The sequence below is a fragment of the Eschrichtius robustus genome, chromosome 3, assembly GCF_028021215.1.
Source record: "Eschrichtius robustus isolate mEscRob2 chromosome 3, mEscRob2.pri, whole genome shotgun sequence".
Taxonomy (NCBI): domain Eukaryota; kingdom Metazoa; phylum Chordata; class Mammalia; order Artiodactyla; family Eschrichtiidae; genus Eschrichtius; species Eschrichtius robustus.
The window spans coordinates 33,875,740-33,946,026 of NC_090826.1; the positions used below are offsets into that span (position 1 = coordinate 33,875,740).

At 54.2% G+C, this 70,287-nt stretch overlaps 1 protein-coding gene across 1 annotated transcript; it reads left to right on the forward strand.

The window, feature by feature from the left end:
* Positions 1–19,911: 19,911 nt before the first annotated feature.
* FOXO6 (forkhead box O6) lies at positions 19,912–40,535 on the forward strand. The gene is made up of 2 exons (XM_068537904.1): positions 19,912–20,670; positions 39,056–40,535. Exons 1-2 carry the CDS (start codon positions 20,257–20,259, stop codon positions 40,319–40,321), a joined length of 1,680 nt encoding a protein of 559 aa, XP_068394005.1. The 5' UTR covers positions 19,912–20,256; the 3' UTR covers positions 40,322–40,535.
* Positions 40,536–70,287: the final 29,752 nt, after the last annotated feature.

Below are 70,287 nucleotides of genomic sequence, written 5' to 3' on the forward strand. Positions count from 1 at the left end.
GGATGGAGGGAGGGAGAGAGACCATGGACATTGATGGAGTCCTTCCTATCCCCTGCTTCAGCAACGAACCAGGGCAGAACAGTTACTTGGAGACAAGTTATTGAAGTGTCAGAGGGCCCTGAGCAGCAGCAGTGGGGAGGGCTTCCAGGAGGAAGCAGGCCTGGGCCCTGAAGCACAGAAGGGTTGCCACAGTGGGGTGCGGGGGGAGAGCTCCAGGAAGCAGCAAGTATGTCTGGAGCTCAAATGCACCGCCCAAGAGAGCACAGCACTTCCCACACGCTCCCTGTGGTTGTAATGGCAACAGTAGCTATGATTATTGAGAATTTTCAGAAAACACGAATGTTAGATATCATTTATAGAGTATTTTGAGATAGATATCGCTATTATTCCCACATGAGGAAATCGAGGTTCAGAAAGGCCAAGGCCACATGTAGAAGCAGCACTGGGATTTGAACCCAGGTTTTTGGCTTCAAGTCTCATGTACTGACCTATTCATGTTACACTACTTCCCAAGTCTCAAGCCCACCCTCTCCCGGGTCTCAGAAGCCTGTGGCACTACCATCCACTGGGCACTTGGGCTTAAAACCCGTCATTGTCCGCATCCTCCTCCACCACCCACCACTTCAGGCAGGCACCAAATTCTAAGTATCCTTCCTCCTTAGGGCTGGAATCAGATTGACCTGGGTTCTAATCCCAGCTTCATCACTTGTTGGCTGTGTGATCTTGGGCAAGTCACTTAACCTCTCTGTGCCTGAGTTTCTCTGTGCCTGAGGGAATTGGTAGGAAATGGGAGTGACTGCTAATAGGTATGGAGTTTCCTTTTGGGGGAGATAGAAGTCTTTCAAAATAGTTTGTGATAATGGTTGTACAACTCTGTGAATAAACTAAAAGTCATTGAATTTTACATGTTAAATGGGTGAATTGTGTGCTAGGGGAATTATATCTCAAAAGACCTATTGAAAAAATAGAGTCCCAGAACTGGAACTGTTGGGCAAAAGGGTAAATGCATTTAAATTTTTGATAAATATTGACAAATTTGGCTCTATGGGGTTGCAGTCGTCCCTTGGTATCGGCAGGGGATTGACCCCAGGACCCATCTCAGATACCAAAATCCGAGGATTCTCAAGTCCTATAGTCGACCCTCCTTATCCATAGGTTCTGCATCCGTGCGTTCAACCAACCACAGACTGTAAACATGAGACATGCTCTGCAGTTAGTTTAATCTGTGGATTGGAACCCATGGATACAAAGGGCCAACTGTATTACATTTTCACCACCACTAGCAATACAGGCATACATTGGAGATATTGCAGGTTTGGTTACAGATAACCACAATAAAGTGAATATTGAAATAAAGCAAGTCACATGAATATTTTTGGTTTCCCAGTGCATATAAAAAAGTTATGTTTACACTGTACTGTAGTCTATGAAGTGTGCAATAACATTATGTCTAAAATAACAATGTACATGCCTTAATTAAAAAATACTTTATTGCTAAAAATGCTAACCATTATCTGAGGCTTCATCAAGTCATAACAGTTTTTGTTGGTGGAGGCTTTGAAGTATTGTGAGAATTACCAAAATATGACACAGAAACATGAAATGAGCAAATGCTGTTGGAAACATGGTGCCTGTAGACTCACTCGATGTGGCATTGCCACAAATCTCAACTTGTAAAAAAAAATGCAATAAAGCAAAGCACAATAAAACAAGGTGTACTTGGATATGAAAGTGCAAGACAGGTACTATTATCTCTATTTTATACATGAGGAAACTGTGACATGGACAATCCCAGATCACATAATTAATAATATCCAAGCTATAACTGAAATCTGGACTGTCAGACTCCAAAGTTTGTGCTCTGTTGCATCCTATTCATTTGGTGTGTTTCCAACAGTCATTTGGAAAAATGATCTTCTAACAACAACAACAACAGCACCAGCTTTTGATTGTATAGATTTTCCCTATTATTTTTCTGTTTTCTATTTCATTGATTTATGCTCTGTTCTTGTTATTTCTTTTCTTCTGCTGATTTGGGGTTAATTTACTCTTCTTTTTCTAGTTCTTAAGGTGGAAGCTGATGACACTGATTTGAAATCTTTCTCTTTTTCTAATTATAGGTGCTTAGCCCTATAAATTTCCCTCTCACTACTGTTTTAGTGTCATTCCACAAATTCTGATATGTTGTATTTTCATTGTCATTTATTTCAAGATATTAATGTCCCTCCTAATTTCTTCTTTGACCCATGGGTTATTTAGAAATATCTTACTGAGTTTCTAAATATTTGGGGGGGTTTTCCAGATGTCTTTTTGTTTATTGATCTTTAATTTAATTCCATTGTGGTCAGAAGACATACTTTGACTAACAGTAAATTTATTGAAACTTATTTTATAGTCAGAATGTGGCCTATCTTGGTAAATGTTTTTTGTGCACTTTAAAAACTTGTACTCTACTGTTGTTGGGTGAAGTGTTTTACAAATGTCAGTTAGGCTAAATTGGTTGTTCTAGTCTACTATATCCTTGCTGATTTTCTGCCTGCTTGTTCTATTGATTATTGAGAAAGGGATATTGAAATATTTCCAAATATAATTGTGTATTTTCCTATTTATCCTTGCAATTCTATCAGTTTTTGATAGAATTTAAATTTATATTTTATTTAAATTTACAAATGGGTTTCTGCAGGCAATATGTAGTTGAATCTTGCTTTGAATAAACAATCTGACAATCTTGGCCTCTTAATTGTGGTTTTCAGACCATTTACATTTAGTGTCATTCTTGATACGATTGAGTTTAAATCTATCTTCTTGCTATTTGTTTTCTATTTGTCCCATGTGTTCTTTGATCCCTTTCCCCTCTTTTTCTTTTTTTTTTTTTAAATAAATTTATTTATTTATTTATATTTATTTTTGGCTGTGTTGGGTCTTCGTTTCTGTGCGGGGGCTTTCTCCAGTTGCGGAGAGCGGGGGCCACTCTTCATTGCGGTGTGCGGGCCTCTCACCATCACGGCCTCTCTTGTTGCGGAGCACAGGCTCCAGACACGCAGGCTCAGTAGTTGTGGCTCACGGGCTTAGTCGCTCCGCGGCATGTGGGATCTTCCCAGACCAGAGCTCGAACCCGTGTCCCCTGCATTGGCAGGCAGATTCTCAACCACTGCGCCACCAGGGAAGCCCTCCCCTCTTTTTCTGATTGGGTATTTTTTTTTAAATTCCATTCTATCTCCCTTATTGGCTTAATTAGCTGTATTTTTAAAGTAGTTACTTTAGGGTTTATAGTATACATCTTTAACTTATCCCAGTCTACCTTCAAGTAGTATTATACCACTTCATGTTTGGAATAAGAACCTTACAACATTATGCCTCCATTTTTCCCCTCCCAGCCTTTATGCTATTTTTGTCACACATTTTACATTATATGTTATAAACCCAAAATACTTTTTTTTGTTTTAACCAATAAATTATCTTTTAAAGATTATTTTAAATAAGAAAAAAGTATTTTCCCACAAAGTTACAATTTCCAGAGGTCTTTATTCTTTTGTGTTTCCCATTGTTTTGAAATTCTTCAAAGTAAAGACTGAACAATGTGTATTTAAAACCATGACCTTAAATGGAACAGTGTATCTGGGATGTTACCTCTGTGGCGAAATGAAGAGGAACAAAAATATTCATATTTGCATAAAGAAACCTTGGAAGGGTAAATTTTAAAATCTAATAAAGTGTTTTAAAAGGGAGGAGAGAAGAGGGTGGGAACCATACTCTCAGTATATAACTTTTATATTGTTTTGCTTCTTTACGTAAATGTAATATCTATTAAAAACATCAAATTAAATAAAATGTAATAAAATATAGAAGAAAGAAAAAAAGATCCAGATTTCACTCTGGTATCATATTTCCTTTTGTCTCAGGGCTTCCTATAATATTTCTTATAGTGCAGGTCTGCTGGTGATTAATTATTTCAGTTTCTTTCATTTTGGAAAAAGTCTTTATCTTACCTTTGTTTTTAAATATATTTTCACTGTGTATAGAATTCTAGATTAATGGGTTTGGTTTGATTTTGTTTTTTACATTCTGTACTTTAAAGACAGTTGTACCACTGTCTTCTGACTTGAATTCTTTCCAGTGAGAAGTCTGCTGTCATTCTTATCTTTATTCCTTTGTACGTAATGTGTTTCTTTTTCTTTGGCTGCTTTTCAAATTTTCTCTTATCACTGGTTTTAAGCAACTTTATTACTGTAAAGTTACAACCATAAACTTTCCTTGGTGAAGTTTTATTCGTGTTTCTTGTGCTTGCTTTTCACCGAGATTTTTTAATCCATGGTTTACAGTTTTTATCAAATTTGGAAATTTTAAAATTATTTCTTCAAATATTCTCTGGCTCCCCTCCTCCTCTGGGGACTCCAATTGCACATAGTGTAACTACTCTTGGAGTTGTCCCACAGCTCATTAATAATTTGCCCATTAATTTTTTTTTTCTCTATTTCATTTTGGATACTTTCTATTGCCATGTCTTCAAATTTATCAATCCTTTTTTCTGTGTTATCAAATCTGCTGTTAATCCCATCCAGTGTATTTTTCATCTCAGATATTGTATTTTTTCATCTCTAGAAGTTTGATTTGGGCCATTTCCCCCAGTCTCTACTTAACACGATCAATCTTTACTTTAGCTTCTTGAGCATATGGAATATAGTTATATTGTTAGATTGTATATAATGTCCTTGTATACTAATTCTATCTTCTGTTATTTTGGGGTCTGTTTCTGTTGATTAACTTTTTCCTCATTATATGTTGTATTTTCCTGCTTTTTTGCATGCATGGTAGTTTTTGGCTGGTTGCCAGATGTGAATCTTACCTTGTTGTGTGCTGGCCATTTTAGTATTGTGTATTAAATATTTTTGAGCTTTGTTCTAGGATGCAGTCAAGTTACTCGAAAAGAGTTTGATTCTGCTGAGACTTGCTTTTCAATGTTATCAGGCAGGATGATTACCTTTATTCCACTACTGAAGCAATACCCTTCTAAGGAATCAGCTTGATGCCCCATGATTTATGAGGTTTTTCACTCTGCTTGGTAGGGATACAAAGCAGTCCAGGTTTTGTGTGTACTTTGGAAATTGTTTCCTCTGCTTCTTTGAGATGTTCTTTCCTCAAACTTGGGTAGTTTCCTCACATACAAGTGCTATTAAATATTCAGTTGAAGGCTTGAGGGGAACTCTTTACAGATCATTGAAGCTCTCTCTCTGAGAAGCTCTCTCCTCTGCAGTTCTCTGCCCTGTGAACTCTAGTTGCTTTGGCCTCCCCAGACTCCTTGCTTTACCTCCTCAAAGCAAGGAGACAGCTGGGGCCTTGCTCCCTGTGCTGCAGCCTGGAGACTCTCCCCAGGCAGAAGCTGGCAATCGTAGGGCTCACCTCATTAGTTTCTCCTCTCTCAGGGATTGCTATTTTGTGCTGCCTGAGGTTGTGTCTGAAAACTGTTGTTTCCTTTACTTTATCTAGCTTTTCAGTTGCTCGGGACAGAGGGTAAATCTACCCCCTGTTGTTTCATCTTCCCAGAAGCCCTATAACTACATCTTCACATTTAATTATCACTATAATCTTATATGTTAGGTATGATTATCCCCATTTTATAGATTGAGGAGAATTGGGGCTTAGAGAATGAGTTATATTAGAGTTGAGAGGTAGAATAATGTAACAGATAAAAAGATGGGTCGTGTAGCCAGACTTCTGGGTTTGACTCTCAGATTCCCCATTTATTAATGTGTGACCTTGGACAAATTATTTAACCTCTCCCTGCCTCAGTTTCCTCACCTGTAAGAATGGAATGATAATAATAAAAACTACCTTATAGGGTTGTTATGAGAATTAAATGAGATAAAACTGACATAGTTACTATGTAAGTGTTAGCTATTATTATCCAGTAGAATAGTTGAAAATCTAGAGCTGAGTGACAGGCAAACATTTTGAACTCCAGCTCCATCAGTAACAAACTGTGGAACCTTTGCCATGTGTATCAGTCAGGGTTCAATTAGAGAAGCAGAACCACTAGGAGATTCTAACCAGGACCTTAGAGGAAAGGGAATTCTGGGAAATGTAGTCCAGCTGAGCTGAGTCAATGCACTGCAAAGCCACCACCCCTTGCTACTTAACTGCTCTGAACATAAAGTTCCTCATCTGTGAAATGGGATAATACCCTTCATTGGATGGAATGAGATAATGTACATGCAGCACTTGGCATATTGTCTGGCACAGGGTAGGGTTCAAGAAATAATTCTTACCATAGCTGCCCAGGATCTCACAGCTATTAACTGCCAGAGGCATGATCTGTCCCCAAAGCCTGTTGCTCTTCAACTTCACCTGTGCTGGGCCTGGGGCTGTGGAAATGAGTAGGACAGTTCCTGCACACAGGATCCCACAGTTTAGGAGGGGGTAGGCCAGGGACAGACAGAAGTATAATATGGAGCAGGACAAGGAAAGCAGTCACTATTATTGGGAGCCTTCTATGAGACTGGCTCTGAGCTGGATTCCCTACGTGCGGAAGGGGGGAGGAAGGATCCAGTGTTTGCTGCATACCTACTGGGTGCCAGGCAGTTCATGTGATGAGCACATTGAAACACCATAATTGGAATATGAGCTAGATGTTATTATTATCCCCATAATACAGATAAAGGAACCGAGACCCAGAGAGATTAAGTCACCTGCCCTAGGTCACAGAGTGGTCCAATGACAGAGCCTCCAGCATTTCAGGAGATGGCAAGAATGGCAGTGGAAGCGGCAACTTAGGGAGTGTCCTGGGGCCATTCGGAGATGGGGACTCCCCTGAGCTCAGAAGCCAGGGCTGGCCGGGAGCCCCTCCCAGGCTCTCTTCTGCGCCTGTGTCTGCCTGTGGGCGGTGGGCTGGGTGGTGGCTGCAGTGCCAGTGGTGGTGGCAGCAGCGGGTGGCAGCAGGGAGACAGTCACACCTCGCTGTTTTGTAAACTGTTTCTCACAGCTTGTTTGTTCCGGGTTAGGGCTGGAGCGGCACCGTATGGGAGTGTGACTCATTGTTTAATGTGGCAGCTCATTAGCAGAGCTTGTTGCTGCCTCTGATTTCTCTGCTCTCACTAATTGGAGAGCCCAGTGGGGCCCTGGCTTCCCGTGAACCAGGAGCCAGTCCTCCGGCTCAGCTGGCCTTTGCCCCTCTGGCTCCCCAAGGAGGCTGCCCCAGGCCTGAGGGCACTGCTATAGGCCAGACTGGGTTCAAATCCCAGCTTGCGCAGGAGATGCATAACCTTGGACAAGGCTCCTGTCCACTCCTCCTATCTCAGCCTCAGTTTCCCTACCTACCTAGTCGGGGAAGTAGTTACTGCCTCATCAGGGTGGGTGAGAGGAATAGTAATAATATGTGTACAGTCCCCTGGTACCTAGTAGATGCTCAATAAGCCGTTATTGGAGTGTTATTATTATTAGACCGGAATCCCAGGAACCTCTCTGTCCTGACCTGCCTGGGGCAGCCACCTGCCCAGAGGTGCTCCAGAGCCTCCAGGAGTGAGGACATTTCATTGTAGGTCATCGAACATTTTTTCCTGCCATGCTAACCCCTCCTAAGAAAAACCCACCAGGCTCCCTTCACCCTCCGCACCCCCCAGACAAGGCCACCCAGCCCCGCTGGGGATGGTCCTGGCTTGTCCTGGAGCAGAAGTTTGCTTCCCTGGAGCTCCCCCTGAGACCTCAGCTCTCCTCTTTCAGGCCACACGGGACACATCTGCTCCCTTGGCCCCGTGACTGTCCTTTGCTATTTGGAGACAGGGATCACGTCCCCTCTCCAAGTCTTCTCTCCATGTGGAGCCAGTCCAGGTCCTTCAACTGTCCCTTCCATGACATAGTTGTGGGGTCACTGAATACAGCCCCACTGGACCATGATGTCAGCGGTGCCCCTGGCATTGTGCAAAGCTGTGGCCTCATTCTGCTTCCCCCACTCTCTCTGGATACGCTCCTCCCTGCCTACGTGTCTCTTGAGATGAGCGGTCTAGAATTCAACTCAGGTCTCCTCTGCACAGAGCGGGGCAGCCCCATCTCCTCCTACATTTGAGACCTGCGTGCTCTGACAGCAATATAAGGTGAGTCACGTGGGCAATCTTAAATTTTCTAGTGGTCACCTTAAAAAAAGTAAGGGGTGGGAATTCCCTGATGGTCCAGTGGTTAAGACTCCGCACTTCCACTGCTGGAGGCCCGGGTTCAGTCCCTGGTTGGGGAACTAAGATCCCGCAAGCTGTGTGGCAAAAAAAAAAAAAAAAAAAAAAGGAAGGGGAAATAGGTTACATGAACTTAAAACTATATTTTATTTAACCCAATATGTCTGAAATATTATTTCAACATAAATCATTCAACATAAAAATCATTAATGAGATAACTTAAACTTATTTTTCCATACAAAATCTTCAAAATCTGGTGTGTTTTCACACTTAGAGCACATCCTCTTTGGGAATAGCCACGTTTCAAGTACTCAGTAACCACCTGTGACTAGTGGCTATGGTGTTGGACATAGGTGTGAGGCAGGTCTAGACTCTACCTCTGTTAATGTGGTCTGAACAGGTAGGGTGTTGTGGCTAACACATCACCCCCATCCAGGAGGAAAGAATAATCTACTGCTTGAGGGTTAGGGCCTCTGGCTATTAGGAGATCTGGCTCCTAGGCTTGGTTCTATCACCAGCTCACTAGATATGTGACCGTGGACAAGTCACTGCCCCTCTCTGAGCCTCAGTTTCCTCATCTGACAAGTATGAAGTGAAAGAGAATCACATGCTCTATGTCAGGAACTCCCCAGGTGCCCTTTATGTGTTCTCTTACCTATTTCTTGGGATAGCCTTGTGATGTAGGCTATCTTATCTCTGTTTCCCTCGTGAAAACACTTAAGCTCAGAGAGCTCGGACCCCTTCCCCACTCCGGAGGGCTTGTGGATTCACCTGGCTGGTGGGCTGGTTGCTCCTGGCTTCTTGGCCACCACGGATACCAGTGGGGCTCATCTCAGGCAGGCAGCCCCCAAACCTGCCTCCTTCCTTGTCATGACTCCCTCCCTAAGTAGCAGACCAAGGACAGGTGATGGCAGTGTTTTGAGGTGTATTTGCAGGTGGCGGTCTGCTAGATGGAAACACCTCCATCTGCTCAGGTGTCTGGTCTGTCTCTGCAAAGCTGTCCCACCAAGGTGGGTGGTTGTGCGGTCAGGTCCCAACCCCTCCCTGTGCTTATTCCCACTCCACCAGGATTTATGAGAGTAAAACCCAGACATCGCATCGCCCAAGGCTCCCTCCCTTCATCTGCTTCCTTCCTAGCTTCTCAAATCCAGCTGGCTTCTCCTTCCTGACCACAGGCTTGCCTTCCAATCCCAGAGCCATCATCTGTCACCTGTGAGACTTTGAGCAAATCACTTTATTTGACAGAATCTCGGTTTCCATGTCAGGGGTAGGGAGAATTCCCCCTTCCACACAAGCTGGTGGGAGTAACGACTGAGACAATATATGTGAACATGACTCTCTCAGTACTTGGTGTAAATGTTGATTGTGACCGAATCTTTACAAGTCATTTTAAGAACAACTTAACTTACTTTCCTAAACTGGACCTCGCCTGGGCGCCTCTGTTACACTCTGCACAGCTTTCTTCCCTTTTCCCCAGGCATTGGGCTTTTTAGCCTGGCCAGGCAGGCTCCCCAGTGTCCTCTGAACGGACAGATCATCCACAGATGACCACCTCTCTCTGGGGAGAGCACAGGATGACAGGGCTGGAGGGGAGCTTGGCGGTCATGCCTGGGGTACCCCATCACCAAGTCTTCGAAAGTAAGACAGGTGTGACAGTGTGAATCTTTCTAAAGTATTCCCTGTGTTCCCCCAAAGAGGATACTTGACCTGAATTTAACTTTTTCTTGGTTTGGAGTGAAAGCACTAGCTTTTTTTGAGTGCTCACTATGTACCAGGTATCTTATAAAAGGATGTCATCCAATTCTTACAACACTGTTATAAAGTTTGCATATTACCCCCTTTCATATTTGAGGAAACGGAGGCTCAGAGCTGTTTAGAGACGTAGCAAGGCCTCATGCAGAGGGATTCAGCACCTCCCACCTCTACATTGCCTCTCGAGGGCCTTTGGGCTCCACTTTGAGGCCCCTTGACTGCCTAGGATTTCTTTTTTCTTTTTTTAAAATTTTTTTAAAGGTTTTTTTGTTTTGTTTTGATGTGGACCATTTTAAAAGTCTTTATTGAATTTGTTACAATATTGCTTCTGTTCTATGTTTTGGTTTTTTGGCCCCAAGGCCTGTGGGATCTTAGCTCCCCAACCAGGGATCGAACCCACACCCCTGCGTTGGAAGAGCAGGATCTTAACCACTGACCACCAGGGAAGTTCGCTAGGATTTCCTATGTGAGCTTTAGAGGTTGGCCTCGCCCTCCCTGGGGGCTGGTGGTATATACTGGGAGCAGCAGCTGCCTCACTTTTGGGCCTGCACTGGTCTGAGAAAACATATACTGTAGCACATTCTTTTAAGCTTTGCTTTCTTGACCTGTCTGCAACATTCGCACTATTTACCAGTTCCTTCTTCTTTAACTACTCTCTTCTCTTGGCTTTCATGAGTCCACCATTTCTTAGCTCCCTGCCTGCTCCTTCCCCAACTCCTTTAGCAGTTCCCGGAGTCCTTCACAGTCTGCCCTTGCTTTGCTCCCCCTAATACGCTGGCATCCTTCAGCATCCCCCTTTGGCTCTTTGCTGTCTTCACATCTTGCTCCACAACACCCCAGGGTCTTAGCCCCCTCCCATGGTTTCCCCATCTTGGTGCCAAGGGCTCCCAAGTTCACATCTCCTGTCCCCACCTCATCCCAGAGCTTTAGGCTTTACATCAATGCCTGCCAGATGTCTTCCTTGGCTGTCCCACAGACACCTCCAACTCAGTGCCCCCAAACCAAATCCATCACTTCCTCTGAAGCTCCCACCCCTTCTTGTGATCCCTGGCTCAGTGAACCACCTCCCGGCTGCCCTATGCCTTATGATAATATGGGCTTCTATTTATCAAGAGCTTATGGAATACAAACTCCATGCTAAGTAATTCTATGGCTCTCACTGATCCTTAATCAACCAAGAAAAGTTGCTATTATTTTACTGTCATCTCATTTCGCAGGTGAAGATGTAGCAACTGACGTTTCTGGCACATAGTAGGCACTTGACAAGTACTAGTTCTGTCTTATGGCTTTTGTTTTTTTTCCAACAGTCTAAATTCATAAACTAAATCAGCTATGCTCAAGCCAAGCCAGGGTACACAGCCGTTGTTCCCACCTGGGACATCTGCTTGTGTCCAGCTTGCTCTGTGACTCCGGCTTGGCAAACTGCATGCCCGGGCTGCTTCCTTGTTCTGAGATATCTCATCCTCAGACCCTCCCAGCCAAACTCCAGACCTTGCTTCAAGAGTCAGCTATTGTCTGCCAAGAGGCTGTGCAGAGAGTTACCTGGGAACCCAATTTCATACTTGCAGCCCCCAAGCCTGCTCCCTCTCTCACCTGGAGTAACAGCTGATGCACAGGTGATGGCAATGTTTTTAGGTGTGTTTGCAAGTGATGGTCTGCTCAATGGAAACACCTCCATCTGCCTGGGTATCTGGTCTACCTCTCCAGAGCTGGCCTACCCTGGTGGGTGATTGTGAGGCCAGGTCCCAGCCCTCTCCTACAGCTGTCGTTGTTGTTGTTATTATTATTATTATTGTCATTATCAGGCTCACAACAACCCTGTGAAGTAGGTATTATTATTGCCTCTTTTTTAAAAAAAAATAGTATATAATTGACATATAATATTGTATTAGTTATAGGTGTACAACATAATGATTTGATATATGGATACATCACAAAATGATTCCTGCAACAAGTTTAGTTACCACCCACACCACACTAGTTATAACTATTTTTTTCTTGTGATGAGAACTTTTAAGATCTACCCTCTTTGCAACTATCAAATAGACAACAGTATTGTTAGCTACAGTCATCATGCTGTACCTTACATGTCTTATAACTGGGAGTTTGCAGCTTGTGACCACCTTTATCTATTTTGCCCACCCCCCACTCCCCACCTCTGGCAACCACCAATCTCTTCTCCGTATCTATGAGTTAGTTTTTTCGTAGATTCTACATATAAGTGAGTTCATACAGTATTTGTTTTTCTCTGTCTGACTTATCTCACTTAGCATAATACCCACAAGTCCCATCCACGTTGTCACAAATGGCAGGATTTCCTCCTTTTTATGGCTGAATAATATTCCTGTGTGTGTGTGCGCGCGCGCATGCGCGCATCTCAGTTTCTTTATCCATTCTTCAATCTATGGACACTAAGCTTGCTTCCATGTCTTGGCTATTGTAAATAATACTGCAATGAACATGGGGGTGCAGATATCATTTCGAAATAGTGTTTTGGTTTCCTTCAGATAAATTCAGTGCCTCTTTATAGCTAAGAGAACTAGGACTCAGGGAGATGAAGGGCCTTGCCCAAGGCTACGAGCTGGAGCCAAGATCTAAGCCAGGCCCTGGACTCAATATACATGTTCTTTCCATGTTCAGTTTCAAGGTGATCATTTGGCTATGGAGAGTAAGATTAAGTTGTCCTTAAAATGACTTGTAAAATGTAAGTGGCCTCCCAAAAAAAATACCGTAAAGATTCAGTCATAGTGAACAGTGAACATTTATTCAAAGTACTGGGTGAGGCACGTTCACGTATGTTCACATTTATTGCCTCAGTTGTTACTCACAGTAACCTTGTGAGGACGGAGGAGTCTCCCCATCCCAGACATGGAAACTGAGATTCTGCCAAGCACAGTGATTTGCTCAAAGTCCCACAGGTAACAGCTGATGTTCTGGGTCTGGAAAGCAAGTCTTTGAGACTCCAAGCCCAGTGCTCTGTTCTGTTTTTTTTTTTTTGCCATTATGTTCAGTTTATTGCCCAAATTGAACACAACCTTTTAATAAAATATATGCAGTAAGGTAAGATGAAGAGCAAGATGAGATTTTCCCTATTTCAACAGATAGACTTGAAGTAATGATTAATTTAATTAGGCAAACAGTTGTGGCGCACGGGCTTAGTTGCTCCGCGGCATGTGGGATCTTCCCAGACCAGGGCTTGAACCCGTGTCTCCTGTATTGGCAGGAGGATTCTTAACCACTGCACCACCAGGGAAGTCCCCGATGATGACATTTATTAAATATTATTAAATATTATTATATCATTTTCACAACCACCCTGTGAGGTTTCCCCAGCAGCTGCTGCCTCAGTTTCCTTAGCAGATGCTCTCAGTTTCCCCATCTGCAAAATGGGAATAGTGCCGATGGCTCCAGAGTGTGGCTGTCAGGATGAAATGAGCGAGACCACATGGCCCGGTGCCTGGCACACAGGAGGCCTTCTGTCACTGTTGGCCTCCTCCCTCCTCCTATCAGCCGGCGCCTCAGGGGGCTGGTTGCTCTGATTATCCTAATTCACTGGGATTCCACAGCCTCTCTTCCCAGCACACCTCATGCTGTGGGTCCTCAGGCCGAGAGTCAGGCTGGGGAGGTGGTGATGTTTGCATGGGCCCTGCAGACAGAGGGCAAGGCCACGCTGAAGGCCAGAGAGAGACATCCTTACAATGCCCCAGAGGTTACGCAGCTCCTTCTCCACGTCATCTCCTTTCATTCTCCTGCCCACTCTGGGGGTAGGTGTTGTGATCCCCATTTTGCAGACAGGGAAACTGAGGTAAGGGACCAGTCCAGGGTCACACAGGAAGTCCTTGGTGGGGCTGGCACTTGCCTCTCTCCATAGCTACCTGTCATCCAGCAATGGGGCTGTGGCTGCAGCCGAGGGGAGAAGCAACAAACCCAGCGGGCCGTGGGCGGCCCTCTGGGGGCTCCTCACAGGCAGAGTCTCACTGGCTTGGGGAAGTCTGCTGCCTCCATGGCCTGGTGGGCCGCGGGGGACCTGGCAAGACGGGGGCAGCTGGAAGAGGCAACCTTCTCCTAGAAACCTCACTCCCTTCCCTAGGACTCCTTCTCTGAACAGCCACGGCTCTATAGAATTCCAGACTACTTTAGTATTTTGTGAGGAGGTATCAGGGCTCTGCGAACATCAGCTTCAGATGGAACCTTTGAGATCACCTGCTCCAGGCCTCTCACCTGTTTGATCAGAAAACAGAGGCTCTGAGGAACAGAGAAGTGACTTAGCAGGGCCAGGAGCAGAACACTGCAGCTCAGTGTTCTGATAGGATCACTGGATCAGGAAAATGACAGGCTAGGTCAGGACAATCCCGAGGAGAGGTCACATGGGCAGGACGGGGCGGGCCAGGGCAGTGAGGCCACAGTGAGATGCGGGTCTTCTTCTGCCGGGCATGGCTGTCAAGTGCTCATTTCATCTTTTCCTTTCAACATCCCTGGGAGGTCAGAGTTGTTGTCCTCGCTCTACAGGGGTAAGAAACAAGACTCAGAGACGTCTACAGTCAAACAGCCTCCTAGTGAAGGAGGTGAAATTCGAACCTGGTCCTGATGGTCTCCAAATCCCACACCTTTTCCATTACACCTCTTGTACTGGGTTTGAATAGTGTCTCCCCGCACCCCCAAACCACGCCCTTCCTGGAACCTCAGCATTGGATCTTTTTTGGAAATAAAGTCTTTGCTGATGTAATTAGTTAAGATTAGGTCACAGTGGAGTAGGGTGGGCCCTAAATCCAGTGTGGCTGGTGTCATCATAAGCAGGAGACAGACACAGAGAGGACAATGCCATGTGAAGACGTGGAGAAGAGACGGAAAAGAACACCACGTGAAGACAGAGGCAGAGGAGTGATGTGTTTATCAGATGAGGAAAGCCAGGATTGCCAGCAACCACCAGAAGCTAGAAGAGGGGAGGACGGATTCACCCCTAGAGGCTTCAGAGAGAGCGTGGCACTGCCAACACCTTGATTTCAGGCTGCTAGTCTCCAGAACTGTGAGACAATAAATTCCTGTTCCTTTAAGCCGCTTTGGTACTTTGTTACAGCAGCCCCAGCAAACTAATACACCTCCTTCCTGTTGTACAGAAAGAGGGGTGACTTACAGGCATCATGGATACCAGGTGTGGTTGTGTGGAAATTTAGAATATCAGGCAAGCCCAACGTGGAGTAGGATGAAGGGGGCATACATTTGTCTGGCATTTGCTCTTTGCCAGCTCCATGCTGTGCGCCTTACACAGGTGGTCTTAATCATCCCCTACAGGTAAGTATAGCCATTCCCATTTCACAGATGAGGAAAGTGAGGCTCAGAGAAGGGAAGTGACTTGCCCCGAAGCTCATTTTCCCCTACCTCTAGTGCTGTGCAAGGAGCAAACCCAGACTCCAGTTTGAGTCTCAGGGAAGCAGGCTACTCACTTCCCTACTCTGAACCTCACTTTCTTCATCTAGAAAATGGGAATAATAGTGTCTGCCTCTTGGGTGGTTGTGAGAATACAATGAGTTTATCCTGCCATTCAACAAATGTTTATTGAAAGTCTCTGTGCCAGCCCCTGCTTTGGCTCCTGGGGACACAGCAGTGAACAAGATGGGCAGAGTTCTTGCTCCCAAGGATTATCATGCCTGGCAGGTACTCTGCAGGGGCTGGCACTTAGCAAGTGCTCAATAAAACTTAGGGGAATAAGGATATAGCGTTAAGTGGGATGGTGGGTGGGACAGGCTTGGCCTATAAGAGTAGCTCACTTCAGCACTACTTCTCTGCCACTGTCGGTGGCGGTACAGACCCCTGGCCCAGGAGGACACAAGGCCCTCTTGACCTGGGCCCCATGCTTTTGGGCACTGGGCAGTCACGGGTCTAAGCTGCCTCCCCGAGCCCGCAGGACTCTCCGGCCCAGGTCTGGGCTGTGAAGGCAGCTGAAGGCGCCTCGGATCTTGCCTCAGTGCCCTCCCCTGCTGCACTGTCCCCCTCAGCCGCTCAGCCTCAGCTCAGCCCCGCCCACTCCCTGACACTGTCCCTGGGCCAGGCCTGAGCCTGCCTTGGAGGCTCTCCCAGCTGTCCTGATGTCCCCTCTGGCTTCTGCAGACGCTCCCCCTTCTACCCCTGGAGGCCTCCGCTGGGCACCAGCCCCTCCCCCTCCAGAGGCGTCCCCAGACATCACCCCTGTGCTGTTCTCTTTTCCTGACAACTGTGGCATCAAATGTCAACCAGGCTCTGCTCAGTACCGGCAGGTGGGGGCAGGGGGGTGGTTCTTGCTCTCTGTGCAGTTTAGGGGAGGGTCCCCTCGAGTCCCCCAGGAGGGGCTAGGAATGGCTGGCCCTGGTCTGGCTCTGCTCCCAACTCACTGCTCTGCCTTGACCAAACCCCTCCCCCCAGACCTCGGCTTATCTCAGCCATGAAGGGGAGGCAGCCCTCTCTGGGCTTTTGAGGACCAAAAGGGACACAGGCAAAGTCCTTTGGGGACTGGGAAAATGCTGGGCAAGTGGCAGTGGGCTCCCCCGAAAGCTGACGGTCTTCCAGGTGGGTTCTGGAAGGGGGTTCTCGGGGGTGCAGAGCAGCTACGCCCATCAGACCTCAGAGAAGCCTGTCCTCTGTCCTCACTTGCCCCGAGTGAGCCGAGACAGCTGGCACCGTGCTGGGGAAGCGGGCTCTGGCGGGCCCTGACAGCTCAGCAGTGGCAGCAGTGGAGGTGGCGGTGGCGACAGCGGCAGGGGCTATTCTGAGAGCTGGGAGGGGCTGGGGAGCTGAGACTGGAGGAGGGGAAGCAGCCGGGAGGATACAGTCCTGCGGGGCTGTGGGGGGGGGGGGTCACTGCGTGGCCCAGGAAGGGGTCTGCCGAGGGCAGTGTGCCTCGGGAGAGGTGGGTAGTGCCTGCTCCTCACTGGGAGGGACGGACAGCTGAGGTACTGAGGCGTGCCCTGGGATCGTTCGGGTGTATGTGCACAGGTTTTGTGATCCAAGTGCAAGTTGACCGGGTAAAGCACGTGTCTGTGTGTGAGTGAGTGAGTGTGTGTGCATTGGAATGCGAGTGAGTTTAAGTACAAGGGAAGGTGTGAGCAGAAGCAAATGTGCCTGTGTGTGGAAGGGGGAGGAAAGCGAGGGTGAGCAAGTGGGGGCTTGTCTGTGAGCAGGAATGAATGTGGGAGTGGTAGGGAGGGTAACTGGGAGCTTGAGAGCCAGTGTGGAGGAGGGGAGGGGAGTGGGAGAGCCCTGGGGTTGGAACCACAGGAACTTGAGGGTCTGCGTAATTGGGACACACGTGTAAGGGACATAGGCAAGTGTGCATGTGAGTGAGCCCGAGTGTGTGAGTGGACTCCAGTGCGTGCATGGTGAGAGCAGGTGGGACAGTGTGACCTGGGACAAATAGGGAGGGAAGATATGTAGGGGCAATGCCAACAGTAATAAAAACAGCTAGGATTATTGAGCACTTACTCTGAGCCTGGCGCTGACATTCACGATTTTACGGAATTCTTCAAATAGCCTCTGAAGTTCATGCTATGATGATGCTCGTTTATAGATAGGAAATAGTGGCTTTGGGCAGTTAAGAAACTTGTCCATACTCTTAATCAGTATGTTATACAGCCTCACAATGAACATGTGAGCAGGAACCAAGTTGTGAGTAGAGAAAAATGAGCATTGGTGTGCATGGTAGGTGTGAGTGTGTGTGTGGCGGGGGGGAGCGGGGGCTGAGTGTGCCAGTGTGGGTCCCAGAGGAGATTCCAGGCAGCAGCTGTGGACACTGGGAGGGGCAGGGGCCGGAGCAGAGCCTGAGTCAGCCTCTAGGGCGTCTCTGCCAACCTGGCTTCCCAGCCCCGCAGTGGCAGCCTGTGCCAGGGCCCCCAGCTAAGGATCCTCCCAGCTCTGGTATGGCCCCCAGCAGGCCCCGTCTCACAGAGCAGGCTAAACCAGGGCTGAAGACTAGCAGGAGGCCTGCCTGGCTTCCAGGGTACCTGAGGAGGCAGCCCTCAGCATGGGCTCCCCAGGCAGGGAGGGCATATGAGAACCGTGGGAGGGGGTCCAGCAGTGATTTCAGGGCCCTTCTGACTCTAAACAGAACCACCTGGAGGGTGTGTGTGTATATGTAAGCAGAAAGGGGACAGCCAATGGTTCCCATGCCCACCCTTGCCTTCGGGATGTGACTCAGGCAGATGCCACGCCAGGCATTTGCAAGCTGGACCTGCTCCCACCCTCGGGGTGGGGGGGGGGCGCGGCGAGGAGGGGCCCCTCCAGCCCTGCCCGCACCCTCACCCTTGGCCCTACTCCTTGGGACCTAAGCTGAAATGAAGGAATTTTTGAGAGACGGGTGTCTCCTGTGGCCTGGGCCCAGCCTTCCCGCTGCCCAGAGAACTTTCTGCAAGTTGCAGTCTCCAGCCTCTCCAGGAATGTGGTACTGGCTGGTGAGCTTAGATTCTAGTCCTGGCCATTCCATCTGGGCAAGACACCTGCCCACTCTGGGCCTCAGTTTCCTGACTGGCAAAAGAGAAATATTGGGCTAAAGGGACGTAGATATTACTGGCAGAGCAGCAGTGGTCTGGGCAAGCAAGGGACAAGGACAAGTGCTGGGTGTTGGGTTAAAGAAGGTGTCAGGGATGAGTTGAGCTGAGTTTTGAGGAAAGGGAAAATCTTCGATGAGGACCTTGAGGAGGGTAAAGGGTGTTTTAGGCAGAGGGGATGCACCAAGCAAAGGCTGGTAGGTGGAGTGTTGGCTGGAAACCTAGCCTAGGGCCCTGTGGGACGAGGTCATGGGCTGCCCAACTGCTCAGCTGGCCTCTTCCTTCTGAGGCTGTATGATGATCTGACTTACATCTGACTCCTCCACTAGCCTATGAGGGAGGGACCTCATCTGTCTCTGCTGCTGCTGCTCTTGCCTTAGTAGCCCCAACAGTGCCTGGTGCATCAAAGGTGCTCAATAAATATCTGTTAAATGAATGAGCAACTTCTCCCCAAACAGGATGAAATTTGGGGCAAGTGTTTGTTCCAACAGCCCCTGCAAGAGCCTCCCACAGACTCTAAAGCAGTGGTTTGCAAAGTGTGGTCCAGGGTGCATCACCTGGGAACTTCTCAGAAATGCAGAGTCTCAAGCCCCAACCCAGACTTACCAGACTGGGGCACAGCAATATGTTTTAACAAGCTCGCCAGGTTGATTCTACTACACGTTAAACTTCAGGCACCCTGAAAGCCCACGAAAAACAACTTGCAGATGGAGAAGCCAAAATTGTGGCCAAGCCTGACCCGGAACACAGGTATTCTTGACCCTCTCCCTTTCTCCAGCCCAGGGCACAAAGAAGAGGGGAGCTCCATCGTCCACCCCACCAGGTTTCTGGAATGAAGACTTGGAAACACCGGGGCGGGGGCGGGGGGGGGGGAGGTGAGGGGGGGCTGTCTAGAAACAGGGGCGGGGCATTCCTCTCAGGAATAGAAGGCGGAGCCAAGTGCTCTGAGCCCCGCCCCATCCCCGTTGCCCTGGGAAACCCCGGGTTGTAACAATAACCCGCTGACGCGCTTCGGGGAGGGATCCAGCTGAGTCCGTGGGCGGGACAGCCCTGCTGCGGACCAATGAGAGCGCTCGGGCCTCGCCCCCGCGCCCCCTCCCCCAGCTCGAAGCAGGGGGCGGGGTCGCGCCCGCCGCTCCTCCCCTGCTCCGTAGGCGGCGCTGTTGCGTGCTGGGGCTACGGCAGGGTCGCCCCCGGCCGGGAGCCCCGCCCCTCCACCTCCAGCCCGCGGGCGGGGCACCCGGCCGGCCGAGGATTCCGCGGCCGCGGGCGGGCACGCCCCGCCCTCTCCCGCGCCGGGCCCGCCCCCTCCCCGTCCCCCGCCCATCCGAGGTGCAGCCGGCGCTGAGCGCGGCAGGCGCGGGAGCTGGCGCTGGAGCCGGAGCGGCGGCGGCGGCGGCATTCACGGGGCGGCGGCGGCGCGGGCTCCGGCACGGGCTCGGGCTCCGGCATGGTGCAATCCGGCCCCGTCCCGGGAGAGCGGGGCCCGCGTGCGGGGCCGGCGCCGGGGGAGCGGCGGCAAAGACGGTGGCGGTGGTGGTTGCAGGCGCAGGCAGGCGGCAGGTGCTAGAAGCGGGGCTGGGCGAGGTGTGTGCCCGCTGGGCTCCGGGGCCGCCGCTCCCTCACTGCCCCCACCTCTCCCTCCCTTCGGGCTTCCCAGCGCGTCCAGCCCCCTGTCTCCGCGACCCGGCCCATGGCGCCCCGCGGTTGAGCCGGCGCCGCCAGGGACCCCTCCCGCGGGCCTCCCCGGGGCGCGCAGATCCCAGAGCCGCCCGCCCACCATCCGCGGAGCCCCCCTCCCCTCCTCGCCCGAGCCGGGCGGGACCATGGCTGCGAAGCTGCGAGCGCATCAGGTGGACGTGGACCCGGACTTCGCGCCGCAGAGCCGGCCGCGCTCGTGTACCTGGCCCCTGCCGCAGCCAGACTTGGTCGGCGACGAGGACGGAGCGCTGGGTTCAGGGGTGGCCGAGGGCGCTGAGGACTGCGGGCCGGAGCGCCGAGCCACGGCCCCGCCGATGGCCCCAGCGCCGCCGCTGGGCGCGGAGGTCGGACCGCTGCGGAAAGCGAAGAGCTCCCGGCGGAACGCGTGGGGGAACCTGTCCTACGCCGACCTCATCACCAAAGCCATCGAGAGCGCCCCGGACAAGCGGCTCACGCTCTCGCAGATCTACGACTGGATGGTCCGTTACGTGCCCTACTTCAAGGATAAAGGCGACAGCAACAGCTCGGCCGGCTGGAAGGTGGGGGCGTCCGGCAGGGGAGGGGGTCTGGAGTCGTCGGCTGGGGCTTCCAGGGGCTGCTAGATGCGTCTGGGCTCCCGGCGGGCGGTCTAGGGGGAGGCCCTGGGGCACCCCCAGGAGTCACAGAGTGTGTGCCCAGGGCGTGGGGCCGGCCGGCAGACAGGCGGGGGCGTGCTGGGAGCAGCTGTGTGCATGCTCTGGATGCGAGGTGGGAGGTCTGGTGGGGTGACAAGGGACTGCCACTTTGAGGCACTCTCGAGGGACACCCTTACCCCATCCTTGGGGGCATAGCAGAAGAACCTATTCTCAGGCCTCAGACATTGGGGACCCCCCTCTTACCCCCACGAGTTTGCTTTGTGTTACTCTTGTTTTACCCTCTCCACCAGGGCACCCTCCTTAAAGAGCTGAAATAATGACTTGGGGCCAGTGGCTGCTTTCCTCCCAGATCTTTCCCACTGCCCTCCCTGGAGCTGGCCTCAGGGTGAGGAATGCGACCCTAGGCCCACAGTTCTTTCTGTGGTGCCAGGAGTTCACTCTGGGGCACCAGCCAGCCTAGGGTGGGGAACTGGTCAGGTGACCTGAGATCTGAGTTCTCCGTGGGGCAGCTGCTGCCCCCCTTGCCTGGATCACCATGGTGGGCTGGTGATGATCCCTGCTGGTGTGAGGGCAAGGTATTGAGACCTGGGGATCTGTCCATGACCACCGCAGGCTGTCTTCCACTTCCCTGGCTTTCTGAGCCCAGATGCACTTGGGGGAGGGGGAGAGGGGAGGGGCACCCCAGGGAGGCCTCAGTACCAACCAATGGAAAGGGGGGAGCCATCTTGGGCGAGGACAGGGTCTTGACTGGATTGTGGCCTCTAGACCCTCCCCTGGCCAACTTGTTGGGGAATGGGGATAGTCGATGCCTTTGGGGAAGAGGAGACTGGGGTGGGGTGGGGGTCGGGCCATGCCTAGGGCCTGTGAGCTGTGAGACTCCCTGTGGGAGAGGGGGGTCTCTATGAGGGAGGCATGCCTGAATGGAGGGAAGGGGCTCTGGCTGGTGGTGCCTGTAGGCAGGGTCAGGGGAAGGAGGTGTGCCAGTGGAGGAGGGGAGGCTCGCGGACATGGACAGCTTAAGATGCCCCGTGGCTGCACTGTAGGGGCCACGGTGCTCTGCCCTGGGAGCCCATGGCTCTCAGGCTTTCCGCTGGCAGCTTCTCTGTCTGTCTCTGGCCACTACTGGGTGGGGACACAGGCTGGAGGGGCCGACATGAGTCTCCTTCTCCATCCTCTCTCCGGTCCCCTTGGGCTCAGCCCCCTCCGGAACACTTGTTCCTCCTAAGTGGGTCCTGCCCTTGTGCTTTGCTCCCACCTCCCTCCCATGTACTGTCCCACCCTTCACTTCTCCCTGTAGATAGTCCCTGTCCTCAAGGGCACAGAGTTCAGATGCCTCTTCCAGGAAGCCTTCCCTAACCCTTTTTAGCTAGCTCAGGACTCCCTCTTCTCTGGCCCTCTCCCTACCTGTCATAGGTCTTAGTCTTTTGTGTCCTGTCTCATTTCCCTTCCCCACCCCCTTTGGAAGACAGTGGCAGTGTCAGAACAATCTCTGTGCCCACGGCACCGAGCATGGAGCCTGGCACTGGGAACTACCAGTGCGTGTCTGGTAAAAGAGTGAAGAAATAGGTGGATAGTGCAGAGGGTGGTGAGGCCAGGGAGGGTACTATGGGCCAGAATAAGCCAGGAGGGCTTCCTGCAGGAGGCAGAGCTCCAGCTGGGCTTGATGGGTGAGGGATGATAAGGAAGATGGCAAGAGGGAACATGAGGCTTGAAGCTGGGAAAGAACTGCAGTTCACTGAGGGCCTCAGGGCCAAGCCCTGTGCCAGGCACCTTCAGGCATCTGTGCCAGGTGTCTCCTTTAATGCTCTCTGCACTCCCTGAGGTGGGTTTTACTGTCACCACTTATAGGGCTGGGCACTGAGGCAGGGAGTGGAGGAGTGAACTGCCCAAGGTCACACAGTCAGTAGATGGGAAAACTGGATTCCAATCCAGATGTGTCTCCCTCCAGGGACCCAGAGCCTCTGGAATAGTGTCCTGCTGGCATTGGATATGGGTGGGGGACACTGACAGCTTTCAAACGGGGGCAGATCTAAATCCTAGACTGTGATTGGGAAGGTACTTGGAGATAATTTAGTCCCATGAGTTCATTTCTCAGACTGTGAGACTGAGGCCCTGGAAGGGAATGGGACTCTTCTCAGGTCATCAGTGAGCGGCAGGCCCTGGATGATGGCCCAGGCCTCCCGCCTGCCCATTGGATGCAGTTTCCACTGCACCACGCTGCTGGGGACACATTGGTTCTCCCTGCGCCTGGGCTCAGGAATGCTTGTCCTGGGCTAGGGCATTGGTGAGGGAGCCTCAGCCTTGGGCTCCTGACCTAGGCCCTGGCAGAGACCCCCGAGGCACTGGAGGAGGGCTGTTCAGAGAGGCCCCTGGCCTTTCCCATCTCATCCCCTCAGTGGCTGTCCTCCTTCTACCCCACCCCCCCATCCAGCTCCCCAGGGAGCCTCCTTCCCCTCTCATTCCTGTCCCTCCTAATGCCTGTTCCCCCATTCCCAGTCAGTCCCTCCAGGGCCCTGGTGGTGGGGCCGTTCCCAACTCCCAGCCGCCCTCCGGTTAGCAGAGCCTGTGATACACCTCAGGTGCCAGGGCTGGGGCCAGGGACCCCATTGTTCCTTCCTCCCTCCCCTCCCCCACGTAAGTGTTGCACTTGAGTCCTGGAGTGTACCGAACCCTGTGTTAGATGGAGTGGGGGGACCGAAGGGGAAGGCGTTGCACCTGCTTTCAGGATGCATCAGGGCTCAGCCAGTTCCACACGCAAGCCCTCTGTCTTACAGGCAGGACTGAGGGCCGGGGAGTGGGGGTGGGAGTAGGGGTGTGGGGAAAGTGGGTTAGATCCCCTGGGGAGCCAGGCAAGCCCTCACAGAGAAGATGGCACTTGATCTGATCTGTCTTCACTGGGTGGGGTGGGTGGGTAGAATTTGGGAGAAAGTCTTCCAAGGGATATTGACTGCATACGCAAAGGCAAGGAGGTGGAATTGCATATGTTGGGTTTGGGAGACTGTTGGGTGTGCCAGGCTGGAACCAGGGGCTCCTAGGCAGGGCTAGGAGCGTGGGATGGCAGGGCTGTGGCGTGGGAAAGGCCGAGTGAGGGCCCTGTGCTTGGCCTTTGCCCTGTGGTCCCACCTGTGATGTGGGAAGATAGTTCAGAGGTGTTGCAGAGAGGAATTGGAGGAGGCAAGATCAACAGCAGGCCTAAGGCACCCAACAGGCTGAAGCCCGAAGAGAGTCTGGGCTTGGTGCTGGGAACTCCACCAGAGAGGCTGGTAGTGTTGCCATCAGGGCAGATGGTCTCCAGGTCTGGGACGAGGGCTTGGACAGGAGTCTCCCTCCCTCTCCAGTGTGGCAAAAGTGTGGATAGCCCACATCCAGGTAGAGCCTCCTACTTCCTCTCAGACACTCTAGCCCCACCTTCCTCCTCCGGGAAGCCTTCCAGGCTGCTCCGGGTCCTGGTGCTGCTTCCACTTAGCGCCCTTGGAGTTATTCTGCCTGCTTTTGTGTTTCCAGGCTGCCAGCTCCCCTGGGAGCTCCCAGGCCAGGCCTGGGTGCCTCCCATTCCTGTCCCCGGGACTGGTGGGGGAGGAGCCCAGTGGATGGGGATTTCCCTTCTCCCTCAGTGCCTGGAGCAGCTTGGCTGTTGTGGGGTGGGATCAGCAGGGGGGTGTCTCCCCCCCTATACGGCCCAGGCGGGCCCGTAGGTCCTAGGTGGGGTGGGGGCTGGAAGAGAGAGACTGATCTGAGAGGCCGGGAGGAGGGTCCTGCTACAGCCCGACTGAGCGGTGGTTGTGCGTGCAGGGGCTCCCCCTTCTCTCCTCCCCCCAGCCCGTTCCAGCAGGGCTCCCTCCTTCTTCTTTGTCCTCCGGGGATCCCCAGCCCCGAGGGCTGGTGGAGGTGCGGGAAGAGGCGGTGTGAGCCCGGGTTGGGGGGTGTCCTCACCCCCCGCGCTGCACGAGCGGGGGGCTGGCAGCTGCCCGCCTCCTGGGCACGAGCCCGTGCCAGCCGCTCCTGGCACAGTTGCTGGCACGCCCGGCAGACTCCCACGGCCACCTGCTCACACCCACCCACGAGCGCTGGCGCGCAGCGGGCCCTTCCGGCTTCCCGGGCCTCCCGGCGCCCCTCCCTCGCCACCGCGCCCCTCCCCCCCCAGTCCTCTGCTCCCCGAAGGCCCCACACTCTGCCAGCCGCGTGGCCCGCCCGGCCCCCTCCCCAGAAACTTGGGGAGCTTGGGAGGCAGGGCCGCCGGGAGGCCCCTGGGGTGGCTGCGCCTCTGCGGGGAGAAGGGGGGGACCTGGAGGCAGACAGACAGACCGACAGACAGGGTGAGGGCCCCGCCTGCCACCTGGCGCCGCTCCAGCGGGACGATGGCGGGCAGCGCCGTGCCAGGCGGTAATTGCAGACAGACTAATTTAAAGAGATGAGACGGTTATTTTTAACTCCTGTTAAGGTAATGAACGGCGCTTGGGGGGGGAGGTGTGTGCGGGTTCGAAAGTTCAGCGCCCCCCAGCCGCCACTTTCTGCGGTTTGGGGCTCCCCTCTCTGCACGCCCTGAGGACCCAGCTCAGGACTGAGTGGAGTGGAGGGGCTCTGCCAGAGAGGGGCAAGGGCTCAGAGCGCCGGGGAGCAGGCGCCCACCAGCCAAGCCCATGTCCCCTCAAATCCTGTCCTCCATCCTTCCAGGTGGGTGTTAGCATCCCGGTTTCCTAGGTGGAGAAGTGACTTGTCTTAGGGTCACATCCCTAAGAAGTGGCAGACCTGGGAATTGAACCCCGTCCTGTCCCCCAAACTCAAGCATTTCCTCCTGTGCCATTGGGGCTGGAGAGGAGGGATTTGGAAAGGGTGCAGGCTTGTTTCTTGCAGCCCACCTTCTCCCATCTTTGAGTGGCAGCTGGTGGTGGCTACTCCGTGGGGTCCTGGGGGCTATGGAAGCCCCTCTCTCTGTGTCTTGTGAAGGGTGAGGGTGTGGTCGTGGGCTGCGTGTGTGGATGTGAGCCTCTGGCATATGGGTGCACCAGCTGTAGCAGGGGGAGCCCCCTCCTTACCTCACTGTCTCCCTTAACTTGTGGCTGACTCCTCAGCACCCCTTTCCTATTTGCAGCCTGCGGCTTGCCTCCCAACTTGGGAGTGGGTACCTGAGAAACAGGTACACATTGGTGCCCACTCCTTCCACCTCTGAGTCTGACTTTGGATCTCCAAGAGAGGTGGAGCCCATCACCCGCTTCCAAGCCTCCTTCCCAGATCAATCCCTTTCTCACATACTCCCAGGGACCTGAAGCCCGAAAGCCCTGGGACTGCCCATTCTGTTGCTAGACAAGACCTTCAAGTTGTTAGGCCTTCCTTCCTTCTCCCTGGCAATGACCCATCTCTCTGGAGCATCACTCAGGGTGTCCTAGTTCAGCCCTTTGGGGTCTGTTGGAGCTGTGGAGTCGGGAGTTGGTGAGCGGTGGGCAGAGCACCTGTAGGGCACCCTGATCTAGCGCGTGTGAGCTGGAGCAAAGCTCTCTCCCGTTCTGGTCCTCAGTGTTCTCATCTGTGTCCAAAGGGCCTTAACGCACTCAGACTGTGGCCCTTTCGGGGCTGTGACTGACAAACCCTCTGGTTCTAGGAGCCATGAGGGGTTAGCTGGGACCGAGAGCGTAGAGTACCTGATGGGACTTATCATGGGTGGAAGCACGTGAGTACATGTGTGGATGGACTCGAACTGGGGACTCCTGCTTGGGGCTGTCTACCCTGCCCCTGGCAGTACCCAGGTGGCAGACAAACTCTGGGCACAGTGAAGGGAGTGCTCCTGGCAGTCCCAGCTGGCCACCAGAGCAGGCAGATGGGGGGTACAGGGTGTTAGGTGGGCATTAGCGGAGGCTCTGGGGCCCTGGTAGGGCGCTCAGGGGGACAGCTGGATCTGGAGCGCCCCCCTTCCTCCTGGCATCCTGGTTACCATGGAAACCAACTCCTGTTTGGGAGGGTTTGGCTGTCTGCTGCCTCTCCCCACCCCCCAACCCATATGTGGAGGTGGGAGGGGGGCCAGGTGGCGTGTGGGGGAGGGGCCTCCTACACCTTCCCCCACCCCCACCCCCCGGGCCTCCCTCTTTGCAGAGAAGCCTTTCTGGTCTCGAAGGGGGATGCCTCTTTTGGGAAGGGGAACGAGAATTCAGAGGATTAACTCCTGGGTGCTAGGCAGTCAGTTGGGCACTTCACATAAATCCTCTCATTTCATCCTCCCTGGGTCCTGCCAGGTATGTGTTAATAGCCCCATTTTGCAGTTGAGGAAATGGAGGCTCAGAAGAATGAAGTCACTTGGCCAAGGTAGCATAGCTGAGACGAGGCTGAGCCTAGATTTAGAAGCAGACCTGTTTCCTCCATGTTTTGCCATCTTCCAATGCCAGTGCAGTATCAGCCCACACCCCAGCCAGCCCTCCTACCCCAGGGCTCACTCGTGCTCTCTCCGGAATCCTCCAGGGCTCCTCAGTTCCCCTGGGAGCCAACCAAGCCCAAACTGCTCTGTTTGGACCCCTGGGCCCTCTGCTGGCCTTGTCCAGGCCCTGCCCTCCCTCCCACTTTCCCTGCTGCCTCTGATCCCAGGCAGCCCTCACACTGCCATCTTTATACCTGATCCTGGAGTTTTCAGCCCAAACCACTGCCATTGTTACATGCTCACCAAGGCTGCTATCGACTCTCATGGACTGAACCCTGGGGACACCCCTCAGAAACTAGGCGGGTGCTTGGGTAGTTTGAACAAAATCCTACCTCCTAGGTGATTCTGGAACCCAATGTGTCTTTCTGAGAATCTGCCTTAAATCCTTAGTTGTTGGCAGAGCTGGCTGATTATCAGAGTCACCTAGAAGCTTTTAGGTAGTACAGTCTGCAGTCCCTGTCTCAGACCCTCTGTAGCAGACTCTCAGTGGGTGGGCTTTGGAATCTATATTTTAACAGGTCTGTCTGATGACGGGTCGGATTCTGAACCGATGCCTTAGATGGTAGCTTCCTCTGCTTCTGCTTGCGGAATCTTAGTTCCCCGACCAGGGACTGAACCCGCGACCCCTGCAGTGGAAGCATGGACTCTTAACCACTGGACCTCCAGGGAAGTCCCCCTCCCGTCTTCCGCTCCCAGGGCGGACCACCTTCTCTAAACAGGCTGCCCAGACTGAGCCCACATCTCTCCTCCTCACTCTTTTTTGGGTCCTCCAGGGAATTGAGCCCCATGCAGTCAGCTCCAAGGGACTGAAACACCACAGTACATTTGCCCGCCCTCCGTGTCTGATGTGCTCTGCCACTGAGAGCCTTTGGCTGCAGGAGGGAGGTGCTCTGCCACTGAGAGCCTTTGGCTGCCCGAGGGAGGGGAAACGTCGGTGTACTCAGCAGGCCTCTTTGGCGCTGGCCCACCAGGAAGTGGAAAGTCGCAGCCCCTGCTCTCTGCTAGCTCCCTGTCCGGTGGGGGAGGCGAAACCATGTGTACAGCGCGGTGCTGGTCTTACAGGATCCAGTCCCGGGGCTGTAGCGTGCCATTCCAGGCCTTGGCCACCTGGCCCCAGTCAACCTGTACAGCCACATCACTCACCCCACCCATCTTCTGACCCTTCTTCAGCTACACAGAACTTTTCCAGCCCAGGATGCAACCACCACATGCCATGACAGGTGTGCTTCCATTTAATTTTCACAGCAAACCGTGAAGCTGGTACTGCTACTATCCCCAGTTTGCAGATGAGGAAACTGAGGCTGAGAGAAACAAAGTGGCTCTCACAGTATCCCACTGGAAGGGACTGAAATGAAACTCCCCTGGGCTACTCCTCCCTAACCGAGTGCTCTGGCCAGCACAGTCCAGGCTGGCCGCTACCCCCCTGCCCCCCAGCCCTAGCATTGTCTCTCTGATTTCCCTTAGAGTTTGGCCCTGGGGCTTCCAGCCTCGGGGGTGGCTTTGGGATCCCTGGCACCCTTTCTCAAATCCAGAGCTCCCAGAGGGAGGGAGCTGACATTGTCCGCCCCCCTCCATCTGCAGGCCCCAGGGCTGATGGCCGCTTCCTCTGCTCGCGTTAATCCAGGCCTACACCCACTGGGCACCCACTGGGCACCCACTGTGCAGCACTGCTCAGAGGAACCGGACTGGCTCCCTGCCCTCGAAATGCCTGCAGGTCCAGCGGGGGAGATAAGACGAGGATAAAAACTACCCAGGGTCATGATGGAGGGCCAGATTATGAGCTATGGGTATTTGGAGGTGAGGGGGGAGAACCAGGCAAAGGAGTCAAACCCTCAGGACTCTTTAGGAGCCCCACAGGGTCTGGCTGTGTTAGCTGGAGCCCAGCAGGACTTGAGGCTGGGGAAGCAAGCAGGAGCCGGACGGCGAATGGCCTTGAATGCCACACCAAGGAGCTGGCACTCCAAGCTGTGAGGGATGAGGAATGGCATGGGCAGAAAGGATGGTATGGAGGGTTGGGGTAGGGGGAGAGACTGGCTCAGGTGCCCAATGTGGGCCTAATACTGGGGTCCAGGGGAGAAGATGAGCCTGAGAGAGGGTGGAGGCCCCAAGATTCCAAGATGCCAGGCCTGAGGTGCCAAGCAGCACCCTTTGGTGCCTTGAGGATCTCAGAGGTAAGACAAAGTGGTGTGGGTAGGAGTCTGGAGGCAAGCAGGGAGGAGCAGTCCTAGTTCTGCCACTTACCCTCTGTGTGGCCTTGGGCAACCTAGCCTCAGTTTCCCCCTCTGCAAAGTGGGATAATAATAAAGACTTATGTCCAAGCTTTGTTGTGAGAATTGCATGTAAGGAGAGTTACATGTAAAGTCCCCAGTGAAATCTTAGCAAATATCATTATTGTTATTCATTGCTCTGGGAAAGGAAAGGAGATACCTCCACGTGTGCTGTGGGGGTGGGGGTGGGGGGGGTCCTGGGCCCTGATCCCTGAGAGACACTGACTTGTGTATGTGTTTGGGGTGGGGGGTAGGATTTCTTCTTCTAGTCCCTCCCTTTCTGTCCCTGGGGTGTCAGAAAATCAGGATGTCCAAGCTTCGTCCTGCCCTTAGGTCCAACCACTGCTCTCTAGCCTACAGAGCCTTCCCCATGGCCTTGGGAGGCAAGCAGGCAGGTTTTAGGCACTGTATTTTTACAGATGAGGCCAGTGATTTACTCAAGGTCACCCTCGAATCCGGGGCTGCCTGCCCCTGGACGCTGGCTCCTCTGCCCACTGGCAGTCTGTGTGACCTTGGGCATGGTCCTTCCCTCTCTGGCCCTCAGTCTCATCTAGGGATCCGGGTTCTCCTCCCCCAACACTCTGGGAAGTTGTGACGCCTCCTCCACCCCTCCAGTCCCCTCCCCCTGTCCTCAGCTGGCCTTGCCTTCTTTTGTAACCTGAGCTGGGGCCGTGGGGGAAGGGGCTTGCCCTCAGCCAGAGGCACCTGCCAGCTGAGCAGATGTGAGTGGATGGAGCCCCCCCTACTCCGCCAGCCCCTAGGGGGTCGCCTGCTCCTGGCTCGGCAGGGCTGGTGCTGGGGCAGGCAGTCCTCAGCACACCCAGCCCTGGCCTCTGGCCTCTGCCCCCAGAGCTTACCCTGAGCACTTGTTCATTTTTCAGCGGACATTCGTGCTCCAACATGCCCTGCAAGGACCTCTCAGGCTCCAGGAGAAGACAGATGGCAGATGAGGGCTGGTGCCCCGGTCTGGGTGGGCTGCCCAGAGCTCCTGGAGCCCCTTGGCATGGGGACAGAGGGCCAAGGGCAGCCCCTGGGGACGAGGGCAGTGTCTATGCGGGTGGCCATGCCCCAGGGAGAGCAGATGGTCCTCTTGGCACCATGCCTACTCTTCCCCCCCTTCCCCCCGCAGGAGCCAGCCTGTAGGGCTGGGGCACAGCTGCTGAGCCCTCCCCAGAGCCAGGCCCAGGGCAGGACTGGGTGAGGTCACCGCAGCTGCTCCCAGGGCCGGGGGCAGGGGTGTGGGATGTGCTGCTGGCAGAGGGAGGGAGGGGGCTCCGATGAGGAGAGGCTGGGAGAGGCCTGCATGGCCTGGCATTTAGGGATCCCCTTTAATCCTGGAAGAGGGAGGGAAGAGTCTGTGGAGGGGTTGCTGAGCCGGTGTGGACAGCTCCTGGCACCCCCTCCCCAGGGGAGCTTCTGTCTGGCCTAGGCTCCTCCCTAGAGGCCTCTCAAGGTAGGAGGAAGAGCAAGGGCCCTGGGTGTGAATTCCTGCCTCAACACTTACCCGCTTGGGCAGGTCAGTTGTCTCTTGAAGCCTCAGTTTCTCATCTGTAAAATCAGGATAATAAACCAACTCAGAGGTTTGTTACAGATACTCAGTAAGATTTTAATTGTTGAGTGCCAGCACAGGGCACCGAATGCTCAGCAAATGGTACTTTCTTTCCTTTCTCACTTTGCTGAAGTCTCCCGAGAAGCCAGGGGAGAAGTAGGGAGGTGGCAGAGGCAGCAGGAACTGGAGGGGAAACTGGGAGGGAGGAGGCAAGGCCTGGAGCTCCGGCCTGAGGTCTTGTTGAACAGAAACTGCAGAGTTGCCAGGCCTGAGTGGTTCATGGCTGCTGAGGGTTCCAACCTATGTGTTGACTTGCTGTGAGCCAAGGATTGCCCCACAGAGTTCAAGTGGGGAGGCAGACTCACCTACGGTTATACCCCAGCGTGCAGGTAGATTTTTGCAGTAGCACTGAAGGGGGAGCAACTACCTGTGGGGCTTGCAGAGGGGGCTAGGAAGATGCTGCACAGCTAGCCCCGATGCAGCAGCAGGAACCGCTTGAGCAGAGAGCGAGGGAAGGGCACAGGGAACAGAGTGTGTGAAGGCATGGAGGCGTGAGACATCCAGGGTGGCTGGAGCCCCAGATGGGTTTAAGGGAATGGAGGTAATGAAGCTGGAGAGCATCAGAGGGCCCTTGAATGTCAGTCTGGAGTTGGACCCAAGCGCTGGCGGGATGAGGAGCCATGGGCTTTTGAGTAGGGGTGAGCTGGGACTTCTGCTGCTGATTTGTGTGCTGTCTGGGCTGGGTGTGTGGGTTCTGTTGTCTCCGGGGTGGCAGGGGTGGGGGACGCCAGAGCCTGTCCCTTGGCCTCATGGCTTGCTTTGGACATTTGGTTCCTCCTGGCCCCTGGCTGCCCACTTCTGTTCCACTGCTGGCCCCAAGCCCATTCACCTGTCAAGACCTGTGGCTCTGATGCCCCCACCTGCCCTTCTACCCCTCCTTCACTACACACCCTAGTACCAAGGGTTTGCATGTGGCCTCAGGGCCCTGAGGTCATCCAGGTCACCCCTTCTGCCAGGAATCCTGTCTGGACTGAGTACTCCAGGCAGCAGAGCCAGTGACCCTTCCCCCCACCGGCCACCCTCCCCCAGAGTCTGTGGCTCTCTCTGAGTCAGGTGTGTTCCTGGGCCAGAGGGGGTGGGGTGTGGTACAAGAGCTGCTCCTGGGGCTGAAACAGGGAGTCAGGAAGACTCTTGACGTGTGGGATCTCATCCAGCTCCCAGCCACGCCCCCTCCCCCACGGATGTTGCGATAGTTAACCGTCTTTTACAGGGGAGGCCCACGGTCACATGGATGAAGTTGGGATTCCAGCTCTAGCCCTTAACCCTTCTTTATGCAGGAAAGGAGGGAAGGAAGCGGGGAGAGAGGAAATGGGAGTCACGGAGGGGATGAGAGCGCTCACACGCCCCACAGGTGATCTCGGCTCAGGAAGGCACTAGAGGGTGTAGCTGGATCACCACCCCCATTGGGTAGTTGGGATCAGCTTCCTGAGGGAGGGGCCAGGATGAACCTTGGACAGCGATGGGACCTGGAGAGGCATCCATACCTGGTTTTGGGCTGGATGGATGGACGCAAGACCCAGGACTGAACTGGGAGGGTCCTGGAATCCCCTTGGTGCCAGAGGCCAGGAGGTAGCACAGGGCTTGTGGGTGGGGAGCACAAGACTTGAGCCTCCTGTCTCTGATGAAAACCAGGAAGCTTGGGCTTGAGAACCAGGGCAGGTATGACCTCTGAGGTGGGCAGCAGGGCAGTGTTCCCCGCCACATTGGCGGCGTGGGTAGGAAGAGCCTTAGCTTTGGAATCCAACAGCTCGGAGACCCAGACCTGGTTCCATCACTTCCCAGCTTCATGGCCTCAGGTGTCATTTAACCCACCTGAGCCTCAGTTCTCCCCCCACCCTTTGTAAAATAGCATTACCTACTCACAGTTTGCATGGTTTTTAGGATTCAAAGAAGAAACATATCTAAAGAGTCTAGCTTAGGTCTGGCACATGGTAGGTGGTGCCCTTCTCCTGCCTCGGTATTTGAGCACGGGCCAGTGGTGTGCGAGAGCTGGCTTGCACAGGCTCGTGAGAGCTGATCATGCACACTTCTTCCCAGTTCTGCACTCAATGACATCATGCTGCCAGCTTAAAATTGGCTACGATGGGAGTATCCATGCCACAGAAATCAGCAAATGCTACAAATCGAATCAGGTGGGGTTTTTCCCCTGTTGGAGAGCTGAAGGAAATCCATCCTGTAGGCCCTCTTTAGCTCTCGAGGGGACCAAATGGGAGGTGGGGCAACGGTCGAGGGCTGGCTGGGCTGAGCAACCTAGAACTCAGAGTCCATGGGCCCTTTAGGGCCTGGGGAGATTGGATATAGTCATAGTGCCATGCAGCCCTCTCTAGGCAGGGGACGGCAAATGGCGGGACCCTTCTTCTCTCTCCAAACTGCCCCTCTTTGCCCCTACTCTTCAGCCCTGAGATCTGGTGGGCTCTGGCTGGAGAAGTAAGATTGGATGAGCTTGAGCTATCAGGGAATGAAGCTGTGCTGGGAGGAGAAATGAGGTTGTGCTGGAAGATAAACGAGGTGTACTGCCAGGGAATGAGGTGGTACTTGGAGGCAAGGTGAGGCTGCATTATTAGATAAATGAGGTCGTACTATCAGGGGATGAAGTGTACTTGTAGAAGAGATGCTGTCCTGCTGGATCAGTCGGGTTGCACCGTCAGAGAACACAGCCACACCACAGGAGGAAGGAGAGCCTCCGACTTGGAGGATAAATGAGGGTGTCCTGCTGGATAAATGAGGGGGCCCGTCAGGTGAATGGAGTGCTGTTAGCGAATGAGGTTGTACTTGCTGGATAAATGGGACTGGTGTGCTGGATAAATGGGGTTGTGCTGTCAGATGAATGCATTACCGCTCGTGGGCGAAGGGTGTCCTGGGAATAGATGAGGGTGTCCCCTTGGATGTATGAGCTGCCGCTACCAAATGGCTCAAACCCTGTCCGCGAGGGAAGGCACCATCAGCAAGGACGAGATTATTCTGTTCCCACAGGGGCTGCTGCAGCGTCTTCTGGCCCACGTGGTCCAGGCTGTGAGAGGGCTTGGCCACAGCAAGCCTTGGGTTCCCCAAGTCTATCTGGGGAGGAGGAGCGAGCAGGTGGGGCTTGGGGTGGGCAGCCGCCTTGTTCACCCTGGGAGCCCTTCTTCCCGTCGCACAGAAGCCCCTCCTCCTCTCTGCGCTTCCTTCTGTGGCTCCGACCGCTCCTGCCTTTCTCCACCCCATGCTTGCCTCCCATTCCATCCTGTATTCCCCTCTCTCAGCCCAGTTTGGAGAAGCCCCTATCGTGTGCCAGCCACTCTGACAGTCTCATTAATTCTCCCTGCCACACAATGTTCCCCCCCTTTTCTGTCTCTCCTTCATCCATTCAGCAAAACTTTATGAAATGCCTAGCATATACCAAACACATGGGGTCCGGTTACAAAAAAAAAGGGGGGACAAAAATCCCTCATGGAACTTATTTTCTAATATAAGGGAAACCAGACAATAAATAATAAGCACAGAATATAAAGAAATTATATGGTACTTTAGAAAGCGCTAATTGCTTTAGAAAAATTCAGAGCAGGCTAAGGGGGCCAAGAAATGGCAAGGCAGAGAAGCACTTGTTAAAAGAGTGGGCAGGATGGGGCTTCTCACATAGGTGACATCTGAACAGAGACTTGAAGGAGATGAGAGACGGATGTGAGCATCTGGGCGAACAGTGTTGCCCCTACGACCGAGGCCCCAAGGTGGGATGGTGCCTGGCAAGTTCCTGGCAGCAGGACAGGGTCAGGGGAGGAGCCTGGGAGGTCATGGAGGGGCTTGTGGGCTACGGCAAGGCCTTTGTTCTTTACTCTGAGTGAGATGGGGGCATCAGGGTATTCTGGGCAGGACTGGATGTGGTCCACGTTATTTACAGGATCCCTCCAGCTGCTGCCTGGAGGGAAACAGGGTGCAAGCAGGTAGCTGTTTGAGGAAATAGAGGTTCAAAGCATCTTTTGCTCCATTGTTTGTGGGTGTTGAAGCCAAGACTGGAATCCAGATCCAACACCAGAGCCCGTGCTCTTTGTCCTGTACCAGCCTCTTCTCCCTGGTGCCTGAGGCCCCAGGGGGCTGGCCTCTCGCCCAGGTTCTGAGGGAGAGTAGGATGGGCATGGGATGTAACCTACTGTCCCCTCCCTCTGCCCCTTGATGGCCTCTGAGGCACTGAGTCAGGGAGGTCCCATCTCCCCTGGGAACCTGCCCCAGGCCTGCATGGAGGTGTGGGAGGTGTGAGGCCCCAGAAGCAGGGCCCAGCTTGGGCACCAGGGGAACCGGGGCATGCCGGGGCCGTAGCTGTGGTGGCGGGTTGCTAGGTGACTCTGAGAGGGAGCCCTGGTTACTGCTGCCTGGTAGAGGCGTCTCCCTCACCTCCTCCGTGGCCTCTGGCCTCCCAGGAGGCCTTGTGGGCGAGATGTGATCGGCGCTTGCCACTGGATCTTGGCCGGGAGCTCTGATGGGTACCAGGTGGCTGGGACCTGAGTAGCCAGAATGGGCTGCAGGGCCTGGCCTTGCCTCCTGGGGCACAGCCCTGGTGCACACCTGGTGAAGAGCCTGGCTCAGCAGACCAAGGCCTAGGTCCTCGCCCAGCTCTGGGCCACCTCCTTGGGTGACACTGGGCAAGGCACGGCACCTTTCTAGGCCTCAACTGCCCCATCCACCTGGCCTGCAGAATCCCTCCCCAAGGGCCTCGTTTTCAGTGAGAGTGCCAAGGGAGGGTGCTGAGCAGGCAGGGCTCCAGGTACCCCTGCCCCACCTCCGATGGCTTGAGTGTAGAACACTCAAGTTTTGCATTAGATTCCATTCACTAAAAAGGTTCCACTACTTTAGAAAAAACAAAAGTTTGAAAACCTCTGGACTGAATGATTCCAAGAACTTTTTATTGTCAGACTGAAAAGGTGCCTAGAGTGCAGTGGCCCATCTCATCAATTTATGGGGAGGGAAACAGGCCCAGAGAGGAGGAGGGACTGGCCCCGGGTCAGGCTTGCCGGGGGAGGAGGGCCACCAAGCTGGCGGTCAGGAGGCCTGGGCTCGAATCCCTGGGTGAACTGGGGCAAGTCCTTTTTTCTCTCTGGGTCCAACCAGCTGTGGTTTTGGGCTGGGGCTCAGGGGTACCTGGCTGGGCAGGGAACAGAGTGGGGAAGGATGCAGACCTTCATAGGCCTGGAACATGTGTTCTTGGTGGGAATCTAAAATATTTTTATTGATATTCAGAAAATTTGGAAGTATTACAGAGTACAGTGCAAGATTCCTTTGAATTCTACAAAGGAAGCACAAGACTTGTAGGGAATTTTGACCTTTTAACATGCCCCCAGCTTCCCATACTGCCAGCTTCTAGGGTTGGCTACGTCATGGAAAGTTTCAGAAGAAATGGAGGACTGGTTTCCTAAGATTCTTTGGAAGTTCTCTGACTTGTTCTCTCTCCCATGGGGGAACGTGAGGTCCTTTAGACTCAGAACGAGACTAACCTGAAATCAATGCCTGGCTCTGCCACTTAAACTGTGTGATCTTTTCAACTTACTTAACCTCTCTGAGCCTCACTCGCCTCATCTTGAATAGGGCTCACAATCCCTGCGTTGTATGGAGACTGATAGAATGATCACGTGAGATCAAGTACTTCCAGTACTCAGGGCTGACCTGGCAGGTACTGGGGAGGTGCCCGTACTTGGCGGTGTCCTTCCTCCTCCTCCCACCCCCAAGCACTCAGAACCAGGCTGCCACATAGTGACACTGATAAAGAGGTGTAGCCTGACTGACCTCTAGCTGGAGCAGCTGGGAGGTGGAGCCTCTGGTAAGGCAGATAATCCCCCAGGGGAGGAGAACTGAGGCCTCTGAGGCCCCCCCCCCCCGCCCCCGCAACAAACACAGGTGTTGGGAACGGGCTGGGGAGCCAGGTGTAGGGGCGGGAGCGGGAGAGGGGGTTTCTACTCCAGGGAGCACCACTCCCTGGGGGTCCAGCTCCCCTCCTCTCAGGGCCCCAGGAGAAGCCAGGCAGGACAATGCTGGGACAGACCTTGAAGCCCTAGCTGTTATCTCCCAAGACCAGAAAGTGCCAGAGATAGGGAGCCTGGGGCCCTGAAGAGTCAGGTGAGTACCTGGAACTGGGGGTGAGGGGTGGGAGGGTGCCCTGGGCAGCAGGGAGGACCCCTCCTTCTGGAGACAGGCGGGAAGGAGGCAGGAGGGAGAGCCCTCGTGGATCAGAGGTTCTGGAGCTGGGCGGATGAGAGCAGGTCCGTATGCCGGGCAGATCTGGAGTGGTACCTGGCATTGCCGCCTGTGGGACCGAGGGCAAGTTACATCATGCCTCTGGCCTCCATTCCCTGGTACATGAGATGGGGTAATGCCAGCTCCCCAGAGTTTTTCGTGCCCAGCGCAGTTACACTCAGGGCCTGATACTAAGGATTGTAGAGACAGAGTGGGTCTGTGGAGTGATCTAAGAAGTGAGGTCTTCTGGCCAGAGTGAGGAATTTAACCAGCGTTATGGGCACCTGGTGTGTTCACCAAACACCCACACACGTTATCTCAGATAATGATCTAACAGCCTTCTGAGGTGGTTACTGGATGTCGCCCATTTTTTTCAGAGGAGCTCACTGAGGCATGGGCTCCTAGAGGTTGAGTCAATAGCCATGGTCACATAGCTAGGTGGCTGAAAAGAGCCAGGCATCCTGCCCAGCCCTGCAGATACCCAAACCCCTGCTGTTTCCACAGCAGTGCCTGAGCCAGGAGGTCCAGGCCACCAGCAGGGAGGCCTCAGAGCTGGGGCATGGTAGGCCCTGCAGAAGTTCTACTCCTCCAGGTTCTTGTGGGGAGCCAGGTCAGTGGAGCTGTGGACTCCCCAGCCTTCCTCTGTCCCCAGGACAGGCCTGGCAAAAGCAGGCAGTGATATGGGGCCCAACAGAAATTTAGAAGAGGATATGTGTAGGTGTGCCTAAGGTGAAGCCCAGGGAAGGACCAGGGGCAGCAGAAGGGCTCTGTGGCCTTGGGCAAGCCACTTCACCTCTCTGAGCCTTGGTCTTCTTGTCTGTAAATGGGCCTGATGCCACCTGCTTTGTGGGGATTTTGTGAAGGTTCCACCAGGAAGGGGCTTTGAGGGCAGAGCTACTCTGCATCAGGTGGGTGGGGAGGGGAGGGGAGGTGAGGGAGGGCTGCAGCCCAGGCGGGACCTGGGCTGACCTGAAGGTGGGCAGTGAGCAGGGGCGGGGTCTGGGGTCTTCATGGCCAATGGATGTGCTTTGAGGGGCTTGCTGGGATCCAAAGCCTCTGTGGAGTTCACAGAAGCTCAGAGAAGTTGGGGGAAAGTCTGGGCCTCTACCCACCTTGGGGACCCCCAGCCTATTCTGCTTTCCCTGGTCAGGCCTTCCCAGCAAAGGGTTAACAGTCTTCTCTACCTGCAGTTGCATTTTAAAGACACGAAATTAAAGCAGGTAATTTATTCTCCCCACACACGAAAGAGCAATTAGTTCTAAACAGGGCTTAATCAGTCACCGCGAGATTGATTTCTGGAGCCCTGGGTTTTCGGGCTCCTGGCGCCATGCCAGGCTGGCAGGGTGGTGGGGAGCGGACAAATGAGCCGCAGCGGCATGAGCCCTTACATAATCTGCTGGGGGGCCCTGGCAGCCTGGCTAGCCCCAGGCGGGGCTTGGCTGAGTTGGGGAGGGGGGGTCTTGCTCCCCCGCTGCAGGCCCCTTAGGAGTTGCCTCCCTGGAAAGGCTAGACCCAAAGCCCTGGCCTCACCCTACGGACAGTGCCTGTGTGGGGCAGGGGAGCGGGAAGGATGGGGCGGGTCTAGGGTAGAGGATGGATAGTCTGAGTTTGTCCGACCTGGTACTTACACCTGTTCCCCTCCTTCTCCCCTTTACCCTTTCATCTTCCCTATTCCCTCCCCCTCCACCTTTTGGCTCCTCTCCTGTTCTCTTATACTCTCACTTCTCTATTTTCTCCCACTCCTTTTCCCATCAATTACCCCCTCACTTCCCACTCCCCCACCCCTATCCTTGTCTCTGGCCACAGAACTCCATCCGCCACAACCTGTCTCTGCACACCCGGTTCATCCGCGTGCAGAACGAGGGCACAGGCAAGAGCTCCTGGTGGATGCTGAACCCTGAGGGCGGAAAGACGGGCAAGACCCCGCGGCGCAGGGCCGTGTCCATGGACAACGGGGCCAAGTTCCTGCGCATCAAGGGCAAGGCCAGCAAGAAGAAGCAGCTGCAGGCACCGGAGCGAAGCCCCGACGACAGTCCCCAGGGCGCGCCAGCCCCGGGACCCGTGCCTGCCGCGGCCAAGTGGGCCACGAGCCCGGCCTCGCACGCCAGCGACGACTACGAGGCATGGGCCGACTTCCGCGGCGGCGGGAGACCCCTACTCGGGGAGGCGGCCGAACTGGAGGACGACGAGGCCCTGGAGGCCCTGGCGCCGTCGTCGCCGCTCATGTACCCGAGCCCGGCGAGCGCGTTATCGCCCGCGCTGGGTGCGCGCTGCCCGGGGGAGCTGACCCGCCTGGCCGAGCTCGGGGGCCCGCTGGGCCTGCACGGCGGCGGCGGGGCGGGGCTGCCCGAGGCGCTGCTGGACGGCTCGCAGGATGCGTACGGGCCGCGGGCCCGAGCCGGGACGCCCGCCTACTTCGGCGGCTGCAAGGGCGGTGCCTACGGCGGGGGCGGGGGCTTCGGGCCGCCGGCGCTGGGCGCGCTGCGCCGCCTGCCCATGCAGACCATCCAGGAGAACAAGCAGGCCAGCTTTGCGCCGGCCGCCGCGCCCTACCGCCCGGGGGCGCTGCCCGCGCTGCTGCCGCCACCGCCACCCGCACCCAGGCCCGGCCCGGTGCTGGGCGCGCCCGGGGAGCTGGCGCTGGCGGGCGCGGCCACCGCCTACCCGGGCAAGGGGGTGGCCCCATACGCGCCGCCGGCGCCCTCGCGCAGTGCCTTAGCCCACCCCGTCAGCCTTATGACGCTGCCCGGCGAGGCGGGCGCGGCGGGAGTGGCGCCGCCGGGCCACGGGGCCGTCTTCGGGGGCCCCCCCGGCGGCCTCCTGCTGGACGCGCTGCCGGGGCCGTATGCGGCCGCCGCCGCAGGGCCGCTGGGTGCCGCGCCCGACCGCTTCCCGGCCGACCTGGACCTCGACATGTTCAGCGGGAGCCTCGAGTGCGACGTCGAGTCCATCATCCTCAACGACTTCATGGACAGCGACGAAATGGACTTCAACTTCGACTCGGCCCTGCCGCCGCCGCCTCCCGGCCTGGCTGGGGCCCCGCCCCCCAACCAGAGCTGGGTGCCGGGCTGAGGGCCGCCTCCCGCGCCCCCGGTGCCCTGCCCCGCCCCCCCCCAGGGGCCTCTGTCTTCCCATCCTGATCCCCGGGTCCCCACTCCCATTCCCGCTCCACGGAGGGGATCCAGGAGGCAGCCCCAACCCAGCTAGAGACATCCCTCGGAAGCTGACCGCTGAGGGAAGTGGTAGGGAGGGGCTGGGGCGCCCTGCCATTCTTGCCCAGACTCCTGAGACCCGCTCCCCCTCCTCCCAAGGGCGGGAAGCCTGGGAGTGGAGGTTGGATTCCGGGCTGGGTGGGAGTAGGGAGGAATGAGGTGGGCCGTGCTGGTCTGGGAAGCCCACCGGGAGACTGGGCGGGGCGGGGTGGGGGGGCGTCTCCGAATCTTCAGTTTCCTTTGCGGGGCCCCCGCGTGACGAATCGCCCACCCCAAAGTCGAATCTGATCCCCAGTTGACACGTTCCCACTGGTCTTAGCCTCACCCACCCCAAGCCAGGAACCCCCTCCCAGAAACACACTCACACCTACCTATTGGCTGTTCACCCTGAGCTGTCCTCCTTCGGCCCTCAACCACTCTCCGACCTCCAGACCCACAGTTCAGCCCCGCCCACTCATCCTTGCCCGCCTTAGTTTCTCCCCTCCCAGGTGGAAGTCCCTCTTCCTTTCCGCTCGTCCCCATTCCCCAGTACTGGTCTCAGCCTCCCCAGTGGGCCTCAGCTCCGGATCCACCCCCCCAACCCGACACCCCTTTCTCCGTGCCAGTCCTGGCTCCTCTCTCCCATATTTATAAGTGTCCGGTCGGGGCGGTCTGTGGGCGCGGCGTCCCCGGCGCATATCGTAGGCAGTGTACCGTGGCCGTGCCGTCAGCGTGTGCGTGTGCGTGTGTGCCGTGTCGAGGCCGTGTAGAGTGCATTGTACAGCATATTTTCATGAATAAAATTGTTTTAAATATTTCTCGTGCCTTGGGCTAGTAGGGGGAGCTGCGGAGGAAGAGGATAATTGGTAGGGATCATGGAGGCGGGGGTCCCTGTGCCCGAGCCCATTGTGGCTTTGTGTCTGAGTCTGTGTCAGCATTCACTGATGTCTGTCTGCTCAACACACATTGGTTAAGTGCCTACTGAGTTTTGGATGCTGGAGATGTGCCTGTGTGGAGCTCTGCACCTGTTTCTGTGAACATGTGCATGCAGGAAGTTTCTGGCCTGGGGATATTCTGTCCTGAATAAGCTTCAGAGTTGGGAGAGAAGGCACAGATATTAACTGAGAACGTGTTCATGCCAGGTCCTGTATTAGGTATAATTTTTGTTCCCGTTCTACAGATGAGAAAACGGTCAGAGAGGGAAAATGGTTTAGGAAGGCAGGCAGCGATGGTGGAAAGGAGGCCTTTGAAGGCACACAAACTTCTGTTTGAATTTATTCCCTGCTTTTTTCCAGCTGTGTGACCTTGGGCAAATTTTCAACCTCCATAACCTTGCTCTCCTGGTCTAGACCACAGGCTAGTACACCTATTGCATGGATTTCTTGTGAGCAGTAAATGAGAAAACATATGTAAAGTAGCAGCACAGGTCCTGCATCCATTCATTCATCCATGGAAAATTTAGTGAGCACCTGCTATGTGCCAGGTCTTATACCAAGCACTGGGGCTACCATGGAGAGCAACAGAGGCACAACCTCTGCTCTCAAGGAATTTAGAGGCTCGAGGGGCACAGAGATGAGTAAATGGGCGATTTTAGATCAGAGATGTAATGAATGGAGGAGGCAGGGGGCTGTTGTGGGAATGAATGAGACAGTTGCACCCATCCCGGGCTTGAGGAGTCAGGGAAGGGGCCCGGAGGGGGTGCTGTCTCAGCTGAGCCTTGAAGGATGAGTTGGCATTGGGAAAGGAAGGGATTCAGACAGAGGGAATGGCATGATCAGAGATCCAGAGTCAAGAGATCATTTGGGTTCCAGAACAAAAAGCAATTTAGCACGGCCAAAGCTCAGAGGTGGAAAGATGAACAATGATGGGGAGGCAAATGGGCCAGAAGGGGCAACAATGGGAGAGGGTCCGTGGCCAAGCCAGAGATGCTGGTGGTGACTCAAACCAGGAGGGACGGGGGAGGGAAGTGAGGCTGGAGGGGGAAGGATGAGTTCACATATATTTTGGCTGTAGAGTCATTGAGACTTGGTTGTGAATTGGATATGGGAAATGAGGATCAAATGATGCCTGATTCTGGTTGGGCACTTGGGCAGACAAGGCCATTCACTGAGATGGGGAACTTCAAGGCAGGAGGAGCCCTGGGGAAGATGGTGCGCTCAGCCTCAGACAGGCTCAATTTGAGTTATGCCTTATGGGACCCCTTGAGATTTGGGAGGGATGTTTGGGAGCATATGTACTGTGTGAATGGCATTCCCTGGCATTGGGCAACATGGTGGCCCAGAGATGTCCAGCTGGATAATGGGGTCAGAAGCCCAGGAAGGTGTCTGAGCTGGAAAGGGAGGTCAGAGAAGTAAGAGCACGGAGGTTGTCATGGAGGTGTTGGGAGCGGCTTGGGGGGTGGTGCAGAGTGGGAGGAGCAGGCGACCCAGGTCTGCTCAGGGGAACACCTTAGGGCACCTTGGCACAGGAAGAGAAATGCACTGGCTGAGTAGGAGCAGCTAGGGAGAGGAGGAAGACCAGGACACTGTGGGCTCCTAGGGTTTGTGAAAAGGGCCTGGTCCTAGAAAGGAATGCCTAACACTCTTACTTCTTAGAGCCTCACTTTCTTGGTCTGAAAGATGCGGCAGTAGCACCAGTCTCAGATTTGTTTTGAGGAGCAAATAAAATGGGAATTATTCTCTGAGGTCACACTCCTGGCGAGGGGCAGAGCTGGGGTTCCTGCCCAAATGTGTACCTCCAATGCCCAGGCTGTCCTGTGGCCCCCACTGCCTCTGGGGTGGTGTCTGTGAGCAGAGGAACAAAGGAGATCAGAGCCAGCAGGACCTGTACTGGTTCTGGGCTCAGTTGGCGGAGGGTGACGAGACCTCCCTGCGGGGTGTGGTAGGTGTCTTCGCCGGGTGGGGAGCACAGAGATGAGCTCTCCCTTGGGAGTGATGCCCCAGCCCCGCCCCACAACCAGACTCAGGGACAGCCCAGCTGGGTCTGGGCTCCATCTGGGCTGCAAAGCTGCCCCCACCCTAGGCTGATGGAGGGTGGGCTGCTGTTGTGCGTGTGCAGGTCTGTGTGTGTCCATGAAGCCCCATATGCATCTGTCCGTGTGGGCCCGTGCGTGTGCGTGCGCGCATGCGCACATGCTGGGAGGGGGGCAGGCTGAGTGATGGTTGGGGTCTCCTTGTCTGAGTGTGCGCATGCCTGAGCATTTGTGTGTGTGTGTGTGTGTGTGTGTGTGTGTGTATGTGTGGTGGGAATGACGGTGTGTCCATCTCCAAGTGCGCCCACGTGTGTGCCCGGGGCTGTGGAGACCATGCCTGTGTGAGCTGTGCGCGCTGCACGCCTCCCTCTCTGGGTGTGTCTGCCTGTCTTGGCGCATCCCTCTCTCCGGGTGGACTAGAGCTGGTGTCCCCCTGCCAGGAGCATCTTCTGGGCAGCTCTGCTGCGAGAGGGGAGGGGAGGGGAACAGAGGAACACTCCCAACCCTGGGATGGGCCAGACTCTCGCGCAGGGAGCAGGGGGACCACCTCAGAGTGATGGCTGAGCTCCACCTGGCTCAGGCCAGTGGTAATTCCAGAGACAGCTCTGTCCTGCTGGGACCCATCAGGAGAAAGGGGGCAATACCCCTGCAGCTGGGGGTCCGCAACTGGCCCTTCCCTGCCAGACTTGGAGCCCAGCAGACGCACCCCCCTCCATGCCCACTCCCTGGGAGGCGTCTGACACATGATTTATTCATAAAAAGCCATTATTTGTGCCAAAGAAGAACCGAGCTGCTCGCTTTTTAAGTGCTGATAATGCTCTCAGCCTCCTTGCCTCTCCTCCTCGCCCCTCCCCTCCCATCTTCTCTCTCCTCTTTTCTTCTCTCTCACCTCCTTGCGACTTCCCATCCTTGCTGCAACTTGCCTTTCTACCCCATTCCCCTCCTGTTCTCCATCCCTTTCTTGTTCTTCTCACACCTCCTCTTCTCCCTTTCTTCATTCCCCTCCTCTCTCACCACACTCACCTCTTCCCCAACCACTGCTCAACAATTCGGGGAGGGAGGCAGGGTCACCAGAGCCTCAGAATCAGTTGTTCCCAGATTGGGGAGGGCCTGATCCAGCCCGGACCCCAGTGCACCCCATCTTCCACCTCAGCCTCCACCTCTTCAGGACCAGGGAAAGGTTGGGAGGAAGGGGAGCAGGCCGAGAGAGGCTGGGGGTCTTCGGAGGCTGTCAGGATCAGCTCCACATACTAAAGGGTGTGACTTTAGTGCCCCCCCATCCTTATTAACACCAGACTCCCAAATGGAACATTCAGTCTAAACTAAAATAGTGTACTTGCTATGCAAATGCAGGTTCACGGCAACTCCCTAGGCCTGCTTTTCCCACCAAATGCCCCATGTAGAAATTATGAGGTCACCATTATTTAGATGGTACCGGGGGAGGCTGGCTTCAAGGAAGGCACGTGGGGCCCCATCACAGAGCACCCACAGAGCACAGGAGGCAGCGGAATGAATATCATAGATGTGAATGTGCACACACACACAAGGTTCTTAGAAGCAGACAGCACAGATCCACACGTGTGTGTGCCCTTACACCTGCATGTGTGCACATGCACGTGCGCGCACACACACACACAGGCACGCACACAGCCACACACCTACTCCTGCAGATGGAGAGTCATTCCTCCCCTGATCACCTGCAGCGGGGGCTGAAGCTCTTTCCCCAGTCAGATACCCTTTTGTTCATTCATTCATTTTCTCCATAAACTTTGCTTTCACACCCCCTCTGTGCCAACCCTCGTGCTGGGCATGGGGGTGGCAGAAATGAACATGATTGGGTCACAGGGAGGGGACTGCAGGCTTGGGCTGGGGGTTAGGCGCCCAGCAGGCAAGGGGTTAAGTCATTTGGCTTCCAGAGCTGGAGCCATTAGGCCTCCTAATTATGAAATTATCGAGGTCCTCAGGTGACTGCTAATTTCACACACACTGTTCCTCTCACGGCTAATGAACGCCCGCAGAACCCACGCCTTGTCTTTCCTGCTGAATGGTGACCTGCAGTTAATGAGCTCAGGAAGGCAGACAGGCCGCCGGCTGGATGGGTGGGGCACCAGCCCTGGGGAAGGGGGCGCTCGGCACTCCTGCCCCTCCTGGCTCCCTTGTTGGCTGCCAGCCCCCAGTGAGGACTTCAGGGCCAAAGCCCAGCCCGCAGTTTCTGCAGGACAGGCGAGGCCAGGGGCTCAGGGGAGCAGGAAGGGATGCAGATCTGGGGAGGGCTTCAGGTCAAATGATCCTGGAATGAGCCTGGGAGTGGGAGGAGAAATGAAATGCAAAGCGTGGCAGAAGACCAATTCCGAGTCATTAATGAAGGGCTGGGGGTAACGACAGCCTAAGGGGTGGGAATTGGTGGTGGGGGGCACAGTCAGACTGATGCTGGAGGTGGTGATGACTCTGGGGGATGGCGGGATTAATGACAGTGGCAATGTCAACTGGCAAGGGTGCAGTGCTGCTGCTGCTACTGGTTGTGATTGTTTTTTAAGTTTGCACGTTTGTAAAATTTAAAAAGTAACATAAAAAATCACCCTGCAAAATATGAGGGAAAAAAAAGTAACACATAGTGATTGCAGGAGCCCAGGTCTAGAGGCCATGTCCCCCCAAATGGGGACACAGTGGACTCTTGGGCTGACCACCAGATGGGTTTGAAGGCCCTATGACCTGCCCGTGGGGAGGTCTCTGCCCCAACCCATGATTCAGCGGCCTGGTCAGTGCCAGTTGAGGCTGCATGATGAATGAGGAGAGCAAGGGGTGAGAATCATGGCCTGCCTCCTGGGGGCTTCTGCTCTAGTTCTTTTCTGTCCTATGGCCTTGAGCAAAGCTCCTTCCCCTCTCTGGGCCTCAGTGTCTTGGTGAGTAAATGATATGGATCTACTAGAGCTGTGTTTACAGAAGGGACAGGGCTGGGCACCTTGGGGGTTGCTGTACTCAGCCTGAGTCCCCAGCAGGGATGTTCTCCTGAGGCAGGCTCCCCAGGCTGGGACAGGTAAGGAAACCCCTTTGCTCCGGGTTTGTGTATCGGTGCATGGGGTTCACGAAGGTGTGCATTACTCCACCCTCTTGAAGCCGCCCCCCTCTCCCTTGGAAATGAGGGACGTCTTGGCTTCCCACAGCCCTGCTGTAGGCTGTGTCTTCTGACAGCAAGTCCCTGCTCTGCCACCAACTCCTACCTACTTCTGCACCTCAGTTTCCCACCTGTCAAAAGTAGGTAGTAAAAGTGTGAACTCACTTTGGATGTGACAAAGATCTCAGAGGTTGTAGCTGTTACTGTGTGGTCTGGGCCTGGCCATTTCTCTCCCCAGGTGCCTGCAGGGTCTCTCCTGGGCAGCCAGCTCCCTGTTGAGGCCAGACAAGGCTGGTGGGGGGCGGTGTCTACACACTGTGGGTGTTCCCAGCAGGCAGGGAAGATCGGACTAGCCCTCTGTGTGTATTATCTCATTTGATCCTCATAACAACAATATGAGATAGATGTTTTTATTATCTCCATTGTACAGATGAGCAAACTGGTGATTAGAGAGGCTCATTGATCATCCCAAAGTCACACAGCTAGAAAATGGCAGAGCCAGGCCTCAGACCCAAAGCCTGTGAGCCCTTGACTTCTGTGTTACACTTTTTCTCCACATGTCATATACAAATGCCCAAGTACGTGCATGCCACGTAGATACCCCAACCAGAGATTCCCTCATCCCCACATCCCACCTCTATGGACACAAATGCACATGTCTACCCTTCCCTGTGCTTAGGCATACAAGCCCACACAACTACACATGCACTTGGACATGAACATATACCTTATTAGTTGACTTGCAAAAAATTCCCATGAACATGCCTGCTTGCAAGCAGATGTCCACACACACACACACACGCAAAGCACATGAGTGCATGCCTAAACACACACAAGCTCTATCACATATGCACACAAACACACCCACCCAGGAAACTGCGCACACACACAAGCGCATACTTCCATGTGCACAGACGATAGTGTTTGCCTGTGCACATGCACTGACATACAAACACGTAGATACACAAGAGATATTCCAAAGGAGCACTTATACACACATGTGTACATAAGTGTGCCTGTCCAGACACGTCCTTCATGTATGAAACAAGGCACACGGGCACTCCCCCATGTGCACACAGGAGTAAAAGCACATAGGCTGGGCACCCTGATGCAGTGAGGTGAGCAACCTTCCGTACCGTGGGTGTGATGGATGGACCCACGTCCTAAGTGACTACCAAAGTATCGTGGTGTGTGAGGTGCAAACACCAATTAGCGGGGCCTTTGAAAGCATCAGCTCGTTAGAGGGGAAGCAGAAGAGGCAGGAATTGGCATAAAACGCGGAGCTATTTAACTACCATGGGGCGGGGGTATATGTGCCGTGGAAAGGCCTTTGGGCAGAGCTCCCCCCTCCACTCGGCACTTGTTAGTGGAGAAGGACCCTCACGAGGGGCCTTGGCAGGCGGCTTTGATGCTCCTTGAGAGGGGGGGTGGGGGGGCAGCCTCCTGCCAGCGCTGGGCTGGCACTGAGCGAGCGGGAGCTGCGCCAACTGGCGATCAATCTCATGCACATCGTAAACCTAAGTGCTTTCTGGAGAGTCAGGCAGATTGCACATAAAGTCCCCCTTCTGTCCCTAGCTCACGGGTGGGCGGGTGAGGCAGAGGCTCACCCTGGCAGATAGACCTCTGCCAGGCTGCAGGAGACCTGGATACCCTGGTTCCCAGTAGGAGGTATCCTTGGGGACATGGGGGGTTCTCTTAGGAGGGCTGGCACTTCTGAGGGTAGCTGGAGATGTGGACAGTGCCTGAGCCCTGGGGTCTGCCAGACGCTGCTACCTAATGGCTGGATGACTTTGGGCAATCGGCTTCTCTGACCCTTGGTTTCTTCATCTGTGAAATGGGTTGATGTAAGATTTAAATAAGTTCCTGTCTGTGGCATGATGTGTCACAGAGCTGAAGGACCTACGAGCACATGGGAGGTCACATTTGCATTTATTATTTTATTATTATGCCCAAAGGATTCAGGCTCGGAGTTGATCCTGCCCAAACTCCTGTTTATGCCCATCTGCCACCCTTGAACATGTTTGGAGAATTCTCCCCTCCATCCCTCCCATCATGAATTATCGATGCCAGGCCAAAGGGGTGGTCTCTGGATATTTCACATCCCCTGCCCTTTGGATGCCAAAGTGGTCTGGGCTCTGCATCAAGGCCAAGGTAGCAGGGGATGGGGGTTGCAGGGATGGAAGATGTAAAGAGTGGAGGGGGCTGAGGAACCCCACACTGCCCTCGTCCCAGGAACCCATATAGTAAAAGGGTTAAGAGCAATTCTGAAAACAAAATGCCCATATTCAAATCTTAGCTTTGCTATTTATAAGCCACATGATGTTGGGTAATTTACCTATCTTATCTCTACCTCGATTTCCTCATCTGTAAGATGAGGATGATGATATTTATCTCACAGGGCTGTTGTCATGAGAAATAAATGAATAAATGTTAAGTAAAGGGCTTGGAGCAGTACCTGGCACATAGTAGCATGATGTGAAAATTTCCTGACATTATTATTATTATATTAATATTATGAAATTATAACCATTGTTCCTGTTTCTCCTGTGCCCTTTTCAAGCCCCCCTACCCCCAATTCTTCCTTTTGTAATAACAAAATTAGTCTCCATGTTTATCAGCGGGTTCAAAACAGCACTGGAGCTGGGAGTACGGCAGGGTTACTACAGTTCACAGCTCCAGGGAGTGACTTCCACATTATAATCTTTGTCAGTGCCCCCGCCCCACCCCCGGAATTTTTCAGTATCCAACCTGAGCAGCTGAATGTAGCTAGCTTCTTTTCTCTCTGATAAATGGAGCTCTGCTGTCGTAGTCTCCTTGGGCTGCTATAGCAAAACACCACAGACTGGGTGTCTCAAACAACAAACGTTTCTGACAGATCTGGAGGCTGGGAAGTCCAAGATCAAGGTGCTTGCAGGTTTGGTTCTTGGTGAGAACACTTCCTGGCTTGCAAATGGTTGATGTTTCCTCTTCTCATGAGGGCACTAATATCATCATGGAGGGCTCCACCCTTATGATCTCATATAAACCTAATTACCTCCCAAAGGCCCCCCACCTCCAAACACCATCGTACTGGGGATTAGGGCTTCAACATATGAATTTGGGGGTGGGGGTACAAACATTCAGTTCATAACACCTGCCCAGCTAGGATATCTCATAGTCTGGCACTTACACTGAGTCTGGCTTGTAGCAGGCACTCAGGAACTGAGTGTGGACCTTTTAATACTTTAATCCTCACAACCACCCTGTGAGGAGCAGAAGGTTATCCTCAGACTAGAGATGGGGAAATAACACTCAGAAAGGGCTGTATTCGTCTGGATAGGAGAGGCTGTCTGATGCGGTAACCAATAACCCCTCAATCTCAGTGGATGAACACAGTAAAAGTTTATTTTTTATTTTTATTATTATTTTTTTTAAGATTGATTGATTGATTGATTGGTTGATTGCTATGTTGGGTCTTCGTTTCTGTGCTAGGGCTTTCTCCAGTTGCGCCAAGCGGGGGCCACTCTTCATCGCGGTGCGCGGGCCTCTCACTATCGCGGCCTCTCTTGCTGCGGAGCACAGGCTCCAGACGCGCAGGCTCAGTAGTTGTGGCTCACGGGCCTAGTTGCTCCGCGGCATGTGGGATCCTCCCAGACCAGGGCTTGAACCCGTGTCCCCTGCATTAGCAGGCAGATTCTCAACCACTGCGCCACCAGGGAAGTCCCAAAGTTTATTTTTTGCTTATGCAAAGTCTGCTGCAGGTCCAGGCATCTGAGGGCTCTTGTCCTTCATGGGGTGAGTCAGCTTTCCATGCTGCTTTGATCTTGAGGCTCCATCATCTCAAAAGAGACTTTCTTGGTTGCTGCAGCAGCTAGAAGGTCGTGCACTAACTCCTGTATGCTTTGGCCAGGAAGTGACCATTTCACCTTTGTCCACGGCTCATTGGCCAGGGACAGTCACATGGCTCACTTACCATAAAGGAGCCTGGGAAATGTAGAAGTACGTGTGTGCAGGAGGAAGGGTGGAGATGATGCTGTGTGTCCAGGCACAGACCAGACAAGAAGGGTCCAGGAGCTTAGGGTGAGAGAAGATCCTGCCAGCTGGGGCAGAGAGGAGAGACTTCCTTGCAGGGGGCTGGAGCTAGGCTTTCAAGAAGAGGGGCAAGATGGATTTGGCATGGGTTAGGCAAAGAAGAGAAAGCGGGCATTCCATGTGGGGATAAAGAGTATTAAACACCTGCAGGTGGAGAAGCATAAGATGCCTCCAAGGGAATAATGAGAACATCTTGGCTTGAGCAGGTCTGCCTAGGGAGGATGGGGAAGGTGAGGGTGGACTTTCAAGGCCTTAGAGAAGAGAAAAGTTTTGGAGGCAGACTTGATGACTCTGCTGTCCATCATCACCACCTGTTTGGAAGTAGTGGGGGAAGGGGGCTCTGGCTTGCCCTCCAGGTTTCTGACTTGGGAAACTGGGAGATGAAGGTGCTAGGCATCAAGCTGGGGAAACCAAGAGGAGGAACAGGGTGTAGGGTCAGAGGAAAAGCTTGGTTTGGGCCGCCCTGGGTTTGAGAGGGCCATGGAACATGCAGGGAGGGACCAGGAGGCAGTGGATAGTTGGGTCCCAAGCACAGGGAAAAGAGCTAGGCTAGAGCAGAAGGTCAGAGGTGTGGACACAGGTGGTGACTGAAGCCTGGGGGGTGGGTGGTGAGGCATGGATTAAATTAGTTAGGGGGTCGTGTGAAGGATTAATGGAGAAGAGGACCTGGGACAGCTATGGAGAGCAGCCGTGAGAGGCCAGGGCAGAGGTGGAGTCCAAGAAGGGACAAGCCAAAGGGGTGGAGGCAAAGCCAGGAGGGTGTCTTGGGAGTTAGGGAGAGTCAAGAAGAGAGGAGAGGTGAGTTGTTCTGATGCCATCCTGGCATCCAAGTGAGGTGTGATCGTGGGATTGAGTGACGAGAAAGTTGCTGGTGACCTTTGTGAGGACTGTTTCTAGGGCACGAGGGGTACCGAAGCCAGCTTGGAGTGGGTCAAGAAGCAAGTGTAGATAACTCTCCCGGAAGCTTTCCTGGAGGGCAAGGAGAGAGATGGCCGTGGTGGAAGAGGTTGGGCTGTCAAGGAGAGTATTTCTTTAAAATGTATTTTATTATTATTATTGTTTTTAAGAAGGGAGAGACTTGAATGTGTTGACAGCTAAAAGGAGGAAGCCAGTAGGGAGGGAGATGTCAGAGATTCAGGGATCCCCGGGGAGGGGGGGTGGAGGGCAGTGGGGAGGAATCCAGGGCTGGTGGGGTGTTGGGATTTACCTAGAAGGTCAGTCTTAGGTGACCCCTTGGGGAAGGGTCAGCCATGGACAGGGATGGGGAATTATAGATAAGTAGCTGAGGCTAGAAGGTCCCAGGAGACCGAGGACACGATGGGGGATGGGGGGTGGGGGTGGGTATAAGACACAGAAAAGGGAGAGTTTGGGAATAAAGGGATGAGACTGAGAAAAGAGGCAGAGAGAGGGAAGAGAGAGACCAGAGAAATAAAGATAACCAGAGAAATAAAGACAGAAGGAGTGGAAGCGAGACAGAACGGGGAGGATAAAAGGCCAGGCTGAAGCTCAGGAGAGGACTGCTGGCTCGGAGCCGGCATGGGCGGGCCGGGCAGGGCCTGTGGAAAGAATGTATGCTTTTCCCAGTGGACCCTGAACTAGCTCAGAGCTCGGACGGTCTCCTGATCCCAACTCGGGCCCGGCCCAGGAGTCCACCTGACTGTAGTCACACAGATGCCCAGGCCCCTTGCCGTCTGTGGCCTGGGGGTGGGGAGGGGGTTCTGTAAGTCCAGGGGCACCAGCCATGCCCCTCAGCCCCTCAGTGCCCCAGGTCCTGGGCAGAGACGAGCCTGGTCTTCCCTGGGGCCGTCCAGGCAACTGGCCACACCACAGACTCTGGGCCAAGTATGGACAGGCCCCTAGGGAGATGAAGGTTGCAGCCAGGCCCCTGCCCCTCACCCCTCAGGGCCCCAGCCCCAGGCCTTGGTCGCCCCGTGGGGCCTAGGCCACCCTGACATTCACCTAATTGTCTTCCTGCTTTGATGAGTGGCTCCGCAGAGGCGCCGCCATGGATCAAATTAAATGTGAGCCAAGCAGGCAGCCCTGCTGATGAGACGGGAAATACCACATTTACATAGCCCAGCACCGGGCTAGGTGGGGAGACCCAGAACCAGAGAGACCGCAAGATCCAGGGACCCAGCAAGGGACAGAGGGAGTCAGAGAGACAGAGATGGAGAGATGGGAAAGGAGGGGGAAGACGGCACAGAAGGCGGGGTCACGCCACTGTTGCTGAATGAAGGGCAATGGGGGAGGGGAAGAGCAATACAGAGGCTCTTGCCACCTCCAGGCAGGTGACCTCCACCCTGCCAAGCCCAGCCAGCTGGCCCCAGAGGTGGGAAGGTGGCCTGGAGCCCAAGAGGCACCTGAGAACCCCTCCTGCCTGACTCCCAGCTGGGGCTCCCAGCAGCTCCCCTCACCCATGCCAGATCCTGCAGCCGGGCTGCAGCTGCCTGCCTCAGCACAGCCCTGGTGGGTGCGGCCGAGAGTTTCCCCTCAGTTCACTCCGGGATGTTCTGGCTGCCCCAGGAAGGGTGTGTGTGTGTGTGCCTGTGCGACGCATGCACAAACGTGACAGTGAGAGTGCCATCAGGCGTGGCACCTGCATGGGCTCTTCTGTGTGCAGGTGTGCTGGCTGCCACCAGGCCTGGGCCCTGAGGATGTTAGTGAGCAGAGCTGGGTCTTCCCTCCGCTGCACGGGGGGCAGAGCCTGAAGGCCCGGGGTGGCCCAGAGGCTCCCACCCTCGGTCCCCGAGTCTGTGTGCAGGACAGCGTGGCGGGGCGTGGGGGGGAGGGGCGACTGTGTTCGAGTCTAGGTGATTGTGTCAGCAGCCCCTCCCACCCCTAAAGCACGTTCCAGGAGCAAATTATCGTCACAGCCTCAAAGCACTCCTTGAGGAGGCCACTGCTCTCTTCCCACTTTACAGAGGAGAAAACTGAGGCTCAGAGAGGGGAAGTAGACACCGTCTGACCAGCTAGAAAGGGCACAGCCCAGACAGGAGCCCAGGACTGTCCTATCTGCTGGTGGGTCCTTCTCAGCTTGGTCTTCTGTCCGTCTCTCTGAGCGTCTGGGCCCCCGAGGAAGGCTGGGTCTGGTGAGCCCAGAACACTCCGAACAGAGCCCTGTGTGCAGCCTCACAGGCCTGGTCTGGCTGCCTTGGATGGTACTTTCACCATCAGCCGTGTTTACTGAGCATGTGCCCTGGGCCAGGCCTGAGGCTCACCCCCTACACAGTGTCACTGAACCCTCGCTTCACCCCAGGCAGGAGCCACCATCGGTAGCCTCATCTTCGAGATGTGGAGGAGGGAGGCTCACAGATCAGGGAGAGGAATTTGGCTGCGTGAGGCTCTCTTTGGGTTCAGTCCCCTTTTCCCTAAGAGCCCCCTCCCTGTGTCACAGACGCGGGTCTTGCCATCCAGGGAGGCAGAGGAGGTGGAAGGAGAGGCTTCTCGTGTGGGGGTGAGTGTGTGAGCTTGCACGTCCACACACGTGTGTGTGAGCCGGGGCCGTGCCGATGTCTGCCAGGCGCTGTCGCCACCTCACCTCCTTGACTCTGCACCACGATTCTGCTACTTGGGAATGATGATTCCCCCATTTTGGAACGAGCAAACTAAGGCTCAAAAACGGGAAGTGCCAGCAAGTCCCATGGAGGCTGGTTCTGGGACCCACATGGCCAGATTCTCTGCCCTTTCCAGCCCCTGGCTGGGCAAGTCTTGCCCCTTCCTTCCTGCCTTGGGAGCTCCTATGAGGCGCCCGCTGCCCAGGGGAGCGGGGCCCACCAGAGTGCCTGTTGGCTCCACTGAGGAGCCCTTCCCCCTCACCCACCGGGTCCAGGGCGGCTTTTACTGGGAAAATAATTAGAAATCTAATTCTTATTTCTCCCACTCCGCTAATTGTCTGTGGACAATTTGATTGTAACAGTCGTCACTGAAGCAGAAAAACCACCTTATTTCTGCCAGACGTCCTCCCTGCAATTAACACCAGCAACTGCCTGGCTCCCCTCTCACCTGCAGAGACCCAAGGCCTCAGGCAGCCTCACCTCTCTGCCTCCCAGCTCTGGTGAAGGGACACCTGGGGGCCAGGGCAGGGGCAGGGGTGGGTGCCCAGGGACCTACAGGGCAAGGCAGAGAGAGGGGGGCGGAGATAGAATATGAATATTTGAGCATTCAGGGAAGAGAAGGAGGGAGAGATGGAGACCCAGGCTCAGGGAGAGACAGGCGGGGCAGCGGGCCAGACCCAGGGCCGAGAGTGATGGGGGAGAAGGGGAGGCAAAGGAGGGGAGGAAATGCCCGCTGGGAGCCAAGCTGAGGAGGCAGCAGCCAGGACCCCCAGCCAGAGACCGTCTCTCTGCCAAGGCAGGGGACACACCTCTGAGACAAACCCAGACAGTGTTTCTAGGAGCCTGCTGCTGAGGGCTCCCCAGAGAGCCCAGCCTCCTGTGGGATGTGGCTGATTAAGAAAGGAAGGAGGGGAGGGGGCAGGAGGCGTGTGGGGGGATGGGAGGGGTGAAGGACCCTGGGACAGACAAGAATGCAGCAGGGATGGACTGAGCAGGAGACAGCCACGCAACCAGGACTGACCTGTTGATCACAGCTGCGAGGGCTCTGACCTCCCACCTGCCACCCAGCCTTCCCTCCCTGGGAGCACACCCCCGGCTGGGGCCGGGCGGGAGGCACCCTCCACTTGTACCCCAGTCTCCCCACACATCTTATCTCCAGAGTCCTCGTCCCCGTCCCTGCCCCCGACCCTGTCCCCCTCTCTCCCTTCCTGAGCAGGAGCTCTGATCCCACGCGGACGGAGCCCTTTCTCTAGAGGTACAGGCTGAAGAGCTCACGGGGACCCCCTTTGCCACACTGAAGCCTGATGGCGGTGGGGGGCAGGAGGGAGTGCCCGTTGGCTGTGTTGGCACCGAGCCGCTCTCAGATGTGCATCCCATGGAGTCTGCCCCAGGTGGCTTGCTGGGTGCTCCCTGGAGGGGCAGGGGAGGGCAGCTGAGCCTCACCTCACGGGCAACCCTGAGCAGCCGCCTCTGCCAGCGCCCCAGGGCTCTGTCCCAGCCCCCTCTCCCTAAGCCGGGCCAGGAGGGAGAGAGCAGGGGGGCCAAGGGGCCGGCAGCCACGTGGAGGGGCCTGGGGCCTGCACAGGGGTGGGGGAGGAGAGAGAGAGAGAGAGAAAGGGAAGCTTCAGCCCAGAGCCTCCTCCGCCTCTTCTTCCCTCTGCCGGTTCTCAGCCCTCTCCACTCCCCCCTCCCAGGCCCGTCAGGGGAGGATGTAGGGGGGTGCCGGGGGCTCCTGTCAGTCTCGAGCTGGAAAGCTCCCGAGCTTCATTAACATGCAAATTAGCAAGTTCTGACTGGCTGTGGCAGCGACGGGCAGCCACCCCTCCCAGCCCCATGAGTGTGTGTGTGTGTGTGTGTGTGTGTGTGTGTGTGTGTGTGTGTGTCTTCTGCAGCAGGGCTGGAAGAGGGAGGAGCAGCTCTCATTGCCCTGGACTCCACAGGCAGCAGTATACATGTGTCTCACACAGACACACACACACACACACACACATACCTACACAAAGACACACACACACACTACCCACACACAGACACACACATGCAACATCTATGTATATATTCAATACATACGCACAGCTCACATAGAGACACTCCTGGTCGCAGCCAGCCAGCTACATAGCTACAGCTTAGGGACACCCATGGACACACAATCACACACATACAACTTCACCCACAGTGGTCACACCCTAAAGTGTCTCAAACAGGCATGCCAAGCTCCGCCCCACTTCTAAACACACTATTTCACACCCTCACACACAGTCCCTCACAGAAACAAACCCACAAACACACCGTCCACCACACAGCCACACACATACACATACGGCCCCGGTCAATCACACAGTCATACCCAGGCACACAGTCTGGTGGGAGCTGCCACCCCCTGGGTCCTCCCCACCAACCTGTCTCCTGGCCCACCCTCATGGTTGAGTTTCTTGTACTGTTGGCCCCTCTGCTTGGACCGTCACCCTGAACCCCCTTCACCCAGCCCACTTGTACTGTCTTCCAGTTGTCACCTGCCCCGGCAGCAGGTCCTGGCCTCCCTCCTCGGGGTCGGGCCCCTCCCTGTGCACACTAACCACGCCCCCGGCAGGCTTCCCTAGAGAGTGGCCCTGGTCATGCTACACTGAAATTGCCTGTTGATGTGTCTGCCGCCAGCAGGCAGGGAACTCGAGGAGGCTGAGGAGGCCGGGGGCTGCGGCAGTCAGTCTGGGGCACCGCTCTGTCCCCAGTGCTCAGCCCACTCTTTACCATCCAAGCTACTTCCGCAGCGGGGTGGAGCGGGAGCCAGCAGCAGAGAGAACTCGAATAGCTGATAGTTACATGGCCCAGCCACAGACACAGGGAGCCCATGGGGCAGTGCCTATTGTTAGCGCGCCCATTGTTACAGATGAGGAAACGGAGGAGGCACAGAGGGGTTAAGGAACCTGACCAAGATCGCCCAGCCTTTAAGCGACAGGCAGAACTGGGATCTGCACTCTGGTGGTCCAGCTCTGCACAGCCCTGCATACGCTCTTTCCTAGGACGCCCGCCAGGCAGAGACTCAGAGGGTTGGGGAGCAGTCACAGGAGGCGGAGAGTCTGAAGTGGGGGAGGGGAAGAGCAGCAGGAGGATTTTCCCAGTCCTGAGGAATAAAAGGGGGCTCTTGACCTCTGAGAGGAGGGTCTGTGCTCACTCACGCTTATCATGCAGGCTCAGAGCCATGGGATCTTGGGGCATCGGGGCTGGGGAGATGAACCTGGACACCCACCCATTTTAGAGAGGGGGTGACTGAGGCCAGAGAAATGACTCCCATTTCTTCAGTACCTGCTGTATGAGAAGCACTCTCTTCTGAGTGATCTCCTTTAATCCTCAAGACAGCCCAGTGAGGCTGGCACTCTTATTAGATCCATTTTACAGATCAGAAGAGTGAGGCTCAATGTATCTCCACATACCCAAGGTCAGTGTGGTGGACATCAGTGGTTTTGTCTTCAGGGAACCATTTTCCCACTGTGCTCACCCTGCTTTTGGAATGGGAGCTGCCATCCTTTACAGATCCCCCCTCCTGGGCAGTGCTGATTGGCTCAGTGATGGACACATGATTCACACTGGGCCAGTTGGAGCCCTGGCTTGAGAGTTTTGAACTTGGGCCCAAGGTGAGTTTCTGGAGATTTCAGCAGCCCAGATCCCCTTCTGCAGGAAGAAGGGAAACTGGCAAACACTCTAGGGGCAGGGAAGGGCAGCTCAGTGGCTTCAGCATGACTTCAGCATGTCTTGCTGGGCAGTCTCCAGCTCAGGCTTCTCCTCCCTTCCCCCATTGCCCCCTGCTTGTCTTGGGCCCACCTTCACCCAGGGGGCTCGCAAATGTCCTGGGGTACAGAAGCCAGGCAGGAAGGGGCTGTGTCCATTGGATGACCTGGGGGGTTGCTGAGACAAGACTCAGCGCACAGACGGCTTCACTCCTCCTGGACAATAGGTGGGTAAATGGCTGAGTGCCATTCCTGAGTGACTCTCATGTCCTCAGCCTCACTCTGCCCAAGGCCAGGGCCCTTGTCGCTTGTCCACTGTGCCCAGAACAGTGTCTGGAGTACAGAAGGCCCTCACTGTCCATTTGTGAAATGAATGAATGAATGGGTGAACTGACATGTACCTCAGGCCTTGGCTGGGCCCAGAGCTCACTCTCCAGTGTCAGCGCTTGGTGGGTGGTCCTCCCTGCTGGCCTGTCCTCTCTGGTCCCTTTCACCACCCCCCTCCCAGCCTTTGGAGTCTTTTATCCAATCTAGGGGGTGGGCGCAGATAGCTCTCTCCATGCAAGCTGCATTCAATTTTTTTCGGTCTGAACTTAGAATCTGAGTATCTTTTGAACGTAAAAGGCCAAGAGCACACGTCTGCATTTCTCTGTGACCCCAATGCCACAGCATATGGTGGATCAGGCTATGTGTGGCAGTCCCTGAATTGTGTAATGCAGTGGCTCAAACCAAAGCCTGAGTGCTGAGGCGAGGCTGGCAGGTGGGGTGGGGGGAAGGGAGTCGTGGCGGTGGTGGAAGACCCCTGGAGAACAAATAAAGACATTCGCTGAGAGGGGGTGGGAGAAAGAGTGGCCTATTGATTAATCATTCCAAATGTTGTCAGACCCCATGTCAGTTCTTGGGCTGGAACTTGAACCCAGCACTCCGGACAACCAGGCCACCACAGTTGCCTGTCTAAATTCCTCGGAGAGGGTGCTTAGACTGACCATTTGCTTCTGAAGTTTGAGTTGTCGGGGCTTACGGAGCGTGGCCTGATGCGTCCTGCCCTGTCTCCTGGGTCCCTACCTTTCCCGGTGGGGTCCCCAGGTGAGGCTTGGCTGTGACCCACCCTCCCGGCCTGAACCTTCTTCTCAGGGGTTTCTTATCCAGGAGAGGGGCCCAGGTTTCTGGAGAGAAAAGAAAGGGCCAGGCCTGCCCTGTGGGCCAGAGCCCCTGAGTATCCTTGGAGACTGACCCCCCAATTCCACCGAGGCTGAATGGAGGTTTCTGGCTCTGGTCCCTCAGCTTGGCAGCTGCTGCCGGCACTTGGCCCAGCCAAGGCAGGAGCACAGCATCCAGCGGGGGGGCTCCAGGGCTGAGCGAGGTCGGCCAGCCAGGGCAGCCCTTCCCGGCCCTGGAAGCAAAGGGTTAACAGGCTGGGGAAGGAGGGAGCAGCAGTCATTTGGCTAAGGAGCCTTGTTAATTGATTCCCTCATTCCCATTTGTTCCTGGTAAAGAGAGACAGATGAGAGGGAGTCCGCCAGGCCCGGCTTGGCACCCGGCAGCTTGGCTGGGCACAGCTGTGCTCCTGGCACTGGGATCTCTGCGGGGGAGGGGCCGGTCACAGTGGAGGTGAGGAGGTGGGGCATCTCATGGCCAGCCCAGTACCCCTCTGCTCACACCTGGGCACGGGCAGAGACCAGCTCAGTGTGCTCTCGGGAGGACAGAGCTCTACTTTCACCTGTGACACTTCTTCCATCTTCTGGCCGGCGCTGTTGCCACCCGTGGTCTGGGAGGGAACTCAGTAGCAGACACCAGAGGCAGCTCCCTCACTGCGGATTCACAGTGGGCCCCTGCCAGCAAGAGGCCCAGGCAAGGTTTCTGCCTGGAAGACGGTCAGCTCTGGCCTGTCCTGTTGAGTTCTGTGGCTTCGTGAGGCAGGCTGAAGTCCATGTCACAAAACTGGCATCCTTGTCATGGCCACAGGCTCTGTCTGAATCCCCCGGTCTTGTCCTGCCTCAGACTCAACTTTTTTTTGCTCCTGCCCCACCCTCATCTCAGTCAAGCTCTCTGGTGCCTGTTAGGTTGGGCTGTTTGGATTGTGCCAGTTTCCCCTGAGAGAATGGAGTTTGAATGTCACAATGCAATCGAGCATGGAGACCCCTGAGTTCAAATCCTGGCTCTGCCACGCTTACTAGCTGCGTAATTTGGACAAGACATTTTTACCTCTTTGAGTCTCAATTTTCTTATGTGTGAAATGGCAGTAATACTAGTCCCTATCTGTGGTAGACTGCAAGATTGGCCACAGTTCTCCACCCCTTTCTGAGCATGCCCCATGCAATATAACTTTGAAGCTTCTCCCCATCCCCTTGAATCTGGGATGACCTTATGATTTGCTTTGGCCAACAGAATGAGGTAGAAGTGCCAGTGCCAGTTCTGAGCCCAAGCCTCAAGAGGTCTTGCACACTTTCATATGTTCTCTTGGAACCCTGCCCAGCTGCTGTGTGAAAAAGCTTGGGCTATCCTACTGGATGAATAGAGACACATGGCTCAGTCATCCCCATCACCCAGATGACCTCCAGGCAACTCCCAGAAGTGGAGCCACTTAACTTGCAGTGGACTGCAGATTCATGTGTGGGCCCAGCCAAGACCAGAAGCATAGCCCAGCTGAACTTCCCAACCATAGAATCATGAGCTTTGTAAGTGGTTGTTGTCTTAAGCTATGAATGTGGGGGTGATTTATTATGCAGCAAAAGCTAACTGATACACTGTCTCAAATCATTGCTGATAATGCTCAAAAATGAGATAATGGAAGTAAAGTACCTAGCAGAGTGCCTGGCGCATGGCAGGTGATCAGAGAGTAAAGTTGCTATTACAGTTGCCTGGGGTGGAGTCATGGCCGCAAATTAAAGCCTCCTGTATTGAAACTGTCCTCTAAGAGGCCCTCGAAAGTTAATGGAACGCTCTCTGACCTACCCCCTTCACACACCTCCTCTGTAGCAGTGATGAAAGTATTAGATAATATTATTGAGCACGTACTATGTGCCAGGCTCTGGAGCAGGTATTTTACCTGCATTCTATCATCTACTCTTCACTTGACCTTATGAGAGAAGCACTCTCCTTCATACATGATTTCATTTTACACTTTACATTTACACTTTACATTTTACTTATTTATTTTTATTTTTTACACATTCACCATTTAAAATCGGAGGAAACCGAGGCTCAGAGATGTGAAATCTAATTTATCCAAGGCTGCACAGCTAGTGAGTGGCTCCAGAGCCTGAAACTCATTAGAAAGCAATTGACTAACTTGCACTTTTGTCTGCTTTGCAAATTCAGCTTCCATCTGCAGCCCTTTTGCTGGCAACCCCAGTCTCTGGGGGAGATAAAGGTCTTTCTCAAACTTTTACCAGATATTACAGTTATGCATAGTTAGATCCCTACCCAACCAGTCCAAGAGTCTGGACACTGTTCCTCTGGCTTCTCACACAGACAAACTCCATCGGGACAATGTTTTTTTATCCTCTGCTCTCAGTAGATGGCTTTGGGGCCGTGGGCTTTTCTCTGGCTGCCCTTCCTGGGCCTCCAAGTAACAACTGCTCAGTTTTCCAAACTTTTGCAAATTTTTCCTTGTTCTCATGGTTCCCGTCCATCTCTCTGGTTGGGAATTCAGCTGACACATACCATGTAAAAGACGTTGGGAGTATTATCTGCTCCACACTGTCTCTTGGGCATCAGAGCCCTTCCCTAGCCCCCTCCAGCCCTGTGGCCATAGTGTGAGCTGCCATGTCCTTATAGAAACCCAGCCCCTGGCATAGCTGATTGGCCCAAGTGTTGCACATAATACAAGCCTCGCCAATTAAAATTCTCCGAGTTTTTCAGCTAGAAAGAGAGTCATTGGAAGTTATAGGATATAAAAATTGAGAGAATGCTATTATGAATTTTTTCATATTTTTCCTGTTATAGATTAATTTTATTGCTTTTGTATGTGAATCATTTTCAGAACAGTGAAAAAAAATTTTTTTAAATATATGTGCTTTTGGAGTAGTCTTTTCCCTCTTCACACAGTTCATTGTCATATTTCTTAATATGTTTAGACCAAAGGTGGCCTATTGAAGAGAAGAAAAATTAAAAATAAAAGTTGATTTCTCTTTTTAAAAAATCCGGAGGATTCGGTGCTTCCTGCCTTGGGGAAGAAGTGGGTCTGCGGGTTGGAATGGAAGAGCTGGCCTGTGGGGAGAGGCAGAGAGCAGAGCAGGCCCAGCTGCTCTCTGGGCCATTCCCATGGGTTAATTCCTTGCATTCTGCGAGCCACTAAATCCTTCTTTGTGCCTATGGAAGTCGGAGTTACGTTTCTGTCACTTTCAAAACAGAGTTCAAACCGAGGCCCCTGGCCATGTAGCCTCTCCAAACACTTCTTCCAGAGAGACTGGGGCAGCCCCCTGGGGACAGGGGGAGGGAAGTGGCCTGTCCTGAAGGCTGCTCTGTTATAAGTGTGGTTTTTCCCCTGGAGAGAGGACTTCAGTCCCTTGGACTTTTCTCATGAACTTAAGTCCCATCTTTGCAGATGTTTTACAAACTAATCAGTTTTCCTGATCTTAGAAATTGACATCACCACCCACCATATACTCAGACCAGAGGCCCAGATGTTATCTTTCTTTCTCCCCTTTCCCTCACCTCCTGTATTTGGACCAGGAACAAGTCCTGGTGAATCTATCTCCCACAACTATCTTGAATCTGACCACTTCTCTCCATCTCTGTTCCTACCCCCACCTGGTGTTCACACCACCTTCCTCTCTTCTCTGGACCTCTGCAGCGGGCTTCTACCTGGGCTGGCTGCCGAAGGAAGGCCCATTCTCCACTTGGCAGCAAAAGCATCCTTAGCATGTACGTGGAAATCAAATCACATTGCTTCTTTACTCAAAGCTCCTTGGCTTTCCACTGCCCATTGCATTTGGGATAAAATCCCTGTTCACACTTAACTTGTTTGCCCTGCTGTTGCCACAGTCGTCCTCCGCCTGTGCTTCAACCGCACCTCAGGATGCTTGCCTTGCTGTCCCTGGCCTGGAACACTCTCACTTTCATTTGAGAGTCCAGCCCCTTCTCATCACTTAGGTCTCAGCTGAGATGTCACCTTCTCAGAAAATCCATCCTGATCATCCTTCCTAAAATAAGCCCTCAGCCCATTTGCTCTGCAGCTCAGTTCCTCGTCTGCATTCTTCAGAGTCTCATCACAACCTGAGATATTTTGTTGGTCTGTGTGCTTGTTTAGGGTCTGCCCCTCCCACTAGGATGTAAACTCAGTGAGGGCAGGAAATGGGTCTGCCTCGTTTACTCTTGTGTCCCTAGGACCTAATGCGGTGCTCGGTATGTAGATGGGGTTGATAAATCTTAAATGGCTAAGTGAAAAGTTGAATCCGGTGAGGGAGGCAGTATTATCCCCATTCTACAGAACATAAAGTTGGGGCTGGCATGGCACCAGCAAGGAGCAGAAGAGGGACTGAAGCCCAAGTCTGCATGAGAACCGAGCCTTTGAGCTCTCCCAAACAGCCGTTTGTGTCAGGTTTGAATTTACAAAGCAAGCCGCTGCTCGTTATTTTATTTGATCTTTACCATCCAGTCCATTCTCCCAATTTTACAAGTAAGGAAATAGGGGCTTGGAGAGGATTCATGGCTGGTCCAAGGGCCAGCCTCACCTTCATTGGGGACCTCTAGGGTTTTGCGGGCTTCTGGAGCCCCTAAACCTGTCATGGTTGGAGAGATTCAGCCTGAGCTCCGCTGCCCACAGGGCACCACCTCCCTCCACCCCTGTGCAGGCCACCCGCCTGTGTCTGTCACATCAAGTTCAACTGATTCATGTGGTAGCAGCTCCTGGTCTGCCTGTCGGCACGTCAGCTAGTCCTGGTTACCATGACAACGGGATACAAGGTGCCAGGGCATCAGTGGGCTGTGGCTTTCAGAGGGCAGTGCCATAGCAAGGGAGGGGGCTTTTGCTTCCTTCTCCTGTGGGAAGCTTGGCAAGGGCTGGAGCCTCCGGGGGCTGGGTGGCCCCTCCCTACCTCCATGCCTTGGCATTTCCTTCCTGCCATCTGTGCTGGAGCTGGGGGAGGGGCTAGAGTGCCATCCCTGGTGGGAGGGGTCCGGGAGCTGATGGGCGGGAGGAACAGCCCTTCCCATCTGGGCTGTGCCCCTACCACCCCTAATTCTAAAGACTCTCTTCCAGAAGCCCCTCCTTAGCCTCTCAGGCCCCCACTATCTGCCTCACCACACTGCAGCTTTTCTCTCCAGGACACAAATGGGAAGTTCAAGACCCAGTCTGGCCAGAAAATTGGTCTCTGGGTTTGAAGTAGAACCCCGGTATCCTGACTGCAAGGGGGGAGTCCTAAGGGAACTAACCCACTTTGTGCCAGTGCCTGGCTAAGACTTGATCTCAACTCACCCTTCCTGGCAACCCTCTGGGTTCAGTATTATCATACCCATTTTACAGAGGGGGAAACCGAGGTGCAGAAATATGAGGTGACTTGCCTCAAATCAGCCAGCTGGAAAGTAGGAGAACTAGGGTTCAAACCCAGGTCTATCCAGCTCCCAACCTTGCTCTTGCAGGAACTGTTGCTGCTGCCTTAGAGGGGAAGGGATTCCTCCCCGCCCCAGCCCCTCCACCAATAAGCTCATCCCTCCCGGAGAGCGATGGCTAGGGGCTGAGCTGGTGGAAGGAGCACCGGCCTGCTAGTTGGCGCCTGAGTTTGGGGCCTGGCTCTGCAGCTGGTCTGCTCGGGGCCACAGTCTCCACAGGCACTGTAGGATGGCTGGAGTGAAGGTGCTGCTCAACAGCGGACTTGAGGCTATGGGGTCCTGCCACAGGGAGAGGGTCGGTGCTGGGCCTGGGATAGGTGACAGGGATGGGGACGTGGCCAAAGAAGGAGTCGGAACCAGCTGGAGGAGCTGGGGCTTGCTTTCATATCAGGCTGTCCGAATGGGACATGGCGTGCTTGGAGTGCTTCTGAGAGTAATTGATGCCCAGAACACCCACATTTTAAATCGAGATGTAGATCTCTTCAGGCCTTTCAAGGCCCAAGCTGGTTCTGTGACCCTCAGTACCCACTTCCATGCTACATAAAGGGAGGTGAGGGTGACGAGGGTGGGGCAGGTGGAGATGGGCAGTGAGGATGCCTTTGGAGGGGTGGGGTGTGCCCCCCTACTCTCACTTTAATTGGGTGAGCAGGGGAGCTTCAGGAGAAGCATTTGGAAAAGCTGACATGTGTCCCTAAGAATTTGGTTGGCACAGTGGCCGAGGCCTGACCCTGGCTTGAAAAGAGTCTAGAAGGAGGTGGCGACTTGGAACTGTCTATGATGGTGGGGAAGAGAGTCTGGCAAGCCCAGGCTCTTCTGTGGGTCGGAGAGGCCGTAGCAAGACATGCTGCATGAAGGGTCAGCATGCCAAGGCCAGGTGACCTCTTGGAGACTGAGTGGGATGAGCCCCCAGAAGAAGGAGCTGGGGACAGTCGTGAGATCTCAGCTATAGACATCATTGCCCATGTCAGGGAAATACCAGCTGAAGGATCCCAGTGCGGGAAACTCCAAAGACCCACAAGGAATGCTCTACAAAGAGGGCCTGGTAGCCCCAATCTTCCTGGAGGACCAGCCCTTCCATCCCCTTTGAATGTTTCTTAGCTTGGGTTGGGCCTGAGCTGGAGAGGGAAAGGGTGAAATGTTTAGATTGAATGAGAAATTGAAATTCTGATGCTAGATTAGATTGGAAAATACCTATTTGCAGGGCAGGAATAGAGACACAGACATAGAGAACAGACATGTGGACATGGTGCGGGGGAAGGGGTGGTGGGATGAATTGGGAGACTGGGATTGACATATATACACTACCATGTGTAAAATAGATATCTGGTGGGAACCTGCTGTATAGCACAGGGAGCTCAGCTTGGTGTTCTGTGGTGACCTAGATGGGTGGGAGGGAGGTCCAAGAGGGAGGGGATATAGGTATACACATAGCTGATTCACTTCATTGTACAGCAGAAACTAACATAACATTGTAAAGCAACTATACCCCAATAAAAAAATGAGACTGATAGTGCCCGAGAGTGTCCAGAAACATTATGGGCTATGCTCAGATATGGTCCAGGAGCAGGGTAACCACAGAAGAAGCTCTAAAAAGAACCTCGGCAGTGCTAAGAATCAAGTGTCCCTTGCTTTAGGCCCCACCAGACCTGGCCATTCCAGGCACCTGGTCCCCTTGATTGGTTTCCGGAGGCAGGAATGGGGGTGAGTGGTTTGACTGCATTCCAAGCTCCTCTTCTTCCCTCCTCCCACCCCGAGCCCAGTTCCCTCCCTGGACGGCCTCCCACCCACTGCCCACTGCAGGGCCCCTGGCTTCCTCCTGGTTCCTTTAGCCCAGCCCCAGAAGCTAGAACACACAGCCCCTCCTCTGCTGGCTCTGGGACTTCCCTTGTCCATCTGGGACTTCCCTTGTCCATCTCCTCCCCCTGCCCACTCTAGAGCTGATTCTGGTTTCTTGGAACTGAGTTCACCATTGGAGCTGGGGCAGGGCTGGGTCCAGTTTCCTCAAATGGACCCATATATCCACTGGCTCCATATCTACTATTACAGATAGGGAAACTGAGGTCCAGGAAAGCAAGGGAACTTGCCCAAGGCCATATGGCAACCCCAGCCATTCCTAGATTGGAATCTAGGCAATCAGCTCCCTAGTGGAGCATCTGGAGCTCCCAGGGAGAGAGAGCCAGGCCAGGCCCATGGCAGGTCCCACTTGCCACCCCTCCTTGGCCTGCAAAAGCACATCCAGAGGGATCAGAGGGGCTGGAAGTCTAGAAAGATCCCTTCCCAGGGGACCTCAGGCCAATTCTCACTGGCAGAGATGTCAGCACCTGGCAGCTACCCTTATCCCCACACCCAGCCCTGAGATTCAGGGGGCCACTGAGACTCTCAGGGGGCTAGCAGTCAGATGCACTTTTGCCAAGGGCATCTGCAGTGGCTACTGCTGTAGACTCCAGCAGTTGTGGGGTTGAAAAATTACAGGTTCTGGAGTTAGACCCGAGTTCAAGTCCTGCCTCTATTAATTAGTAGCTGTGCATCTTTGGACAAGTCACGTGCCCTCTCCAAGCCTCATGCTCTCCTATGTAAAACGGGAATGAGGCACCAGGATTCAGTGTGAGAATGAGCTAATGCACCCAAGGCACGTATCCCAGTGTCTGGCCTGCCAGGCTGCTCGCCATCCCCTGCAGAGAGCTCTGTCACCTCAGACTTTTCCCTCGAACAATGTGGTCAAGACCAGGGTGGTGATCCCCTCCATCCCCCCCCCCACTCACCTGGCATGAGCCCCAGGGTCACCCCATCTATTTTTACACTTCTTTTCCTCCCTCTGGCCCACCATTTCTATCCTTTTTATCCCCCTCCCCCTTTTTTAGGAATGACATAATTAGAGGGATTTAATGTTCTGCTGCTGAAATCTTCATTTTCTTGGGTAATTTCCACTATTTCATCAAGGAATAATTAATTGCATTGTCTTTAATCAATTGTTTTACAAATCCAGCAGCGGGAGGAATTCTCCCACCATCTCTGCAGCTGTTCTCCCCTCCTGGGTGAGGTGCCAGCTCCTGCCCACCAGAGAGCTTGGCTGCCAGAGCTGGGGTAGTGGGGGGTGACTGTAGGGGAGGGACCCATAGTCTTCCCAGCCCCCCTAGGGTGGGTGGCGGAAAGCACAGGCAGCTAGGAATCCATCCAGCAGCCATGCGGGAGCACCCACCTGCTGCGGGGCAGGGGGAGAGTCTGTGCTCACTGGGGAGCGCCGGGTCCATCACCTGGACAGCAGGGGAGGATTGGTCCCACCTAGCAGATGCGGAAGCTGAGGAGAGCATCACAGGGACAGAGAGGTGGGGAAGGACTCAGGGCTCACAGGCTCTGGGACTCAAGAGAAGGAAGATGAGATCCCTGTTAGAGATGGGTGCTGGTGGTGACCGGGAGATGGGGTAAAGCGGAAGGGAGGGACTTCTCCAGGCTGAGGAGGAAAGCGATTGCAATGATAGCCAGTACTCACAATGCGCTGGCCCCGTTTTAAGTACTTTATCATCACAATAACCATGTGAGGCAGGTCCTTTTATTACCCTCAATTATTGCGGAGAGGAAGCTGAGGCTCAAAGAGGTCAAGTAACTTGCCCAAGGTCTTGTGCTAGCAGGGGATGGAGCTGGGCCTTGGCCTCAGGCATTCTGGCACCGGGGACTGTTTACCCTTTATCCACTAAGGGTACTGCTTGCTGGCAGCCATGTGTAACACCTTATCTCTCTCAGGAAAGGCCAAGCCCTGACCGACAAAGTGGCGAATGATCCGCTTCCTTCTCTGAATGCCTCTCTCTCTCCAACCCTGCCCCTGGCTCATGGCTCCAGCCCACTGGGCGGCTGGCTCTCCACCTGCCCCAGGACATTTGCTCCTCCTTCCCGTGTCCTGTGCTCTTCCTACAGGATTGCTCTGGACTTTATTTATGTATCTGTTCCAGTGTGACCTCCTCAGAGGGCCTTTCTCAGACTCCCTCATTGCCACCCACCCAGCTCCTTACACTACTTTATTTTTTTCCTGGTACTTAACCATGAATCTATCCATAGTGGGCATTAATGCTTTCCACCAAATACGCTGCACTTACATCTTCTGGGTACAGAGTAGGACTGCACTTCCCCGCCCCTTGGAGAAGATGAATGTGACCATGTGACTTGCTGGTGGGAAGTGAAATGGGACAGAAGTGTCCTGTAGCACTCCCAGGACTGGGGCGGGGGGCTTTGGGACTTTGGTGCAATTTGCCATGTTCCCTTTTGTGGAAGTTGGGAATGGAGCCTCCTTCAGCCTTCGTCCCCAAATGAGGACAGTGTGGAGTGGGCCTGCAGGGATTTCCTCCAAGAGCATGTAGTGTGAGTGAGAAATGATTCTTAGTGGCTTTAAGGCACTGATGGCAGCATAACTGCACCCATTCTGACTGAGGCACCGCTTGGTACATTATTACTCGTTCATGTGTCTCCCTCCGCAGAATGTCAGCTCCATGGGAACCGGGGCTTTGTCGTGTTCACTGCTACATCCCCAGTTCCTGGAACTTTGCCTGGCTGGCACATAGTAGGTGATCAGTAAGTATCTGTGGAATGAACGAATGAAGGCCATATTCCCTTGTGCAGCACTTTAGAATTTACTAAGTTCTTACACGTTATTTTTGTTAATCCTACTACAGCCCCATGATGTGGGGAATATCCCCATTTCACAGATTCTGAAACTGACACCCAGAGGGGTTAGTTGAGTTGCCCCTTGACATGCATCCAGTTAATAGTGGAGCTGGACTAGAATCTACATCTCTTAGTTCATTGCTCCCCATTCTGCCCCAATCCGATTGCTCCCAGGATAAAGCAGAGCTATTCCCACCTGTCCAGTCCCCCTCTCCCCCTCACGGCCCAGCGGTACTGTTTCCTTTTACCTCTCACACCAGGCGGTTTGCCTCTGATAGGGGAGTGTGGGAAGGGAGTTTCCTTTAGGTGGAGCCCAGTGTCCAGGAGTTGCCTCTTTTTCCTCCCCTGTGGAGTCACCTGCCCAGGGATGGGGTTGCCTGCAGGATCTCTTAGTTACGCTGACATTTCACTCAGCTAGAACCACCCCAACACTTTCAGTCTTTTATCTCGACAACTGTCATACCTGGGGCACAGCGGAGGCAGGAAGGCATCACAAAGCCCCATCATCCCGCCACGCTCCCCAGGGGAGCAGTGCTCCCGGATTTCAGGCCAGGGCCATAACTCTTCCCTTTCCATGTGGCTCCATCAAGCTTGGTTACATGGTTCTCCTGCCTCCAGTGGATCAGAAGGAAAAAATTAGAAGGGTAAGGTGGGGAACAGGTACACTGGCACAGTGCTGAAATGGGAAGATTATAAAACATGCAAAAATCTCAAAGGACACTGAATTTGGGGCCATTTAGTGCAGGGGCAAGGCAAGGGCTCAAAATTCTTCAGCAAAGCAGGGAGGTCACCGTCTTGCAGGCTAGACATTCATTAACATTCATCACACAAGGTGCTTGGGCAAGTCACTTGATCTTTCCAGACCTGACGTCCTTCCTCTACTGTGATCTCCAAGGCTTCTTCTGAAAAACGCTGTGTCTGTATTGACACAAATCATACACCTGAGCAAGGTTCAGTCATGTCCCAAAAACTATTTTAAAAAAGGCAGGGGAGTCTGTAATACCTTTTAGAGATATTCCCATCCAAAGTGGGTTTTAAATGTGTTGACCTTAAAGGTCAACCTAGAGTTCTTCCATTTTAAGAACTTTTAAGGACTCTGTATGCTGGGCACTGAGCAAGGTACTGGGAATATAGAGATGAAAAGGACACATCCTACTTTTGAGGTTGTCACTTCGTGGGAGACAAGACATGTAAATGGAT

Bases quoted from the DNA above. Each gene is read 5' to 3' on its own strand.
- FOXO6 (XM_068537904.1), top strand. From the start codon at position 20,257: ATGGCTGCGAAGCTGCGAGCGCATCAGGTGGACGTGGACCCGGACTTC. The intron at 20,671-39,055 runs GTGGGGGCGTCC...CTCTGGCCACAG, and splicing joins ACAGCTCGGCCGGCTGGAAG to AACTCCATCCGCCACAACCT.